The following is a 72089-nucleotide window of genomic DNA, read 5'->3' as shown; positions in this document are numbered from 1 at the left end:
TTGAGGTATGGTTGCATTTATGTTTAATTAGTGGGACTAATTGTGTAGAGATTCCCTCGAAATCCGCAACGCGCGGTGTTTCTTCGAAATAAACGCTGATCGGCATCTTCTTACCTGGGTATCGGTTCGGTGCGCAAGTCATGGCGTTGGAACCGCGGCGACGACGCGATCGTCAAGACATAAGTTTCAGATCGAGCCGACGTCGGTGCGCGGGACCTGGCTTAGGATCGTGCGCAAACACCGAATTCGGTGCGAAGGTTGCCGAAATTTTACCGAAAGGACCGCGGAAGCTAACGGAACAGTACGGATTAGGACACGGGTCTTACAGCTCTCCCCTCCAAATAAAAATTTCGTCCTCGAAATTTAAACAATCATCACAAGAAAACATAAATCATAATAGAAGAGGAAGCAAGACATCGCCATATAAATATCAGAGACAGCATACAACATACAATCAATCATCAAAAAGATGAGGATAGCGCTCTCGAATCTCAGCCTCGCGCTCCCAAGATGCCTCATCCACAGAATGGTGACCCCACTGAACCTTCACCAAGGGGATGACCTTGGTTCGGAGGACCTGCTCCTTCCGATCAAGGATACGAACTGGCTGCTCGATGTAAGAAGCGTCCTCACGAACCTCCAACGGCTGCCAATCGATAACAGGAACTATGTCTGACCCACACTTCCTCAACATAGAGACGTGGAAAACGTTGTGGACGCCAGACAACTGAGATGGTAAGGCAAGCCGATAGGCCACAGCGCCAATGCGCTCAGTGATCTCGAAAGGTCCTATGAATCTCGGGGCAAGCTTGCCCTTTGCTCCAAATCTAACTACGCCCTTCATGGGCGAGACCTTGAGATACACATGGTCCCCTACACCAAATTCCAAGGGACGACGCCGGCGATCAGCAACACTCTTCTGCCGGCTCTGAGCTGTGCGCATCCTCTGCCTGATAATATCAATAACCTCTGATGTCTCCTGCACAAGCTCAGGACCTAGGAGACGCCGTTCTCCAACCTCGGTCCAACAACTCGGAGATCTGCACGGTCTGCCGTATAATGCCTCAAAAGGAGCCATGCCAATGGTCGCCTGATAGCTGTTGTTGTATGCGAACTCAGCCAATCGCAGATGCTCATCCCAGCTACCACCAAAGTCAATCACGCAGTCGAAGCATATCCTCAAGGATCCGGTTGACCCTTTTGGGTCCGGCCATCGGTCTGCGGATGATACGCGATGCTGGCTGCAAATCAGTGCCCATAGCTCTCTGAAAGCTCCTCCAAAACTGAGACGTGAATCTCGGATCTCGGTCAGAAACGATCGAGACTGGTACGCCGTACAGCCTCACAATCTCCTCAAGGAATAACCTCGCAAGCCGGTCCAAGGGCCAAGTCGCACGAATCGCAAGAAAATGTGCCGACTTCGTCGGACGGTCCACGACAACCCAGATGGCGTCATGACCGCGCCGAGTCCTCGGCAAACCCATAATAAAATCGTGGATACATGCTCCCACTTCCACGTCGGGATGCTCAACGACTGAGGGGGTCTCCGATGATCGGCCTTGACACGCCGGCATGTGTCACACTCGGCCACAAAGCGGCAATCGTTCATCCTCGGCCACAAATACCGCCTCCTCATATCACGGTACATCTTCGTCGAGCCAGGGATGGATGGAAAACCGCGATCGATGTGCCTCGATCATAAGATCTCTGCGCAACTCGGGAATATCCGGACACACAATCGGCCTCTAAAGCGAAGTCCACCTTCAGCACCAATTTGCCAATCTGTCGACTCTCGGATGTCGCCTCTGCTCGGTAATCCTGCAACGACTCATCTGCTGCCGAGCCTCGATCACCCTTGCGACAAGAGAGGTTGAATCGACAGGCTCGATAAGCTGAATGATAGAAGATTGCGGACCAAAATCAAAGTCGTACTCGCCATATCCTCGAGCATCTTCCACTCCTTAATCATCATATGTGCCACAAGGCCTCGCTGACGGGTGAGGGCATCCGCCACCACATTCGCCTTGCACAGGTGGTGCTGGAGGTCAAAATCATAATCCTTCGAAGCTCCATCCAGCGTCTCTGTCTCATGTTCGGCTCAGATTGAGAAAATAGGTACTTCAAGCTCTTGTGGTCGGAGAAGAGCTCGAACCTAACCCCATAGAGATAGTGTCTCCACACCTTCGATGCGAAGACGACCTGCCGGCTCCAAATCGTGCGTGGGGTAGTTCGGCTCATGGCCTTGAGCTGGCGAGACGCAAATGCTACAGGTCTACCGTGCTGCATCAGGACCACCCAATCCAATACGCGAAGCATCGGTAAATACCACGAATCCATCACTCCCGAGGGAAGAGTGAGGACAGAGCGAATGTGACGGTCCTTTCACTCCATAAATGCTCGCTCACGGGCCCCTCCAAATAAACTCTGCGCCCTTCCGAGTCACCCTCAACAGGGCCGCAATACGGGAGAAGCCCTCGATGAAACGCCGATAATATCCCGCTAAACCAAGGAAAGTGCAGATCTCGGACGTAGTGTGGGCTGACCCCACTGACGCCTTGCCTCAACCTTCGAGGGGTCCACTGCGACACCCTCCCTCGTCACCACGTGACCGAGGAATCTCACCTCCTCTTGCCAGAACTCACACTTCTCCGGCTTCGCATATAGGTGGGCACGGAGGGTGCAAGGCGATCTCCGAGATCTGCATATGGTCTTCACGGGTCCTCGAATATATCGAATGTCATCGATGAAGACCACAACAAAGTGATCGAGATATGGACGAAAGACCTCGTTCATCAACGCATGAAGACCGCGGGTGCATTGGTCATCCAAAAGCAGGACCCGAAACTCAAAATGACCATAACGCGTCCGAAAGTCGTCTTCGGGATGTCCTCCTCTCGGACACGAATCGATGATAACCAACGCAGTCAATCTTCGAAAAGAACCTGTGCACCTTGCAGGTGATCAAATAAATCGTCTATCCTTGGGAGCGGGTACTTGTTCTTAATCGTGACCCGGTTGAGCTCGCGGTAATCTACGCAGAGTCTCAACGAGCCATCCTTCTTCCTAACGAAAAGTCGCTCCCCAAGGCGAGCTGCTCGGACGAATAAATCCCAACTCACGCAACTCGTCCAACGCGTTGTGGCTCACGCAACTCCATCGGTGCCATACGGACGGGGCCTTCGAGATAGGCGCGGTACCGAGCACAAGGTCTATCTGGAACTCGATATGACGGCGAGGAGGCAATCCGGAATCTCCTGGAATACGTCGGGAAAGTCGCAAACAACCGGCAACCGATCAATACACAAGGCAATAGGCTCCTCGGCGCGCGGAGTCATCGAGCAAGATAACGGCTCTCCTGCGGCTCGGCGATGAATCGAGGCTGGCAAGCCTGGTATGCGAATGTGACTCCTCGCAGATCCAAGATAGCGTGGTACTCGGCAAGCCAATCCATGCCCAAGATAACGTCGAAATCAGACATCGGCAACAACAAGTCAGCCGGCAAAAAGATATCACCGACAAGAACCGGCAAGATGGACAGAAACGGCCCCAATACTGCGGTCCTCCCCAAGGGCGTCGATACGGTCAATCCCTCACTAGTAGACTCTCTCTGCAATCGATCGGCAGAAACTCTCGGACATGAATGAGTGAGAAGCGCCAGAATCAAATAATACTCGAGCGATGCATGAAGAGACGGGAAGTATACCCTCGACGACTCCTCCGGATGATTGCGGTCCTGTTGAGCCGCGTAGAACCTAGCTTGAGTTGGCCGGGAGGTGCCTGTCCCCTCTAAGGTCCCCAGTGCTGCTGCTGCCTCTGCGGCGGCTTATACTTGTCTCTTCTGCTGCTGGGGCCTCGGTGGTGAGGTGGGCTGTGGTCGTCCCGATGGGGTCATTCTGTCTTGGGAGGCTCTTCCTGAGGTCATTCTGTGTCTTTGAGGCCTGTGGTGCTCTCGGCCGATGTAGGTGAGGCTGCTGCGACCCTCTCGACCGCTGCAGATGAGGGCGAGGGCACTCGACAAGCGATGCCCTGACCCACCACATCCAAAACAAGTCCCTACAAAGGCCGGGGTGGCGCTGGAGGTCTTCTTGAATCGCTTGGTGCTCTAGCAGTGGGTGGCTCCTATACCTCTGTGGTCGTCGCTGCTGCTGGGAGCTGCTGGAAGGGGTCTGCCTCTTCGACCCCTCCTCGATCTCTGTCGGCTGCGCGCCCCACTCGATCTCATAAATCGAGCCCTCCGCACTACGGCTGAAAGGTCGGAAGCTCGTGCCCAATCACACGGCCTGGAAGACCGTAACGTAAGCCGCTCTCGAAACGACGGGCCTTCCGCCCCTCATCATCAACCATATATGGCGCAAACCTCGATAGCGCCATGAAACGAGCCGCGTATTGTGCCACGGTCATGTCTCCCTGCACCAAAGTCTCGAACTCTAGTGCCCTCTGGCGTCGAATATGGTCAGGGAAGTACTGCTCCTCGAATCGATCTATAAAATCATCCCACGTCCAGACGTAGTCAGGCCCTGCGACGCGGGTAACCGAGGTCCACCAGTGCTCGGCCTCGCCCTGGAAAAGGAACACCGCCAACCGAACTCGCTGCTCGGTCGTACATGACATGGTATCAAAAATCTTCTCCACATCGGAGCGCCACCTCTCAGCTGCTGACGGATCTGGCTCGCCCTGGAATCGTGGAGGATCAAACTGTCGAAACTCTCGAAGTAGGGCACTCGCGCGCTCCTGCTCTGCCTGGGCCGGTGAAACAACCGAGTGTCTGCTCTGCCCCTGGAGTGCGGCCGTCACAGCCTGCAGCATCTGCTGCAACTGAGAAGCACTCACAGATACGGTCGGGTCCGCACCGGTCTCTGGTGGAGGTGTAGCATCCTCAGGATGGGCGGTATGAATCTCTGGTAGAGGAGCGACATCCTCAGGCTGAGCGGTAGGAATCTCTGGTGGTGGAGCAGGGGTCGTAGGTGGTAGTGCGGGAGCCGCAGGTGGTGGAGCTGAAGTCTCAGGTGGTGCGGGAGTCGATCGGGTCACTCTCCTGCGCGCCATGTCCTACAGGAAAGAGCGAAGGTGCCTATCAACTTAAAGGCTCGCGAAGGCACACACGTTAAGGGTCTGCAATAAAAGATCGCTAGGCTATCCAAACTTAGGACGTAATCATTCATGGCAGACATGTAATGTTGTTCTTGGTTATTCCCGAGTTATGCTCTGATACCAACTTCTGTCACGCCCCGAACTCGGAAACCGGGCTCACAAAATTCCCGATCGCCGAATCCGGCGCCGACAGCCTCCGTAGAACCCCATTTTTGGATCCCGGCACCCATTCACCAGGTTCCGATCCTGGGATACTACAAGGAGGATTTCAAATCATCAGTCTGATTCATAATGAGCATAACACAAGCATAACCCACAACTAATAACCACAAGAACACCACCACAAAATCCACTATGATCAAAAACTTTTTAGTACAATGCGACAAAAGGGAAAAATACAATGTAACAAAAGAAGCAAACTCCAGAAGCTCAGCTGCACGCTCCAACTACAGCGAGACTATGGCTGCGACTGCGTCCTGGCGTCACCTGCACGCATCAATCGTGCATAAGCTTATGGAAAGCTTAGAGGGTGGTGTAAGTGTGTGCGCAATATAAACGTGCTCAAAATGCAAGGTCAGAGTGATGCGGAATCATGGTGATGAGCACATGAATGCAATCAGCCGTACCAAGGCTATGCGGTGCAAGATATGAATGCTATCGGCCATAACACGGCCATGCGATGCAAGATGCAACTCAAGCATGCCAATCCTCAACATGTATCAGTACAGTTCTCATTCTGGATAATCACCGGGGTTCAATACACTCCAAATGGCACTGTCGCTCTCCTAGCCGCACAGTCCAAATGAGCGTAAGAAACCTCACTATCCGCCTGACCAATAGTCTGCCAATACCTATCCGGCACGTCGATAGCGGACCCATTCGCGAGCTGGTCAAACTCAGCCTAGTATTGCCCCCTACCCTCGGGCGAGTAAGGCCACACTCCTTTCCAACCGACCACGACACAGTGGGAGACGCGGCCTCCTGGTATTCGGCCCTCATGCGTTCGTATATCCACTCGGTCTCGACGTTGGAGTCATCCTCTGGTACCATCGGGTTTAGGGATTTTCACCCAGGGACATCTATGGTGCCCGTATGCTAGAATCAAATATTTCCGGTCTCCAATCCTGCCATCCATGATGTATCTGTGGAGGCTATGGCCCTGATGTCGCTAGGGCATATGGTAACTATAATCACACAAATGCAAGTGCATGAGTCACATTATCAGTCATGCAACAGTCTGTATGTACCATGCACTTATATGGGGCAACTCCGCCTATCAGGGAGCCCATAAACAGTCTGCCCAAAGGCATATGCTATGATCGGTCACTCCTCACGTCAGGCATACATATGATGCGAATGATCATGAACCATGGATCTATACTAAACATGCATATAGGGATGGCTCTGCGTATCACATAAATGGGCCTAGACGGCCTCAGAGTATAAATATGAACCTATCAGTGGCCTTAAGGAGTATGACAATGCGGACATTTAACCAACATTGTCCTTACAATGTGGACGTCAAACCAACATTGTTCCCAAGGCTTAGCCGCCATAAAGCACCATTACACAAACTATAGGAAATCACACATTGCAATGGACTAATATACATCTCATTGGGCCTCGACCCATAGTTCTCAGATACATTAAATGGGCCATCTCCTATGGGCCTTATATAAATCAAGTGGGCCGCATTAGTGGGCCTTATGTACATTGCAATGGGTCATACTCCATGAGCCTTTGAAAACATCACAATGGGTCTCGTAACATGGCCCTTATATATATCAGAGTGGGCCTCATCATCGGGCCACCAATACGTCGAATGGGCCTAACCTCATGGGCCTTATATATATATCAAGGTGGGCCTCAATAATGGCCACAAATACACATCCAGGTGGGCCTCAACAACGGCCATATGGTTGAACAACTTGGATGTAACACTTGCATCATGGTGGGGCCCATATAGGCCCACCATCAAATATATATATATATATATATATATATATATATATATATATATATATTATATATAATATTATTATATGTAGACATATACAATATTATATATAATAATAATATAATACAATATTATATATATATACACATATATATGTATATACATATATAGATATGTATGCCCACACACACACACTCACACACGTGCACACACACCCACATGCATACACACGTGCGAACGAACACGTGGACCCAGAAAGGGTTTCAATGGTAGAGTTCAATTCACACTGTTTCTTGTGATGTGGGCCGCCCGAGCGCTGGATTGGCGATTTTCGAGGGGGGTCCATGTCAAATAGTGGCCCACCAAATGGACGGTGTGGATACGAAATATACATCATGGTGGGGCCCACGGATGGAGCCGTGGGTCCCTGCCTCTAGGCCGCCCGTCACTGCAGCAGCAGCAGCGCTGCTGCTGCTTTAAAATATTTTTTTTTTTTTTTTTTTTTTTGTTTTGGGGCCCACCGAGATGTGATTCACAATCCAGCCCATCCATTATGTGGGTCCCATCTAAATGACCGTACAGACCAAGTTTCAACGACATCCAAAACTCAGGTAGGCCCCACCAAGCGATTTTATATGTTTAGGCATGTATTTACATGTTTTTAAATGGTGTGGTCCACATGAGTTTCGTATGAGCCTGATTTTTGGTATGGACGGACGGTCCGCAGGGACCCATCAAATGCACGGTATTGATCTTCAAAATGCATCAAGGCGGGACCCACAGCTGGGGCCGTGAGCCCCAGCCCGTCCGTCCGTCAACCGTGAGGCAGGCAGCGCCTCTGGCGCTCTGACAGCAGCAGCATGCGCTGCTTCTTCTTTTTTTTTTTTTTTGAAAAAAAACGGATTTTTCGTGGTTTTCCACAGATGGGGCCCACATCAGAGAAATCCATCCCGTTCATTAGCTTCCATATCTCAAGACCATTCAAACGAGCCCGATATATAGCATGTTTTTAACGAATAAAAACATCAGAGCGGGTTTTAACGGTACATGTTACTGTTTCCCATGGTATGGCCCGTATGATTGTCAGATTAATCTTAACTTCTGTCTCAACGCCTAAAATGGTCTGGGAAGCGAAATGGACGGCTTGGATTATACATATACATCAAGGTGGGGCCTGCATGAGAGGCCCACCTCTCCCTTCCCTTTTTGTTATTTTTTTTTTTGTTAAAGCTCTGCTTGCAACGCTGGACGATTTCCAAATTCTCATCATTGTGGTGGGTCCCACGTAGACGTGGCCCACCGCTATATATGCATATACTTATAGTATATCTTATATTATATATATAAAATACATATTATACTATATATGTTATATATATATTATATAAAATATACACATATAAATATATACACACACATATATATATATATATATATGTATATAAAGATGCATTGGACCCATCCAAACAGTGGATGGTGTGGATCATCACCTGTAATAAAGTGGGCTACACCGTCTGATGTAGTTGGACGGAGTAGATGTAACACATATTGGTGGGATCCACACCATTACAAAGAAAGAAAGAGAGAGAGATAGAGAGAGATACACGGTGAGATAGAGGAACCCCGCCACTATGGGCCCTCTTGATAAAATCACATACATCCAAATGGGTCCCACCAACAAGTGGGCCTTAAAATTTAAAAAAAATGACAAATCACCCACCTTATCTTCCTTCTCCTTGCTCCTTTGGACTCCTTAGCTCCTTACCTTCACTTTTAATGGAGATTGATGAAAGATGAATGGTTGAGATTGGAGATGAGAGGGTGGGCCACACTTGAAGTTGAGAGGGAGTGTTGGATGAGTGAAATTTCTCATGGAATTTGGAAAATTTGCTAGAGAATGAGAGGGAGAGATAGAAATAATGGGTGGAGTGATGGGTGTAAGAAAGAAGTGATGAGGGGTATGGTTTAGTTTGAAATTGGTGGAGAAGAGGGATGGTTGAGGTTGAAAATGAGAAAAGAGAAATGGTGAGGTGGAAAGATGGTGGACTTTTGGAAAAAGAGGGAATGGGTGAGGTACTTTGAGGTATGGTTGCATTTATGTTTAATTAGTGGGACTAATTGTGTAGAGATTCCCTCGAAATCCGCAACGCGCGGTGTTTCTTCGAAATAAACGCTGATCGGCATCTTCTTACCTGGGTATCGGTTCGGTGCGCAAGTCATGGCGTTGGAACCGCGGCGACGACGCGATCGTCAAGACATAAGTTTCAGATCGAGCCGACGTCGGTGCGCGGGACCTGGCTTAGGATCGTGCGCAAACACCGAATTCGGTGCGAAGGTTGCCGAAATTTTACCGAAAGGACCGCGGAAGCTAACGTATTAGGGCAAATCTTTTCACCAAGGAGTTGTTACCTATGCAATAATCATATATCCACGATGGATAATCATGGCAAGCACGAGTCCAAATTCCATACTCATTCAAACATTTCAACAAACACATGGAATGCGTTATAAATCAACATAGTCTATATATAAGCATATGTATGGAAAACCTCGTATCTAAGCACATGTGATAGCCAGCAAGCCAGTCATAAATCATTAGTGACATTGGAAGCCTTGAAAACCATAACCTAAACATTTATAGTCTGCACCTTTTGCCGATAAACGAGTATTGAACTTAGTTTGTATGCCAAGTCTTTGTGTATGGCACAACGGCCACCTATAGTATGAAATATGTTAGCTATTTCATCACTTACACTATTTGAAACCCTAAAACAGATTAGGGTTAGATTTTCTTACCTAAGAACGGAATCAGAATCACCGAAATAGCGATATAAAAGTGGTAGCTAAGCACGAGGAGAGGCGGGATTGAATCTCAGGAACAAACGCCAACTCTCTTTCTCACTTTCTCTCTCTTTCCTTCTCTATTCTCTCTTCTCTCTCTTAGGGTTTTCCAAATCCGTATGGAATGAGAGAGAGGGTTTAAGGGGCTTTTATAGGCCCAAAACTGAACTCAATGGCCCCAAGGCCATAGTATACTTAGGTTATAGCCAAATAGTAGTCATTTCGGTTCAACGAAGCTGTTCTGGAGGCCCCTTTTCTACATGTGGTCGGACTTAAGCTCCCTGACATTGGATCTAGGTCAGGTTAAGATCTCGGTCCGATCGGATCAGTAAATTGGCCGTAGGGGGACCAGTTTCAGTTCAACGGTCATCGTTACTTCATTAGGGCTACAAGTAACTGACATGTGTTGAAAATTTTTCCTGATCTGAGGGTGTAATTGGGTCAGATTCTAAGATTCTAAATCCTTAGATTCGGCCTACAAGCGAATGACTCAATTCACTTAAGTTTCAGTTCATTTCCTAAAGATATTCGCGTTTCTCATACACTTCACTCTGGGCTCATGTTATGCGCTTCTGGATACCTTTAGGACTTGATTTTCGAGATGGTTACCAAGTCCAACAAGGCGGTCATAACCGTATAGATTTTGGGGAAATCGAACTTTCGATGCGCGGTCCAGGTCCGATACAGAGTTTCGATGCACTCCCAAGAGCAACTGGGTTTTGAGATGGATCCTAGGTTTTTAGGCAATGTAGCGTTAGAGATCCTGCAGATTTTGGGTCACACAGATCATATTTTTAGTGATTAGTGTTAATTTCACAAATAATCTAGATTAACACCTAATTAATTCACATCTAATTTCTAAAGGATTTAGTCCTTAGTGATTTCTGCCTGAGGTGGTACTCGAGTCTTTGTACGAATTTTTTCGAGACGTTATAGCCGGTGGGTCGGATCGATGTTGAGTCGGTGAGTAATCACAAAGGGATTGATCACTGACATATCTTCATGGCTCCATGCAAATACATCAGCGTATCATCGGAGTAGGGATATCAGCTTTTCTTTCAGGGGTGTCTGCAGAGATGAGTCAATCTGTACTATTTTGGACTCGTCTGTCTCGAACAAGGGTACTGGGATAAGATCTTCTACGGGTTATCCTTGCTCGTGTGTCTCGGCTAGAGGGTCCAACGATTCAATCATGGCTACCTCGGCCGGAGCTTTTACGGCCGTTGCATAGCAACGCCTCACGTCCTACTGATCACCTTTGACGACTCTTACTCTCGACTCAGTCGGAAATTTCATGGAGAGATGGTACGTCGACACTATATCTTGGAGAAGGCATAGAGAGGGTCGGCCGAGTATAGCGTTGTAAACTGATGGTTGATTGACTATCAGAAAGTCGATCATTACTGCCTGTTGTGGAAGGTTTCCAGCAATGAGAGGCAACAAAATGACTCCTTCAGGGAGTGTTTGTCCTCTCGAGAATCCGATCAATGGGGTGTGAACCGGCCGTAAAGCTAATCGTCTGACACCCATTTTATCAAACGCTTGAATGAATAGTACATTTGTTGACGACCCTGTATTGACAAGAATGCGAAATACCTTACGGTTCGCTATAGTGAGGGTAATGACCAATGTGTCGTCGTGCGGATGATGAATGCCCCGAGCATCTTCGTCGGTGAACGATATATTGTACTTTTCTGTTTTCTTTTCCTTTGAAGGTTGAGCCAAGACTAGGATTTCATACTTAGGTCAACCGATACTCCTGGCGTGATTTTTCGAGCATTGTTTGAGTCGCCCCCGCCTCGGGGACCACCGACGATAATTCGAATTTCCTCCGTAAGTCGGTTGTCACCCGATCGTTCTTCCATTGTCTCGGTTCTTTCGACATGCTCTCTGAGATGACCTTCTCGGATGAGTCTTTTGATTTCTTCTTTCAAGTCATGATAGCAATCACTCATATTGTGCCCATGATCGCGATGATAGTGACAGTATTTGTTCTTACTCCGTCGGTTCGAATTACTTCAGAATCTATCTGGCCAGTTGATGAATCCTTCACTCTTAATCTCCATTAAAACCTGCTCTTGTGGTTTATTGAGCGGGGTATATGTTGAAAACTTGCGATCAGGTCACTTACCCGACCTACGCTCATCACGTGCCCGGTCATTCTTACGCTTCTTTCCATTGGCTGAGTCAACTTCTTTTTTTACTGACTTTTTGGCCGGGACTTTTGAGTTCTGGGTGACTTCGCGCATGATCCGGGTTTCTTCAGCATCCGCGTACTTATCTGACCGGGCCATGAATTCAGCCAGAGTCAGAGGCGGGTTTTCGTCCAAGAATGCCAGGAATAGTTTATCTCTAACGCTTTGCATGATTGAATTGAGTGTTGTTTCATCTGAATGTTTTCAGACTTGGAGCGACTCAAAGTTGAAGCGTTTGATGTAATCTTTTAGCAGCTCCCCCTCCTTCTGAACTATATTGTTCAGCTGTGCGGGTGGCTTCAACTTTTTCTTTCCAACAATGAATTGGTGAGTAAAGCATCGCCGAGCTCCGTGAACGAGCTAATGGACTTTGGTTTCAACTGTTTGAACCAAAGTCGAGATACGTCGGCTAAAATGAGGGAGAAAGCTCGGAATGTCACAGCATCCGAGGTATCGTGCAGTTCCATATACGTCTGAAAGGATTCAATGTGTTTGGTCAGATCGGTCTTACCGGTGAAGGGTGTAATCTGTGTAAGACGGAACCGTTCCTGTAACCAAGCTTGTATTATCTCTTCTACAAACAAGGATGCTTTTGCCTCGGGCCTTGCCTGATGCATATCACGGCCCTCCTTCATGTCTGCGATCTCTTCTTGTACTTCCCTCCTGAAGTCCTGGAGGTCGGCTTTCCAGGGTTCGTCACTATTTGTCGTCCTCTCGACCGGAGGCCTGCTGCGCCTTCTCTGATTTATTTCGTGTCGAAGATCAGTGGCGGGCAGCGGAGCGGTCACGAAATGAGCGAGTGCTGGCTCAGACAGACCATGGTGCTGACTTTACTGAGGGACAGATCGCGGAGCGACAGGCTGAGGGTCGGTGAATTGCTGTGGGGCGTTCGTCGCCTGACCATCGTTGCGCTGAGGTAGCAGGACTTGCTGACGATGAATCTGTTCCAGCATTTGCTTTATGAAGTTTATATCGGTTCTGAGTTCCTGGACCTCCTTATTTAACCACTCATTGTCTCGGTTCCGCTGAGTATGCCTAGTCGAAACAGAGGTTATCGGACGGGCTGCAGAGCCTTGTCGATTATTGAGTCAGTTCTGGGCTCCCTGGGCCCCATTCTTACCCGACAGTCTTTCGGTTGTAGGCGGTCCAGTGACAGTGACCTCATTCGGCTCATCCTGAGCAGTTTTTCTAGTTCTCGCCATTAAAACGTGTTCGAAGCTTCTAGATAGAGCCTAAAAAATGACTTTTTGTATCGTTTCCCACATACGGCGCTAATCTGTTGATGTAAAAAACTGGTGCGTCCTCCTCCTTCCTATCACCTGCATAAGAAGGAGACAAAGGAGACCCTGCCTAGAGTCGGGGACCCTCCGATGCTAAAGTCAGTGATAGGAATCTTTAGAAGAGCTTTTGAGAGAGTTTTCTACGTACCTTTCAGCGTGGAGGTTTCTTGTATTTATAGGAATGTGAGGGTCCCATCGTGCAGGGATTCTTCTCCTAGTATCTGGGAGATTTGGTTTAAATCAGTTTTTGGATTCCACCCGATCCCGAGATCTTCGGGATCGGGGATCCTTTCGCTGGATTTTCGGAACGTTGTTTTCATTTTCACTGTCTTTCCTCGCTTGGCTCGGTTCTAACCGACTCTAGTGATGAATGAGTCTCAGCTAGCTGCAAGGATAGAGCTTTTGCCTTCTGTCGGCCGAAATGAGATTGATTCATGATCGATATCCTTTCTTAATCCGATAGCCAACTTTGTAACCAACCTAAATATTGGTCGGTTTTATGGTCGATCGGGTGGTTTCTGAGCTTTAGGCCTTAATCGGCTCTTTTAGATGTTGTTGTCTTATATATAAAGTCAACTTCATGCATCTTGTATACTTTGCCTATAATTCGTGACTCTGTCAACCTCTGTAGGAATTCATTTCTCAGGATCCAAGCTAAGTTTCTCCTCTAGGCCTTTAATTTACTTGCCTCGGTCTGATTCGTTGTCTCATATTTCTGAACGATGTTAGTAGAGTTGATACATTCAATAACCCATATCCGTAATTGTCATATTTTTCCCAACAAATTTGATTCCAAGAACGCAGTTTTAAATAAATTTTAGGTCTTGCGCGTCATCCATCCTCCCTACGCGCGTATTAAAGTTTCTTGTCTTTTTCGATCGTGGTTGGTGACGGCCAATCACATGAGTCAGTGGCAGCCGGTCGTCTAAAAGTGAGGAGTATATATTCGTGTGTATAATACATTCGTCGGAGATCTGAACCACTCACCAGGTAAGAAATGCGGTAAGAATTATATTACCTAAAAGGTAATTTTGATCCACTAATCAGAACGGTCCATTTCTGTGAAAAAATGGTTGGTTAATAAGAAAAATCCAATCTTAACCGCTCAAGACCTGGTTCTCTTTTGATGAGTTCAGCATCCTGATTTTTCTTATATAGAATATTGACTGTGTTTCTTATATGATGAATGGATCGGATCATTAACACATGCTCCATGTAGGTTTGGATCTATCACGCGAATTCCGCCGCCCTATGATAGGCCGCACACCTTATCACGATTCCCAAAATCGATATTGGACGCCAGCGAAACCCTGCGGCGCGCAGGGACGCGGCTGCTGAAGCGAGATGAAGTGACGTTGTTAGGTTTTGTGGTCCATTATAGTGTATGTGTTGTATCGGTGTCATTCATTGGTCACGAGAGATCATTTTAGTGCAGGATAAAAATAAAATAAAATAAAATCCAAAGCTCGACTCACCCACGTTAGAAAACATTTGAGACAGTGACTTCCACATTTGATTCCTTCATATGCCCAACAATGTTTAGTTGAGGACAAAATTATTTGTAAGTAAGACGTTAATGGAAAACACAAATATGAGCTTTACAAAAATCTTCTGTAGATGCAACAAATTTTAATGGTAGGTGTTCAATCCCTATTATTTTCTATAGTAGCTCCACATGAGTTATAGATCTGTCTAAATCTTTGGCTCATACTCTAAAATGGTTTTTCCAATGGATGAACAGTGAATACAACACACATCGTGATGGGCCCAAAGATCTTGATGATGTCACTTTAGTAGTGAGATTGATAATCGTGTCCGCAGGCCACGGTGATGTTCATAAATGTTATGTTAAAATTATAAATTCCTGATTTTCCCATCTAAAACTCTGGTAGTTAATAATTTTGGTGTCTGCAGGCCACGGCTATTCAAACGTTCTTAACGCATCCAAAGTTCAACGCTTTAGGTGGCATACAAATGTATGCTATCTAATCACATAAACTTTTTTATGTCATGCATCTCATTAAATTTTAGATCCGCTTCATTTTTGAATATATGTGTTAATATGAGTTGGAAAAATAAATGAATAATATAGATTTCTCACAAATGTTATAATAGGCCTCACCTGACTTTTTAGTGCAGGGAGGCGAATTTCTTAGCCTAACAAAATTTTGGATCAATGCCTTTAATAGTGATCAAGCATCCATAATATAACCAATGGATTATATGACAAATAAACATTATAGTGGGTCTTAAAAAGTTGGTAATGGTGAGCTTTTAATTATTTTCATTTTTATATAAAATGATCCACTTAAGATTTGGATTTTCATTATTTTTCAACTCATGTTTTAAAAAAAAGAGAAACTTGGATAAAATAGCCCTAGCAGGCAATCCGTGTTATATCTACGTGCCAAAGGCTTCTTTAGAAAGTTACTGTGCTCAAAACTTAGATGACCCACCATGATATTTTTACAAAATCTATCTCGTTCATCAGTTTTGTGAAATTATTTTAGGACATCGGACTGAACAAAAGGTGGACCCAATGCTCAATCAGGCCGAAAACATAAGGATTGAATGTCAGTTGAAATATTCATGGACCACAAAAGTTTTGAATCGGATTAATATTTATGTTTTCGGTTCATCTCTTAAAGAATGATGTTGTGAACAGTATGTAAATATCAATTTCAACCTATTTCAACGACAAGAAATCCTTACCCACAGTGCAACCCACTTGAGTCTTGGATATTTCCCAATTTTTGTTTTAAGTCTTAAAAAAAATGAACGTATGGGATAGATTTTGCAATCTACCTCTTTGGGAGAATAGGTTTATTGAGTGACACGTGAGATCAAGCCTGTGTAGCACCTAACAGGGCTCACACACGGAGTGTTAGCGCAGCCGTATACTATATGGTCCCTGTCATATATCTCAGTGACCACTTTGAGCAAAATACATGTAACATATGATTCTGACCATCAACATCCATAGGTTATTTTAGAAAAAAAAATAAAATGTAAAGAAGAATTTCAATGGCTCTTAGATATCATAGATTAAAGATCATTGTTAAAAACCATTATTAGGGGATACTAAGGGTGTGTTTGGGCAGTGAGATTAGAAGGGATTAGGTGGGTCTTGCGCCAATTCCACTCCTTGTTTGGGAAGAATGGAAAAGCTTGGAATTAGATCAGATGGAATTGCCGTGGTCGCATGCCAATTTCACTCAATTTTAACAAGTTATGTAGGTCCTACTATGATGTTTGGGCTATATCCACACCATCCACCCATTTTTCGAGATTAGTTTAGAGTATGGGCTAAAAAAATCAAGTAAATCTAAAGTTCAAGTGGACCCCACCATAGAAAGGAACGGGGATTGAATACTTACAGTTGAAAACTTCTTTGGGGCACATGAGTTTTGGATCTACCTTATTTTTAGGCCCATGCCATATAATGAGGTTATAAAACAAATGAACGGTTTAGATATAACACATGTGTTATATTCTCATTAATTTCAAATGATGGTGGGTGTATACATTCAATGTACCACCGTATTAACAACAAAGCATGACGTTAATCTTATACATGCCAACAGGGAATAATCCCCGCTATGGGTAATAATTATGTTTTTTTTGAATCCCATCCAACGTAATCCCTTCTAATCCCACCGCCCAAACACGCCCTAACGTATCAGATTATGTATACGAAATGTGCGGTTCGAATCATCATCGAAGTCAGTGGGCCCGAATCCTGGGTCGCGACAGACTTCGGGAAAAAAACAAACGAAATCGTACAGAGAGAGTTGCGAATAAAAAGGTTAGACGGTTGCGCTCGGATTCTCGGAGACTCGGGGAGGAGAAGGGCGTTAGAAATTCCCCTTAGCTCGTATTTAGCTATTATTATTATTATTATTTTATATATTTTTCTCTTTTTCCTTACATGGCGGCCTCGTCCTACCCTAGGGTTTTCTCTCCGGCCTTTGAATGCCGTTCGGATCCGGATCATCCTGGCCATCCGAAGCCGGAGAAGACGAGCTCGTGCCGTTTCTCCGCCACACGATCGAAGCGGCTCCATGGATCTTTCTCTTGCGGTCTCTCTTCCCTCATACTAGGTTTCCCGCCAAACTTCGCCCGGCAGCTTAGCACCAAAGCCCGGAGGAACTGCAGCAACATCGGCGTCGCTCAGGTCGTTGCTGCTTCATGGTCGAATCCCGAAGCCACTGCATCTGTTGATGGCGCAGTCACGGTTCCCGTCGTCGACGACGACGTGGCCGTTGGCTCCTGTAACTCTAATGGTGTACAGTTGTCGGGATCGGCCGATTCCACATCGTCGTTTTTGCGCTCCCCTGGGACTCACGCTGTTCATGCCGGTAAAAGTGGATTGACTCCCCATCAGATCTGTTGATTTCCGCCTCCTTCTTTCTTTTTTGGGGTTTTAGATCAGATGATAATTCCATCTTTTTTGGATGAATTTTATTTCCAGCTGTGGGTTTTCATCTCTGCAATTCATTAAAATTAAAGATTTCTTTTCTTTTCATTTTGACATGTTTCAGTTATGGGTTCGTCATTCTTTTATCTAAAAGCGTTTATCTTTGTAAACAATCAGGGTGAATGTAATATTGGTTTGAAGATAGAAATGATTTCATTTTCAATTGTGTTTTGTGTTTTCGTTTTACTTTTTGATTTTGACATTCTCTGTGGTGGTTTTTTTTTTTTTTTTGTTTGGTTCGTATCTAAAAGCGTCCATCTTTGGTAAATTTAAATTTTGGTACCAAGAAATAACTCTGTTCTATCAATTGATATTGAATTGAAAAGAAGAAAAAGCGAAGAATATGGGTTAATTTTAAGGAAACCCTAGCCTCCAATACAAGTTGATAATATTTTCACTGGTTCTTTTTCCAAGAAACCACAAATTCTCTACAACATGTTAAAAAAGGGGATGGATCTCCCTACAATGGGTTGTATGCTGCAACCCATTTCTCATGCATTCCAAAGTTGATTTATTTTCCAGTGCAAAACACTAGTAGAAAAGGTTAGTGGGTGATCAGCTCTCATTCAAAAATACCCATTGTAGTGCTTTTCATTATGACTTGCGTGTTTTTTAAAAAAAATTATATTATTTGAGAATGTCCTGAGCATTTTTGGTTTGTTTTACTTGATCTTTGGGCATGTTTGGATATGTGGAATTCATGGGAGAAGAAAGGAAAAAAACTATAATTATCCTATGATGATTTTCATGATTACTATTAAAACATAGATTCTAAGGGGTCGTTTGGATGCCTGTAATTTTTTTAGCTGCAAACACATTACACCTGAAAAGAATTTCAGGTGTAATCGGTTTACATGCTATTCCGTTTGGCTTTTAAGTGGTAATCCGTTTACAGGTAAACAGATTGTGTGTTTGGCTAGCTTGTAAAGTGTTTACAATGTATAAAGTAGGTATTCATACCAGAGAGCTTGGGCAGTGAACCTTCCAAAATCTGCAAAAGTCACATAAGAAAGACTTAATTTTTTAGGGCCCTAAGAGGGTAATAAAGGATGCAAATACTAAATGGATTGGATGTCTTCCACCTGTCACAGTGGGCCCCAAATGCAATCTAGAAGTTTTTAATGGTGGACTTTCCATCCTTCCCTCGTCTCGTCCATTTGATAATGGACGAGCTGTTTTTTTAGGGCCACATGAGATCATCAAGGGAAGTACATGATGGATAGATTGGATGTATCATACACATTACGGTGGGCCCCACATATCATGAGTGTATATTAACCATTGTGTTCTAACATGTATAATGCCTTGTTAGCTGTAAAGACTTTACCTGTAATCTGAAACATGGCTTTTTACCAGGTTTCAGATTACAACTAAAAGCTGTAATCTGTTGACAGCCTGTAAAGCCTTTACAAGCAAATACATCATTCAAACAGCCCTTGCAATCAGATTACCTGTAATCCCTTTACAACTTAAGGACTTTATAGGCATCCAAATGACCCCTAAGTTTTGAGGGAAGTGGAGATTTCATATTCCTATTGCAATACTCACATAGTTTCTTGTGCCGAGAATTGAAATTATGGATAAGTGTAATGATTGCTTGGTGGAATCTACCCTTTTCTATGCTGTCCAAACCACACAAATTGTCATATCAAAAATATTTTTCCTTTTCCGTTGCTTGCAACGGAATCCATGGTTTCGAAAAATGGCATTTTCTTGGTTGTTCTTGATGCTTGATGGAGGCTGATTGCTCTGATCCTTAAAGGTCAAGTTCACATAATAGTGCAGGCGTCATTGTTTCCTTTCGGGGTTTTCTTATTGCAAGCACTATGTTTCCACTTGGCTTGTGCAGGAGAAAGATTAGGACGTGGTATAGTTACTGATGCAATAACCACCCCAGTCGTCAATACTTCTGCTTACATGTTCAAGAACACTGCTGAGCTAATTGCTTTCAAGGTATATATATATATATATATATATATATATATCTATATATCTATATATATATATATATATATATATATATATATATATATATATATATATATATATATATATATATATAATGTTCGAATACTTTGTTTTTCTTTTTGGGACTGCGGTGTTTTTCTCCCGGTCCATACTTCTAATATTCTGCCTTATGGGAAAATTGGATTTTTCCTCAATAAGTTCTATCACTGCCATGACAAGCTGCCTTTATTCCAAGCTATTTCTTAAGAAGGGCTGAGCATGTGGCATATCTCTAAGGTGTAGACTCTTATTTTCTTTATATTAATTAATGCTTTACATTCATTACATCCCTCTAAACTTTTGACAGGAGGGAAACCATGCAAGTTATGAGTATGGCCGCTATGGAAACCCAACTACGGCGGTCGCAGAGGAAAAGATTAGGTTTGTTCCTGCTGTTCGATGTCTCTGTGTGTGCTTATCCTGTTGGATAATGGATTCTGTGCTTAGATGCTCTCCTTCTGATTTATTTAATGGAGCAGTAAACTAGAAGGGGCTGAATCGACATTGTTGATGGCATCTGGCATGTGCGCTAGTACCGTCTTGATGATGGCATTGGTTCCTGCTGGTGGGCATCTAGTGACAACCACAGATTGCTACAGAAAGACAAGGATTTTCATTGAAACAATACTTCCAAACATGGGGATAACAGTAAGGGTTTTTTTTTATTTTTTATTTTTTCAATTTATTCAATGATTCTTCTAGATTTTGCTGTTATACTTCTGGCTTTGAAACCTGTCATGGTGATTTTACAATTTTCTTGTATGTTGTTGATGTTTCTTAGAGGCCCTGTGCCATTTATACATGCAAAATGTGTTACTGAGTTTGTATGACTGATAATTCCCTGGTAAGCAAGAGTTACACTCACTCCATCCTTGAACCTGAACTACGTCTGCTTGGTTTAGCCTTGAAATTTTCATGTCATGGATCACCTTGTCACTACATCATTTATGACGCGTAGACTGAAGCACATGCTTATTTTCTACACTATTTTGGGGTCGGCATCTGTTCAGTAGTTCAGTTTCGTCGATTATGTATCTATTTGTTGACCAAGATATCCATCTTTCTTGGCTGACCATGGCCCAAAATTCAGTGCAGGCTACTCATGCGGAAACAATTTGGAATTCTTATGGTACCCTGTTTTAGGACTTCTTGCCTGAAGTTTGTACTGTTCTTTGTTCTTGTTTTTTCTGTTTTGAACTGTTCAATTCATCTCATGTGTGGTCCCTAGCCTTATGAATTGTATGCCAAAATGGTTACGTAATGGCTGTCACTTAAGGGTAACCAGTTGTAACCATTATACATTACGGGGCTGAGGCGGCCATAATGGCTGTTACAGAAAAAGGCACGTAACACCCTGTAATGGCCCCATAACAGTCCCCAAAATGGATTTTTCAAAAAAGAAAAAAAGAAAAAAAAAAGAAAGAGGCCATAACGGCCATTACAACCCATATTGTAATGGTAATGGCGGTGGCAATTACGACCACCATTACCGTTATGGAACACCTTGCTTATGATATCATAGGAGGTCACTCCATTGTTCCTTTGATGTTGTTATATGGTAGGTTCGAAGTTGGTTTCTTCTCTTCTTTTAGAGGGGGAAAGTTTTTATACATCAAATGCCTTTCAAATGTTGTGCCTTTCTAATGGGGATATTAGTTCTCATTCCCTTTTCATTTTGACGTACATTTAATTTAATTTATTTTGTTTTTAACTATTTGCATTCAATTTTTTGGTTGGAGCATCATATATGTTTTGGGTAGTGTTTTGAATAATGTCTGTAGCGTTGTAGCATACGCTACACTACGGTGCTATGTAGTGTTAGCAAATAGTGTAAATCCTCTATAGCGTATGCTATAGGGGCTGTAGCATTTGCGTTGCGTATGTAGCATTTTGATGTAGGCCCATGGTCCAGTTAGGCCCATTGTAGGTTCCAGCCCACTTAAGTCCATTGAGGCCTATTGTAGGGCCCAACAAGACATAGGACCATAGCCTACCGTAGAGCTTAACATGTGTTGAATTTTGGGTTGCTTATTTACAGATTTGAGGGTTATAATTTACTATTTTTGGGAGATATGGGGGGCTAATTTAAATGTGTGATAAGGGTGTAATTGATATGATTCAAGATATGGGCTGCATGTAGAGATTTAATTGCTTTCAATGTTTTCTTCTCATTAAGCTTTTGCCATATGGAAAAATATTAGATTAGTTTGTAATAAATTATGATTGATTCACTTAGTTGTAGGGATTTCAATTAAGGATTTCTTTATGATCTATAAAACGGGGGTGGTGGTGTAGGGTAAGTCATTCGAGTAATTATCTAAGTGTGGTTCTTCTTTAAGTCTTGTAAGAGAAAAAAAAGGTTGATATCAATAAAAGCTCTCTAGCTCTTTTGTAGTCTCTACCCCAGTGTTCTTTTGAGTATATATATACATTTTTTATTTTTATTTTTGTAATTTGGGTGTTGTGATATCATTGACTCGATAACTGGGTTGCACCATTTTGCTATCAGAGCCAGGTTGTCTTTAGGATTTTTCGACTGTATATCATCCTGTAATGGCTTTGAAGGGGGTGACACAGGAAGAGTTTGTGCAACCCAATTGATCCGCACATTCATAGAGCGATTAGATAAACTCATGCATGTGGTAGGCAACATCACCAATCAAGTGGGGGTGTTCTAGCGTGGAGGGAATCCAAAGACCGAAGTTGGAGCACATGGACATGTATGGGGAGCCCTCCACCAAGGTCCTAACCAACTATGGCCGGCCTCCGTTTATGAAGACACCAATGATCGAATCCTTCGATTGTTGTAACGTGATAGAAAGCTTATAATTAAGGTATAAATTCTGTAATTCCATGGCCAGTTGCATGTTAACGATTTCATTGGTTGACTGAGCAACGTGGAAAGTGTTCGAGTACAAGGAAGTTGTGGATAATCGGAAGGTGAAGTTAGTAGTTGTGAAGTTATTTATTCATGTGTTAGTGTCGTGGGATGATCTCCAAGCCGAATGAATCCCTTAAGATAAGGAGAAAATAAATTATTGGGAAAAGATGAAAAAAGTCAAACAGGATGTTCTTACCTGCAACTTACGCCCGTGACTTCAATCAAAGATGTCACAATCTATGTCAAGGGAACGAGTCGGTAAATGAATAAACCGAGGAGTTTCATACCTTAACATCACGGGCAAGCTTTCATGAGTATGAAGACCAAAAGATTTTAAGATATCTTAATGGTCTTAACATAGATATAAAAAATGAATTGACTTTTAAAGACTTTTTAAAAAAATGTTCGTTACATATATACTTACCTTGAAAGCTGAGGAGATAATTAATTGGGGACTTGGGAGACGATTTGGCACCCCACAAGGGCCGTCATTGGTGATGGGGTTGCATGCTAATTTCCTATGTAAGGCAACCAACCACAAGGCTTCCCATAAGCTGAAGGACAATGGGCCAACGTCCAATAATAAAGTCCATCCTCAATTTGCGGGGGGTTAATGCACCCAAGATGGGATAAAGCAACACTTCTGTCACATGCTTTAAGTGTGGGTAACCGGGACATTATTCATTTCATTCTCTTGAACATCAGCCCACAATTAAAGTAAATTTGGTTGAGGAAGGAGAATATGTTAAGACACCCCTAACCATGTGCAAAACAAAATTGAAGTGGACACTGAATATGAAGACCATGCATATGAAGATGAGGTGTCTGTTGGGGAAGATGCAATAGATATGTATGGTGATAGGGGAGAGTCGTTGTTATCCAATATATTTTTCTATTGACGCCTCAAATGGTTGATGAGGGGTGATGGTTGCGACACAATATCTTCTGTACTAATACTTTTGGTGGGAAGATATGCCCCATTTTGGTAGATGGAGGGAGCAATGAGAACATTGTCTCACAAGAAATGGTGAACAAATTAAAACTCAAAGAACATAAACATCCCCAACCATATTAGATTCATTGGTTCAAGAAAGGGGGAGATGTTTATGTTAACTCCAGGTGTTTATTTTCCTTATCTATTGGATCTAAGTACAAGGATGATGTTTGGTGCGACATGGTCCTCATGGTTGCATGCCATATTTTGTTAGGGAGACCGTGGTTGTGGGATTGGGATATGGTACACATGACTCAGGCTAACACCTATTCCTTTGTAAAGGATGGTGTTAATATCACATGCACCCTATGAAACATCTTCCAACACCCAAATCTGATAAAGAAGGTAAAAAACCACTCGGTGTGCAAAAATTTGAAGATGAAAGCAAGGAGATTGGCATCATCTATATCTTAGTTGCTAAAGAAGACATGAAGCAGTTAGATATTCCGCCTCATATACAAGAGCTTATTCATGAATATGAAGACTTGGTACCCGAAGAACTCTCAGTCATACTTTCTCCTATGAGGAACATCCAACACCACACTGATTTAGTGTTGAGTTCGAGTTTATCGAATCTTGCACGCTATCGAATGAGTCTAGTTGAACATGCCGAGCTCTACTAATGGGTTACTGAGTTACTACAGAAGGGTTTAATTTGGAATCGATGAAGCATGTCACTGTGTGCTGTTCTTTCATTATTAACCCCTACGATGGATCTTGAAGGATGTGCGTGGACAGCCATGCAATCAACTGGATTACTATGAAGTACCGATTTCCTATTTCTCGCTTGGACGATATGTTAGACATATTGCATGGAGCAAAGGTCTTTTAAAAGATTGACTTGTGGATTGGATATCATCAGATAAGTATTCGGCTTGAGGATGAGTGGAAGATTGCATTTAAGACTTTAGATGGATTGTACGAGTGGTGTGTCATGTCGTTCGGCCTTTCAAATGCACCAAACACTTTCATGAGGTTGATGACAGAGGTACTCTGCCCTTTTATGGGAAAGTTCTTGTGTATTTTGATGATATTCTTGTTTTTAATCCTGATGTATCTGTTCATCTTGATCATTGACGATAAATATTTGATGTACTACGAAGGGAGTCACTATTTGTTGACTTAAAAAGGTGCTGTTGTCATTAGTGGTGTTTTTGAGGTATGTTGTTTCTATGGAAGGGATTAAGGTTGATAAAGAGAAAATCAAGACAATTGCGGAGTGGCCCACCCCACGAACCTTTTCGGAGGTTAGTTCTTTTCATGGCTTGACAACATTTTTATTTGCAAGGAGGCAAGTTCGAATGGACTAAAGCTGCAGATCAAAGCTTTAGTGCCATGAAAAAGAAGATGATAGAAGATCCAGTTCTTGCATTTATGGACTTGAATAAAGTCTTTGAAGTTGAAAGCGGCGCTTCAAATGTTGGCATTAGTGCGGTGTTGAGTTAGGAAGGAAAGTCGATCGCTTTCTTTAGTGAGAAGCTTAGCGATACACAAAAGAACTACTCCATGTATGATCTTGAGTTCTATGCGATGGTCCAACATATCTTTGTACCATCGCCTCTTAGCTTCTGTCATTTATCGAATGTCCCAGAAACGAGTAGGGAACTCCTAAAGGGAGGGGAGAGAATTTTCGTAGCCGGAGATAGGGATTTCCCTTGCCGCTTGAAGTGGGGTGATGTCGAGTGCATCGTTGAAGGAATCCCCCCAATTGAGTCTTCAACGAGAAGAAAATACTCTCCAACCTCGAAAAAGCTCTCCCGAATCTTGACGAGGTCTTGACTACCTTCAACTGACCTCCTGTCTTCTTGTAGAGCTTGTTGATATGGAAGGAGAAGGGCACCTAGAGGGGTAGGCTCTCGATGGTTAAAGAAAGGAGGCTGATTTCCAGAAAAGGGAGAAATAGGTATTAAGTGATCACACGTGCTCTAAGAACTCATGAGTGGCTCTCAAATTGAGGTACTGTCGTTGCATGACATATGATGATTTGAACTAGAGGTTCGAGTCGAAAGCAAGCTCCGGACGATGCTTCCAAACCTCCTAAATCGCTAACAAGTTCCTTCGAAAACCAACCCCGAGGTCGAGCCTCAAAAAAGGGAAGAATTCCCGCCAATGCCTCTTCAGCAACACTTGGAGGAGCTTGAGCCATGTCACTCGATAATTGGAGAGGCTCTCCATCTTGCAACACATGGCCTCCATCTTACAACACATGGCCACCTAGTTCCCCCCCCCCCCCCGAATTCCTTCCATCCTCGAGATCTGCGGAGCATTGGGAAAGGTACTCTTTCATCAATTCCATCTCCGCAACTGTCTACCTCAGCTCTCTCATCGCTTAGACACCTCCACTCATCGGCCCACATGTACGTTCTCACCCCATAAGGCTCCTTGACCACCCCTATTACTACCTTTTCTTCTCTGATCCGGAGATCTATTGACTGTGGATGCTTCCAGATGATGCGCCTTTGGACGGAACCCTGACAGCACTGATTTCATCCCCATTAGCTGTAGAAGGATCAATATCCATGACTTCACCCAAATAGGATCTGATTGCCTTGAAAACCTCTGTAATCCACAACTCTAGGGGTATCCCCCAAAAGAGAAACCAAGTCTCCACTTCACCAAAAAGGATTTCTCAACCCATTTCCATACCTTTACAACCAACCCATCATTAAATAATGTCCCCGTTGCGACTATCTAATTGAGGTCTGCATCGGTTTTCACGGAGACCCAGAGTTTCACCTATCCTAGTGTTTGACGATGTAATCCTCCTTAAGTTGACAGCAAACTTCGAACCGTGCATGGATCTCCTTGAAGGTGGCTCTTGGAGTAGTTATGACAAGGAGCGAGAGCTCCAGTTGAGTTCTTGTTTCTTTTAGAATCTTAAGAGACACCCTCATAGACGAAGCCCCTTCATGATCAACCTTCCATGCCTGTTTCAAAGAAACACTCTTGAGGCAGGCTCTTCCCCCATCCTGGTCAATTACCCGGGCGCATATAGCTCCATCTCTTATGGGTTCCTTTAAATCCTTAGTTGATGTCGCCTCTTTCCCCATCACCACGTCCACAAAATTCTGAGGCCTCTAGACCTTTGTTTGTTTCCCTCTTTCCACTGGCTTCCTATCCCTTTCTTTGACAACTTCGATCTCCGTGTTAAATCAATGGGATTGTTCCCTAGGCAATTTAAACGAAGGTGGATGTTTCTCCTTCTTCAGGCCCATGTTGCAAATGTAAGACCCTTCGACTGCCCGATTTGGTTCGTAGTGGGCTATGTGCCACCAATGTCCTCCCTTCGAATAGCCGACCATGGATTTGGGCAACTGCGTTGTTGAGTTTTGCTTTCGATCTCGTCCTAAGAAACACAAATCCCCACCCTTTTCTAGATTGCTTATCCCACGGTATGAAGACTTCCATGACCTTACCGTACTGACTAAAAGCTTGAAAAAGGTGGGTCTCCATCCAGCTAGATGGATAGTTTTGAACGAAAATCGTTGGGAAATCATTAAGATTGCGGGTCGAAGCCTTCATATGCTTCTTCTTTTGGACAATAGTTGAATCCTCTTCTGAAAGCTCTAGAGGACAGAGAGAGGGACACGACTCAACGCGTACCTCCTTCGCCTTCCCCTTTTCATCTTGGCTGATGCTTCTCTTCTCCTGACGATGATTGGATGAGGGAGCGTGAATCTCCTATGGGATGAATATCTTCTGACGGAACTGCAGATTTCGCCTACCCTTCCCTTTCCTCATTGCTCATCACCTAGGTTCACCACCAAGTTTTGCTGATTCCCACTGGTGCTCGGAGTAGAGACAATCCAAGTGGTCCAAACTGTGGGATTTAGAGAACCCGTAACTTAATCATCACCATGCTATTGCAATTTGGAATCCATGGCCCAAGTTTCCATTGAACGGTATGCAGAGTGACATTGAGCGGTTTGTAGCATGATGTCGTTGATGCCAAGTTTCTAAAGGTTATGTGTAAAATACCGGCATCTAAACGCCACTTTCCGTTATAGTTGTGGCTTGGGTAGATACTTCTATGGACTTCATTTTGGGTTCTTAAGATTCTTAAGGGGAGTAGATTTGATTTTTGTTGTGGTTAACCATTTTTCGAAGATGACCCACTTCAATCCATGCAAAAGGATGATGGATGCTATGCATATCGCCAATATATTTTACAAAGAAATTGTGTGACTTCACGGGGCACTGAAGACAATAACTTCGGACCGTGATGTGGGCCACTTTTGGCGCACTTTATAAAAGCGATTGGGGACTAAGCTTCAATTGTCTAGTGCATATCATCCTCAAATAGACCGCCAAATCGAGATAGTCAATAGGAGCCTTGGTAACCTCTTGAGGAGCATTGTAGGTGACAACACATCACAGTGGGACAACTTTATCTCAAGCTGAGTTTGCCTACAACAACTCAGTGAATCGTATTTATGGAAAATCTCCATTTGAGGAGTATCATAGGTGACAACTTATCCTAGTAGGACGACTTTATCTTAAGCTGAGTTTGCCTACAACAACTCTGAATCATACTATCAGAAAATCTCCATTTGAGATCGTAAATGGGAGAAGTCCACATCATGTACTTGACTTAGTACCATTACCAGTGCAAGATCAAGTGAGCAAAGATGCTAATGCTTTCACCAAGCATGTCCAAGACTTGCAAGTTCAGATAATGATGAAGATTGAAGACAACAATACCAGGTACTAAGAAGATGTGGATGAAGATTGGTGTGAGAAGATATGTAACGAAGGTGACTTAGTTATGATCTATCTCTGCAAAGAAAGGTATTTGAGGGGAACTTACAATAAGTTCAAGTCTAAGAAGATTGGTCCATGCCGAGTCAACAAGAAGTTGGGTAACAATGCCTATGAAATCGAGTTGCGAGATGATTTCGATATCTCGTCGACTTTCAATTTGGAGGACTTATTTGAGTACCATGGTGATGCATTTGACTTGAAAAATGAAGCAATTATTGATATGGATAAACAACTCTCATAGAAAAAGAAGGAAGAAGTTAAACAAGTGTTGCAAATGAAGACTGTTAACACTTGACGGGGCCAATACAAGCAATAGTTGTAGGGGTGCACAAGGTTTGGTTCGGTCTGGTTCTGGGGTGAAACCGGAACCGAACTGTTCCTAACGGTTCTAGGAAAACTAGAACCGGAACCGAATCGTTTGCTGCACCCTAGAACCGAATTGGAACCGGACCGTAAAAAACCGGTTCGGTTCTACGGTGTTGGGCTTTTTATAATCCAGCCCAATTGCATGGTTTGTTTTTATAATCTAGCCTAATTGCATAGTTTGTTTTTATAATCCAACCCAAGCTCCTCTACTGAAAATTTTCACAAAGAGTAATCTTGTCATGGTTTGTTTTTATGACCCTTTCATGTTCCCAAGATGATATTGCTACCAATGTTTATTCGTGTTGTGATCCATTTGATGAATGGTCAAGTTTTCGATGTTAAAAAAATAAAATTTAATATTTATTGACCAAGGGGTTTGGTTCCAGGGTTCGATTCTACGGTCCGGTTCATGGTCCGGTTCAGTTCTATAGAACCCCAAACTGAGAACCGAACCGAGCTAACTGGTTCTTTGATTTTCGGAACCAGAATCAGAACCGGTGCACTTCAGAACCAGATCAAATCGTGCGGTCCGGTTAGTTCTGGTCCGGTTTACCGGTTCTGTGTGCACTCCTGAATAGCTGGTGAAATGGAAGAACAAGCCCTATTTTGAATGCACATGGATCACGAGCGACGAATTGAAAAGATTCGATCCAGACCTCTACTACTTGTATGAAGTGTCCAACTCGTCAAAGTAGAGTTCTTTCCAACCGAGAGAATTGGGGTGGGGGGGGGGGGGGGGGGGGCGGCGTTGTGTGGAGGTCTAGGCCCATTGTAGGGCCCAACAAGACATAAGACCATAGAGCCCAACATTGCTAATTTTTGGGCTGATTGTTTATAAATTTTGGGATTATAATTTATTATTTTTGGGAGATATGGGGTGTTGATTTAAAGGTGTGACGGGGGTGTAATTGATATGATTGATTATATGGGCTGGATTTAGAAATTTATTTGCCTTCCATGTTTGCTTTTCATTAATCTTTTGCCATATAAAGAAAGATTAGTTTGTTATAAATTGTGATTGACTCTTTTAGCTGTAGTGATTTCAATTAAGGATTCCTTTAGGGTGTAGGAGTTGGTCATTTAATAATTTTCTAGGTGTGGTTCTTCTTTAAGTCTTGTAAGAGAAAAATGTTGATATCAATAAAAATTCTCTCCCTCTCTGCTCCATTATTCTTGTGTTCTTGTGAGAATGTGTGTGTGTGTGTGTGTGTGTGTGTATTAATTTCTTTTCTATTTGGGTATCGAGATCTCATTGACTTGATAACTGGGTTGCAGTACATACGCTACCATTTTTTTAAAATAAATGATAATTGTATTTTGTATTTGTACGTAATACTTTCAGCTTGTGGAATTTTAATTCCTTTTCATACTTGTGACTTGTGGTTTCAATTAGACATTATTAATTAAAGTGGTTTGCTTAGGAAGTTGTTGATGTGATAATGATTTGATTTGGTTTATATAAGTGGATTGACTTTGATAACTGATAATTAATAACTTGTTTGAACATGCTTATACTTGAAAAAATGGATAATCTTTTAGGCATTTTTATATATGTTTTTTTTTTTAGTATTTATCATATTTCCTGTTTTAAGTTAAAAATAGCAATATCGTGAAGCTTATGCTACGCAACATGCTACTTCTATTTAAAACCTTGGTTTTGGGTTAGTTGATGGTGTGTTCTGATGCACAATCAATTGTTTGCTTGACTGCTTTCTGATAAATATAAAGTTGCTACCCATAAACGGCCTTCAGGTGCTGGTGAATGATGCTTTTTTTATTTGATTGTATAGCTAAAATTGTTCCAGTACCAAGTAAATTTCTTTTTGACAGTTTGGAACTTGTCAAAGGGTTCTCTATGTTTCAGCTCATCCATCATAAACAAGAAAAAGTAGTTGTAGTACTAATTGTATTTGGAATGTTTGGATTTTCTTAGCATGTGGAATATCACATTCTCTCACACCATGTTAAAGCTTTCTAGTCTTCTGTGCCACATATTCTATCAATGTTTTCCGCCTTTTCCTGATTTTATCATCTTTTGCAGGCTACTGTCATTGATCCTGCTGATGTGGACTCCCTAAAATCAGCACTTGATCAGCATAATGTCAGTAAATATTAGCCCGTTAATGGTTCTCTTTTTGGTATTATTTTGATACAAGATGATTGTGTTACCTAATATGTTGTTTTCGCTGCAGGTTTCTCTTTTCTTTACAGAATCCCCAACTAATCCATACCTCCGCTGTGTTGACATTCAATTGGTCTCAAAGCTTTGCCATGACAAGGGTGCACTTGTCTGCATAGACGGCACTTTTGCCACACCTTTCAACCAGAGGGCCATTCCTCTTGGTGCAGACATGGTTCTGCAGTCTGCGACAAAGTACCTCGCAGGTCACAATGATGTGAGTTAATAAAGCACAAATTCATGCAGATGTATAAGGGTTAAAATGGTTTCTGCTGAGAAATTTAAAAGTTGCATATTCTTTTTCCAGGTTATTGCCGGTTGCATCAGTGGTAATGTGAAAGAGATTAAAAAAATTCGGAATCTGCATCATGTATTGGGTGGTGTTATCAACCCTGTAAGCTTCAATATCAGTGGGTGTGCTTACCGGATGCTTGTGTTTAATATCTATGCTTGCTATCTCTATTCTAAATAGCTTTTAATTTTCGCCATGTTGATGTTTTGAGTTGATTACAGTGGTGCAGGGTTGTTTGAACCCTACATTTTATGCTCGAATATTATCATTTAAATAGAATACATGAGGAGTTGATTACAGTGGTGCAGGGTTGTTTGAACCCTACATTTTATGCTCGAATATTATCATTTAAATAGAATACGTGAAGCACAATCTCTTAGTTGTCCTGAATCTGTTTGATGAAATTCAGACATGAATTATATGTTCACTAACAAGTAACACAGAACATTGTATGGTGTCATGATTTTTGAAATTTGATTTTCTGTAAAATGGAAGTGCTGGCTGTGTAGTAAGATTGGCAGAGGCTACTGTCGTAGCTATTTTTTAAACTCATTACGTCAAAGAAATGTTATAAATTAGACAATTTTGATGTTGGATGGTAGGATTAGTTGAGTAAACACCATAGGGTAAATACCATAGGGTATCTTTTCTTCCTCGTCTAGATATGAGAAGTGATAAACCATTTTATTTAGTACATTCTGATATCGGGGGTCCAGTTTATCTTACTGGTTTATCTGTTTTCAATTACTTTGTTACTTCTATGGATGATTATTCTTGTATGACATGTCTATATTTGATGAAATATCAAGCAGAAGTGTTTTCTTATTTTAAAGAATTTCATATGGAAACAGAAACTCAATTCTAAGGTTTGCGTTTTACATTCAGATAGTGCTAGAGAAAATTTTTCTCATGAATTTAATTTATACCTTTCATCTTATGACATTATTCACCAAACTTCATATGCACATATACCACAACATAATGGGATAACGCAATGTAAGAAATGCCTTTTTTACTTTAGGTTCTTAGAGCCTTATTGTTAAATATAAAGGTGTTGAAAATATTTTGAAGTCATCCTGTCTTAGCTGCATGGTACATTGCTACTTACTACATCAGATGCCTTCCTTTGTTTTAGATGGAAAGTCACCTCTGTCTGTCTTCTGTCCTCATGTTCTGTCCAACTCTATTCCTCCCAAGGTCTTTGGTTGTGTATGCTTTATGCATCAATGTTCATGACAAGTTTGAACCAAGGGCCATCAAGTGTGTCTTTCTTTGGTACTCTCATACCCAATGGAGATACAAATGTTATAACTCTATTCCCTGGAGACCTTATGTGTCAGCTAATGTCACATTCTTTGAACAAATTCCATATTTCTCTGAGGAAGGAAAGACTTTACAATTTAAAGAGAGATTCATAACTACTCTTTTCATTGTATCGGATATTACTACTGGAGTTAGGGTGATGTTTATGCAATGTGCAGATCGGCCTTTGCATGTTTACTCTAAACGTCCCAAATATGGAGATGGAGATACAATTGTTATAACTCTATTCCCTGGAGATGTTATGTGTCAGCCAATGTCACATTCTTTTAACGAATTCCATATTTCTCTGAGGAAGGAAAGACTTTACAGCTTCATAACTACTCTTTTCATTGTACTGGATATTAGAGTTAGGGTGATGTTTATGCAATGTGCAGATCAACCTTTGCAGGTTTACTCTAAATGTCCCAAATATGAACATGGAGTACATATGATCATGACTTCTACCCAAGGTATTAAAAAACGGTTACGTACGGCTGATATGTAACGGTAACGGTCGATACTGTTAGGGGATATGCCCCTTGAATCAGTGCCACTCCTTTTTTGGATCCATAACGGGCTGTTACGAGGCCGTAACGGCCGTTACAAGCATAATGGTAACGAAAAAAAGAAAAATGAAAAAAAAAAACATATCGCATCTTCTTCTTCTTCATCTACTGCCGTGGTGCTGCTGTTGCAGCTGCTTTTTCTTCTTCATCTTCTTTTTTCTTTCCCATGGTGTGGCCCCCTCCTCTCTCTCTCTCTCTCTCTCTCTCTCAAAACGAATGGAAGGCGTGGCTGTGAAACAGCCACTTAAAAAAATTTAATACTGCGTGGCGTACGCCGCTTAGTGCACATGCACTGTTTTGGTGCACGGGGCCCACCTTTATTTATGTTTTGTGATCCATGCTGTCCATCAATTTTTTCAGTTCATTTTAGGCCATGGTACATATCCAAATTTCAGGTGCGCCGCATGGTAGGGATTGAATGCCCACAATTAAAAACTTCCTACAGCCCATTGTAATGCTTATTTGCCATCGAACCTATTGACAAGGTCACATGGACTTGGATGAAGGAAAAACACAAACGACAGCTTGATCCAAAAAATCTTTTGGCCCAAGAAGTTTTTAATGGTAGGAATTTAATCCTTACTGTGCGGTCCACCTGAGATTTGGATCTGCCTCATTTTTGGGACCATGCCCTAAAATGAGTTGGCAAAAAGGATGGACAACATGGATATACAACAAATGTGTCCAGGTGGGCTCCACATTCAAGGCATCACTCACTATGGTGCACTTGAGATTTAGATTTGTCTCATTTTTGGGACACTGCCTTAAAATGATTTGGCAAAACAGATTAACGGCATTGATATAAAAATACATCGAGATGGGCCCACATTCAGGGCCTCACCAATAGTGGTCCACTTGAAATATGGATGTACCTCATTTTTGGACCATGTCATAAAATGAGTTGGCAAAACGGATGAATGACATGGATATATAATACATACATCGAGATTAACGGCATGGATATAAAAATACATCGTGATGGGCCCACATTAAGGGCTTCACCACTATTGGTCCACTTGGGATATGGATCTACCTCATTTTTGATCATGTCATAAAATGAGTTGGCAAAACGGATGAACGACATGGATATATAATACGTACATCGAGGTGGGCCCATGTACATGGCCCAATTTTTTTATATACGTGATGCATATATTAACTCAAAATTAATTAATTAAATTATGGATTGTTGTTGCTTAATTACAATCCAAAAATTAAATTATTTGAATGATTTTCATTGTTAATTCGTAGGCACTTGTTATTTTGAAATAGGACCATTTGATATTTTTTCCTTCTTCATTGTCCAATAAATGTCCACCAATCCATTAGTGGGATAATTACCAATAGATTGCATGAATTTGAGGCTGATTTGGGACATCAAATGGTCTGCCAAATTAACCCCAAATCGACATCACCATTCACCTGAATTTAATTTCAATTTTTTCTTAAGATCTATTGGGAAAACTGATATCATAAGTCCCTAACCTTTGTTTGTTGAAATGAATTGTACGAGAGTCGCGAGGTATGTAATACACCAATACTATAATAATAATAAAACCTACAAATATGAGATGTTTTGGTATTACATTCATTCTAATAAATTTATATTGATATTATATAGTTAAATAATTAAATATAAAAGTTTTGTAGTAAATTCCAAGTTGTCAGGTTCATAAATTCATCAAACAGCCCGATACAATAGTCTCACTAAAGATTGGACTGTTACACTACGAAACACCTTGCTTTTACCAATCCCTTTCTTCTGAGTTCTTGCCTCCACCATTAGATAAAGTTAATTTACCCAATGCTCTTTGTAAGGGTATTCGTTCATGTATGCAATATCCTATTTCCAACTTTGTTTCGTTCAATAAGTTATCTCCATCATTTTAATAATATTCGCTTTGTCTCTATTGCCCGTGTCCATTCCTCGTCCTTTTCAAGAGGCTCTGATCTGTGAAGGGTGGATCATGATGAATTAATTGATGATCGAGGGAGATATCATCGACTTATAGGAAAATTAATTAATTCATGTCAGCGTTGTTAGTCGGTTTATGCAGATTGTCCGAGTTCCTTATATCGAGGCTGTGCATTGTATCCTCAAGTATTTAAAGGGAGCTCTTGATTGTGGTATTCTCTTCAAGCGGAACGATCATCTTTGAGTGAAAGAATATTTTGATTTTGATTTTGCTGGTTCTCCATCTGACAGGTGATCGACATCTAGTTACTATAATTTTGTAGGTGGTAATCTTGTTGCTTGGAATAGTAAGAAGCATAATCTTATGGCCCTAAGTACTAAGGAGTAGTGTTTGAAATATCGGTATCACGTTACGTATCGCATTCTTGGGATATGGATACATATTGGTTATCGCATGGGATATATCGGTTGTATCGCGTAATGTATCGTTGTTGCTGGAAAGATGGGGAAACATTGGGAAATTTGTCAAATTTTTTAATGAAACTTTAGTGATTGTTAAAAAAGACATCAATACTCACTTATAAATCAAAACATTAATAAAAAAAAAAAAAAAAACAAGCGCACATAGTAGGTTTTCTTTGTATGGGGTTTTAATCTATGTGTTGTCTAGCTGAATTGATGCAAATATATTCAAAGTCTATTCATATAATATAAATGTCTGAAGATGTGTGGAAACACAAGCAATACTTTCAAAAGCAAAAGAAGAATAACTAGATTAGGTTACATACATGTTTGATTTTATGTTTGGACACAAATATTGCAATCAATTTGCAAGAAATTGGATTTTGTTAATTTTTTTTTTTTTTTTCAATTTTCTACAACTCGGCCCATCTCCTCTAAATCTTGAAATTGAAGCCCCCAATCGTGAAAAATCATGGATTTGTAACAATTTGACATCGATTTAACATAATTTACAGAAAAAAAAGGATCAAAAATCGAAAATGCTCATCGGATTGAACATGTGGGATATATCGCACTACTTGTGCGTTTCGTATTACATAGGTGGGATACAAGATATATCGTGGGATATATCGGACGATATCGTCGATATTTAAAACATTGCTAAGGAGGAATATAGAGCAATGATCCATGCAACATGTGAGCTTATTTGGCTAAAAAATTAATGGGTGATCTTGGATTTATAGTTGGGGTTCCTATGAAGTTGTATTGTGATAATCAAGCAGCCTCTCATATTGCCAACAACCATCTCTATTATGAGAGGATCAAGCACATTGAACTTGATAATTAAGCAACCTCTCTTTAACAAGATGGGCATTCATCGTATATATACTCCATCTTCAAGGGGAGTTCTCGAATGTGAATGTGGGCTGTTATATGGCCCATTCTTAGGTCTATCTAGGTTTTGGACACGATAGGTTTTTTTTTTTTTTTTTTTTTTTAAAATTTTTTTTTTTTAATTTTTAAATCATTAATGGCCTTCTTGTAAATATTGAAAACTAGACTTGGGAGAGGTGGGGATGTGTGAACCCTAATCCTCATTTTCTCTCTCATTCTTTCTACCTTCTCATTTTCTTCTCTTTCCTCCTTTCTCAATCCGTCAACAACTTGTATGCGCAAAATGTATCATTGGCTATAAAGTAACTCATAGCCTTCTATAATTCATACATTGTGCTGCACCTGTTAACTACCCAGATCTCCATATGTTTGCCATGCTGTGCCCCTTCAATCTCTCCTTTCAAGAATCACTTTTATTTGCTGATTTTTCTTCAAAATTTATCTGACCTTTGTTCATTTTCATGATCCAATTAGACTTTCAAAGTGCATTTATGCATGACTCTTGATGATAGTTACTACTGAGTTATTGTAGATTTAATGTCCATGTAAGTTGCAAAGTTTTCTTCCATTATTAGCAATCATATTAACTGGAAGTGTTATTTTGAGTCTTCAGAATGCTGCGTACTTGATCATTCGAGGCATGAAGACACTCCATCTTCGTCTACAGCAACAAAACTCAACAGCATTGAGGATGGCCCAGATTTTAGAGGCACATCCTAAGGTACTTGCAATGCTTAAAGTTACTTGCACTCATGCACACCTGTGTATATAGAAAGTGATATGGAAGGAAACTTTTCTATTAGTAATAGCCCCTGGTTCCTTGTCCCCATCATGGGCAGACCATGTGCCAAAATTCTTCCTAGTGGGACAATCTAAACCTCTGTTGTTGCTTGCAAATGCGTGGTTGAGAAAAATGATACACCTATAGTCGTTATTCAAGGAGAAAAGGCCAAATAATGGATGAATAGGATATTCCAATCTAGAAAACTTTTGTGGTGTTGTCCATACACATTCCACAATGAGCCAGTAAGATGAGTGGTTTAGATTGCTGAATAATGCTGTCGCATGTACATATTCATGCAAAATGGAAGTTATGATATTCACTGCCACTAGAGAGCTCCTGCCTTATTTGCGTATCGTCCAAAACATTTATCTTGATTGTCCGTACAGTCCAGCCCACTTTTCATGGACCACTGTGAAAAATCTGATTGACTGGCTTATCCTATACATCTAATTAGTTGCCTTCTTACTATAACCGTTCATTTTAAGGACATAAATCAGGTGTTTAGGATGTCAGAGAAATGTGATTCTTGACTGGAGCAATCCATGATTGACTTCAACGGTTGGGTTGAGTACTTTTGACTATGCTACAATTTCTCTAACAGCTTATCTGGACGTTAATTTTCGGGACATTGATTGAGTGGTTATGATTTTGGCTTGGTGCCCCATAGCGTAGGTTGGATTGATCAACATCCTATTTGATGATTGCACCATAATACGATGGAAAGTAATTCCATCAGATCATTACCTAACACACATTTGCATCTCTCTCTCTCTCTCTCTCTCTCTCTCTCTCTCTCTCTTTATATATATATATATATATATATATATATATATATAATTAAATGATTGTCAATCTGAGAATGTGTAGTATCCCTACCAAGGGAAAGGATATGCATGGTATGCGCAGGGTTCCAGTTTGTACAAGTTGTGCTCATGATTCTGTTATCCAGATATTTGTCCCCACCGTGGATGGATAGGGATGCATGTATCAAAAAACAGGGTGCTAAAATCATTTGCTACATATCCCCTTCTTTTGATAATGCACTTGCCCTTTTGTTGGAGTCATTTCAATGCTTTCTTTTTTTACACAAACCCAACACCCCCCCACCCCCGGGCACACTCACACCCACCCACACACCCAACACACACTCTTGCACCACTAGGGATGCTTGAACCTGTGACCTCGTGTTGAAACTCCAGAGAGTACCACTGAGGCACAACAACAGGTGCATTTTTTGAATGGGGTGTAGGCATCAGTAACAGGGGTGGTAAGTACCATTTGCCCAACATCTCCATGAGTTCGTAATGGTTATTTTATGCAAAGCATCTGAATGACCAAAAATGGCCATCAACCTTTTGTATTCTTAGTTTCCTCAGCACCTGTTTTCTCGTTTTCCTTTTCTTGTCGGCTTGTCATCTTGTTGAAGGCTGATGTGTGGTAGTATTGGCAGATCGTACGTGTCCATTATCCAGGTTTGCCAAGTCATCCGGAGCATAACATTGCCAAGAAACAAATGATTGGTTTTGGTGGTGTGGTCAGTTTTGAGGTGGGGCATTGGTACATCTTGTTGATTATATGGATGACTTTGATTTTGCTCCCCCCAACTATGAACATTAAAATTCATTGGCTGCTTGTGTAGGTAGCCGGGGACTTGATGACCACTGGGAAGTTTGTTGATGCTTTAAAAATTCCTTACATTGCCCCTTCTTTTGGAGGCTGCGAGAGCTTTGTAGACCAGCCTACAATCATGTCTTACTGGTATTCCCTCAGATTCCCAGCATCTTATTAATAGATCCTTGTTTGAGTTGTCCTGAGCATTGCAGGTGTTCTTTTTTGTTCCAATTAGATGGTAGCCTAATTTCTTATACGGAAAAGATTGTAATGAAACTTTGACAGCACCACCTTGTAGTATCTCATCATACCAAGACTAGTTAAATTTGCGAGATATTCAACACGACTGCATAAGCATATTAATATTATCATGAGTGGGTTGAAGACAGAACATTCAATATAAAGACCCATTCACTTGACATCCAGATGATTCAATCTGTTCATCTATTGGGCCCTCCAGCGGATTGACCATCAACTCCCAAATCACTCTGATCAGTCATCAGACAATCATGTCTGATCTTTTTGTGTGTGTGTGTGTGTGTGTGTATTGTAGTGGGACAATTCCCTCTATTTCTAATCCATCTATTTTCAGGTTAGCAATTTGATGGTTATGATTGTTTGGCTGGAGGGTTCTAAGTGGGGACCACTGGATGAACGATCTGGATCATATTGGTTTCATGTGGCTGTTATCTGAACTGGGGTGTCATTAAGATGCCTGTGAATTGTGGTAGTACCATCCCCCTGAAATGAGACATTTGAAGTATTAAGGACCTGTTTGGATAGAATGCAGACTGGGAATGCAATCAGTTTGCACCTATTTGGGAAGCAATGGATGATGCAACGAGGTGTTTGAATTTGCTTTTCTCTGCTGAACAAGTGACTGCAAACTTTTTCTCGAAATTTCAAATGGAGGGAAAAGAATGTGCCTTCGATGTGACATTTTAAATGACAATTTTGGAGGGAAAAATGTTTCATTCTGAATGATTTCAATACAAACAGTTGCAAATGTAAAGGAAAAGCATTTTCTAGGAATTTTCTTTAGTAAAACAAATAGATGCAAAGGATTTGCTTCCCTGGTGCTGATGTCAGTTTACATCCTGCATATGTGATATGTCACATTTTTGCCTTCCCTTACATGCCCCTAGTTTTCCTTCAATTCAAACAGGCCCTTAAAGAATTGCTTTCCTCTCTGTTGTGATCCTTCTAGGTTTTCAATAGATCTCATCTTGTCATTTGAAACAAATTCTGAATGTGCATCTAGTCTAGGTCTAGTGTATACCTTAAACAGGGTACGTGCATACATCAAGGCTTTAGGAGAAACTAAGTAGAAAGGGGAAAAAAAAGAAGATAAAATGGAATATCCAGTGACAATAGGAAATAAAAAGTAGAATTGTTTGAATTAACCATTGATGTCACACTCTTTTGAACAGGGACCTTAGCCCTTCGGAAAGAGCCAAGTTTGGGATCAAAGACAACTTGGTGCGGTTCAGCTTTGGCATTGAAGATTTTGAAGACTTGAAGTCAGATATCCTTCAGGCCCTGGATTCCATCTAGTGCATGACATCTACTTTTTGATAGTTTTCCTTTTCCTCTTGGGTGTTTAATGGACTACCTGCATTTGAGGGTTTCTGGGATAGGGGATGGCATGCCCTATGATTTCTTTCTCCAGTTATTGAAGATGATTTGCAGTCATTTTGCCTTTTCTATGCGTTGGGATATTCTGGTTTGTAATTTTTATGCACGAAATCGAAAACTTTCCATTAGCAACTTTTTAGGACCTCTGATGGTTCTTGAAACTTTTGAAGTTTTTTTTTTTTTTTTTTTTTTTATAATAATTTTAAACTCCGTGTCTGTAATTGTATCGTTTATTTGATGTGGTTACATGGTTAGGTTTGAGCCAGAAAGTCAATTCTGAGAATACGGTTGGGATCTTAGTTGTAGGCGGCTTTCCCACTTTGAATCACACACTTTTTTAAAAAAAATAAAAAATAAAAATAAAAAATTATTATTTATAAATTTGTTAGCTTGTTAGTACACCCACTGTCAGTTCACACTTCAGTGTTAGCCACCCCCACTAGGGAATCGAATGCCAAGACCTCTTTCACTCAGTCTGCCACTTGAGCAAGGGATCTGGGTGTACTTTGAATCACACACTTGAGACATGCAGTCCTGCTCCTCTTCCTAGCCCTTTATAACATTTTGAAACAGACACTTCTCTGTACCCGCACCCACGGCTGTTGCTGCCTTGCTTCATGCTGGGTGCAACTATAGTTGGAATACAAATTTTGTAGGATCGCACTTAGTAAGGCAAGCAACTAAATTTCTGTATTCAGATATTTAAAAATGGTGTATGAAGGAAAATGGTTAGTTATGTTAATACGTACTTGACACAATTTTTTATTTTTAATTATTATTATTATTATTTCATTTTATACTAAGCTTCAGGCGTCTCTAATTGCTATATTTGTTCGTCTGTGGTCAAGGATGCAAGATGCTAGTTTACATTGTTGGGTGGGGGATCTCAAAATATCAACCATGCCCTCTGCGTCAAATTCTCAGTGGCATGTGATTCAGCTTTTTCCCTGCTTAATTAGGATTTTCCATCTTTTTAAGACAAATTCTAGAAATAATGCTGGTATGTGGAGAAAAATAACTCCAACAGAATGGATACGAGGCGTGCTGTTAATATCCGAATGGACCCTTCGTGGTGTCTCGTGTTTCCCATTCATTTATGCTATATCAATGATATCATTTGGAATATAAGTCGAGCAGTGTTGGGAGTTCTGTGAGCTGTTTTTTGATCGCGTGCAACTTTAAGCTGCCTATGACATGTATATTCTGGCTTTTGAGGCCGATCTCCTCCACCCGAGGGCCGCAGGGGGATTCCTGTTTCCGAAAGCTGTGGTGCCCACCATGATGTATATGTTATACGCTGTCCATCTGTTTTGCCAGCTCATTTAAGGAGGATGATCCCAACCTGAGGCAAATCCCAAGCTAAGTGGACCACGCCACAAAACGGTAGGGGTTGAATGCCCACCATTGATAACTTCTTGGGTCCACAGAAGTGGACCACATTACAGAAAACAGTAGGGATTGAATGCCCACCATCTCGAACTTGGACGCAGTTTAGCCAGTGACAGGTCAGAAAACAGTAGGGACAGTGATGTTCACAGTTGAAACCTTCCTAGGGCCATCATAATATTTATTTCAGATCTAACCTTTGAAATAGTTAACACAAACATAACTTAACATAGACATCGACAAAGGGAAAAAACAAATGTCAGCTTGATCGAAAACTTCTGTCGCCCCTAGGAAGATTTTAATGGCAGGCGTTCAATCCCCACTGTTTTCTACGGTGGGTCCACTTGAGCTTTGAAACTACCTCATTCTTTGGATCATATCCTAAAATGATCTCTCCAAAATGATAGACGGTGTGGATACAACATACATTATGGTGGGGCTCACCGAACTGGGTGACGTCACATCAGTAGCCGATCTGGCTACTCAACCTGTCAGTAGACTTGGGGGGTGTAGTTTTGGATCAAGCTCATAACATAGTTTTTTTTTTTTTCACTTGGGATCTGCTTCATGTTTGGGCTCGTCATAGTAAGCGGATGGAGTGGATATAACATATACATCATGGTGGCCCCACACCTTAAGGCCACAGGCAATCTCGGTCTTCTGGCCTGTCGCCGCAGCTAACAATGCAATAATTTCATAATTTAATGTTTATATTCTTTATCCAAAAATTGAGGAATTTTTACCAAAATAGCCCCATGTTTGACTGATGCAAGTGTTTGATTTTCCTTCTATTTTTTTTTGTCCTTAGAGAGTTTTTGAATTTTTGTAGAGAATTGTCTCTTCTACCAGCTGGAATTCGAGGATGGCTCGATAGAGATAAGAGGGCTTTGTGCACGTGTAGAGTGGATCCTATTAAATCATGATTGGGCCCACTCTATCGGAGATCCGATGCACTCGTTTTATTTGACTAGTCTTGGAACCCTAGAAAGTTCCGAGTTGAATGCGATTTAAGCCATCTTTGGCCCATAAATGGTGTCAACGCTAGGTGTTCATTCCCAATTGTTTCCTCTATTGTGGTCCAATTGTGATGATGTTTTCCTTCAAAATTGCGCCCATATCCTAAAAGTAAAATTGCCATTGATTAGATGGCATAATTTTCTCTCATGACCACCCAATGGGCCCACATGAGCTATCCGAAAGCTTATATGTGAGGCCAAGATGAAGGAAAGGGACATTTTCAATTTTTCAAAATTTTTTTTTTTTTTCAAAGAGGGGGACCTCCACTTGTTCGGAAGTTTCCGACGGTTGGAAGATAACTATATGCCACTACACTTTGGCGAACCTTCAACATAGTAGTATTTTTGTTTTGGGTCCCACATCAACTCTCCGGTCAGAGAATGTCTTTCTTTTTACATTTTCGATGAAGTTTTTCACTCTCCGACTCACTTTTCCACACTTTGACAACCACTTTCCCATCTATGGGGCCACCACTACTCACCGATCTATTGACATAAGGTTTGGGGACAATTCGTTGCAAATGCACAACGACCATAACTATTGTCATGTGACAACGACAATCCCCCGATAACAACGACGCGCCTTAATATGACAATGATGATCAAGTTATATTTAGTGTGTTTCATATTGTTATTCGAAATCTAAAATCCCCACATTCTCTTTTTAGATATAACAATATTTGAAAATCATGACTCTCCGGGCTATACTATGTTATTATGATGGAGAGTATGTATATGAAAAAGGGAGATTCCCATATAAGGGTAGCGAAAGTAAATGTGTCATTGTGAGCACTAAAATTACATATGAGGGGCTCATAGGTAAAATGCACAAGGTTTCAATGACAACGCCTGATCAATATGATGTTAGAATTATTGTTTTTGATGTCTTAAATCGAGTTAGAATCAGGGTGTGTCGATGCCATCAACAGACTGTTCAATGCCATCTTCGATGACATCAAGTAGTGTTCGATCCCATCGAGTTTTTCTGATTTTTCTTCAGTTGGTCGCTGGACTTACTACCCGTTTGTTTTATGCCATTGATGAGTGTTTAATGGCATCGAAGATTAGTTTGATGCCATCGAAAGTTGGCTCGATGCAATCGAAGAAAATCGGATTTCCATATCTAGTCTCTGGACTGTTTAGGTGTTGGTTCGATCCCATCGACATGGCTTTGATGCCATCAAAGGATAAGTTTTGATGACTTCGAAGCGTGTTTGATGACATCAATCGGATCGCACAGATTTACGCAGAGCTGCAATTTTATAGGATTTGTTTCCGATTTCGTTTGGGATTCTTCTATAGCTTATATATATGGGTGTAAATGGGATTGGGAGGGAGTACTAGGGTTTTTAACTCATCCAAAAGGTTTCAAGGGTGTAGCAAGGATTTGATTCGAGGTTGTTCGAATTGGGTAAGCTCTCTTTATTTGTAATTTCTGCTTTCATAGTGATATCTGTTACTTTGTGTCATGGCTTTTTCCTACAAGGGTTTTTCCACATTAAAATCGTTGTGTTCTTTTCGTGCTTGCTTGGTACAATTTTATTACTTCTTTAGATTCATCTTTGTGCACTTCCATGGCCACCTAACAAGTGGTATCAGAGCTAACGTTGGGGCGCGGGCTTGAATCTGTAAGGAGAAGTATCAATGGTTGGAAATCCTAAGTATGACATTGACAAGTACTCAGGTAAAAATAACTTTGAGTTATGGAAGATTAAGATGATTAGTCTATTAACTCAGCAAGGGCTAGATGAGGCTCTTGAGGAGCGACGTGCATTTATGGATGATGAAGAATGAAGGATTCTAGATAAGAAATCTAAATCCTCAATCCGATTATGTTTTTTTTTTTTTTGTTAGCTTGTTAGTACACCCACTGTCAGTTCACACTTAACTGTCAGTTCACACCGATTATGTCTAACAGATGAGGTTCTCTACAATGTCATGAGGAGAAAACTGCAGCGAAGTTGTGGGCGAAATTAGAGGATGTTTATGCTAAGAAGTCCCTTGAAAATTGCTTACACTTGAAGTTGCAGTTGTTCAACTTCACGATGATAGAGGGTGAAGATATGGAGGCCTACATTAGTAATTTTAACAAGTTGATTTGCAAGTTTCTAGATATGAAGAAACTGGTCAAAGATGAAGATCAGGCATGTATTTTGTTGAATTCACTTCAAGCATCGTATGAGTCTTTCAAGGACTCTTTGTGCATCGGTAATACGTCCCTGAATGTGGACACTGTTATCTCAACCCTTCAGGGAAAGACCATGAGAAAGAAAAATGGTAGCATAAAGGCCTCCACTAAGGTACTGCTTATGAGGGGCAGAAATATTGAGCGAGATAGAAGATCTTCTCGGTCAAGATCCAAATTCAAGGGCAAGGGCAAAGACAAGTTAAAGTGCTGGAACTGTGAGATGGCTGGGCACATGAAGAAGGATTGTGCAAATCCTAGGTTGAAGAAAGAAAACTTAGAGGTTTCTTCAGGGAGGCCAACACTGCCACGTTTGATGAAGAGACAAGCAGAGGTGATGTGTTGTCAGTGTCTATGATTGAATACTTGTATGATGATCGTAGAGACGAGTGGATCCTTAACACAGGGGGTTCATATCACATGACTCCTGATCGGAGTTCGTTCGCCAGTTACAGGGAGTGTAATGGTGGACAGGTGTTTATGGGCAATGTTAATGCCTATAACGTTGTGGTTGTTGGTACGGTTCGCATGAAAATGTTTAATGGGATGGAGCGTACCTTAACTAAAGTCAGGCACGTTCCTGAAATGAAGAAGAGTTTGATTTCTCTTGGTACACTTGAGGCAATAGGATGTAAATTCATAGGTTATAATGGTGTTCTTAAAGTTTCAAAAGGGGCACTCATGGTTATGAGAGCGCAGGGCACGGTAACCTTTATAGGTTGATCGAGAGCACTTCAATAGGTGGAGCTGCAACGACTGTAGCAGGTTCCATGTCTGCACGTGTGTGACATAATCATCTGGGCCACATGAGTGAGAGGGGCATGAAGGTTCTTTCCAATCGTTGTTTAATTCTAGTTATTAAGAATTCTGATTTAAATATATATGAGCATTGTATATATAGTAAGCCGAAAAGGCCAAGCTATATGTCCTAGAGAGAGGGTGAATAGGACTATGCTAAATTTAAATTAATAACAGCGGAATTTAAATAATAAGATAACCTTATAAACAAATGAATGAAAGATAACACTTTAAACAAACCATAATACTGAAATGTAAAGCAACCTCAAATGTATGAGTATTGAGAGATTAATATAAATGTTGTTCTACGGACAACCTTACACCAAAAACCAAGGTTTATGGTAGGACAACCTGATTTCTAGAAAGGTCTTTGTATCAAAAACTCAAACTAGATACTGAGGAATAAATAGCAAGGAAATGAAATCTAATCTATTACAACATTCCCCATAGTACTTGAAATGTAAAAGATTACAACATTCACATCAACACATACATCCCACAATATTGAATGATAAAAGATATAAAAAATAAATCACACATCCAAACACAAAGAATTATAGTGGTTCACCTATGTGTACACCAATTGTTAAACAATAGCCACACAGCTTGCTACTCCACTCCTAATATCCTCACACAGTGGATATTAGTGTTCACTATGAAATAAGTTTTTCTCAGGTTCACCTAAAACCCTCATAATTGTGTCTTTCTAATGGGCTTACACAATTAAAAAAACCCCACTCTAAGTTTTCTAAATCACCTCAGATAAACCAAACAATGAGATTTTTCTAGATCAATCTTAAAAGTAACCAAAAACAGAAGTTTTACACAAATGTAAAATACCTGGATTTCTCCTTTTGTTGCAACCCGGAAGAACCAAGTCGTAGTAGAAGTTCGAATATAGAAGTTCAATGTCCAATACTCAATTTGAAATGGTTCTAAGTTCTAATTGATTTTAAATTAAATCAAGTTGGGCTAGCTCTATTTGATTTTGATTCCAAGAACCGGAATATCACAATTCCTCTTTCAAATCAGATTGGAATGCAGAAACAAAATCAAATATAAAAAGTTAATAAAAAGAGAATATCAAATGAGCACAATTTAGCTTAAAATGAATACTAACTTATCTCTCAGAGTGATGCCTTGATTTTACTTGAATTGGATATCAAACTCTGAAAATCGTGCTCTATATATAGTTGCAGAAATCACGTCTATGACTAGTCCTATGGACATTACGACTGGTCGTAGAACGAACTGATTTTTAAAATTTTGTGCGTGATCGGATAAAACCGTTCCACGACTGGTCGTGAGGAGCCAAGAATAGTTGCTCGAGTTTGAGTCGTAGTTGTTGGACTGGTCGTGAACGAGTCGTGCACTGTTCACATGACCGGTCGAGCAGTCTTCAAGACTGGTCATAGCTCAACGAAATTTTTTTTGAAAATTTGCAACAACTTATAACTGGTCGTGGAATTTCTTGGACTGGTCGAGCCAGTGCTAGGACTAGTCGAAGAACAGACCAAAATACTTATAAAATAAGCAATTGACTTATGTATCAGAAATGACCTACCCTAAGGTCAATCTAAGGTCTTTCATACCTTAACCATGAAGTATGAACATTGAACCTTCTTTTCTTCAGATGATGGATGATCGTAGAAGCTCATGATGCTTGTACTTGAGATCTTTTGAAGCTTGACTCTGTAATACTTGAATTGTGCTTCACTTTGAGTCTTGATGTCACTTTAAAATCATTGAACTTTGAAGCTTAAAGGTGAATCAATGTACTTGATCTTGCATTTCATGAAGTAGATCTTTGTTCTTGACTTGAAGCATTATCCTTGTATGTGTGATGCATTGCCTTGAACAGATATATCAATGGTGCTACGTAAGACACAGATTGGGGTTTGGCACTACAAAATTTGACAATCAAAGGAGCAAGAACCCATAACACTTACATAAGCAATCTAGATTATCTTTTAAAATTGATAAATATATATGTAAGGGAGTGCTTGATTATGTTCACTCTGACATATGGGGTCTGTTGTGCATGGTTTCCAATAGAGGGTCATCGTCATGGTTTGTTACATTCATTGATGACTACTCCTAAAAAGTTTGGGTTTATTTCATGAAACATAAATCCGAAGTTTTCATCAAATTCAAACAATGGATGGATATGGTGGAAAAACAGATAGGGCAAAAAATAAAAGTTTTAAGGACTGATAATGGTGATGAATTTACTTCCAATGAATTTAATGAATATTGTAAAGATGAAGGGATCATTGGCACAACATGGTGCGCCACGCAGCCGAGTAAAACAATGTGACTGAGCGGATGAATCAAACTCTCTTGGAGAGGGCCTGATGCATGATTAGTAATGCCAGGTTGGGCAAGTACCTATGAACTTAGGCTATTAACATGGCTTGCTACTTAGTGAATTAGTCCCTTTATACGGTAACTGACTGCAAGATTCCAGAGGAAGTATGGAGTACTCATAAGGTTGACTACCCAGATTTGTGCATATTTGGTTGTGAGGCTTACTCTCATATACCGTTAGTTGAGAGAGATAAGCTAGACCATAGATCCAAGAAGTACATTTTTATTGGCTATGGTGTTTGTGTGAAAGGTTACAGGTTATATGACAATGTCACATGAAAAGTCATTACTAGCCGTGACGTCAGATTCGAAAAAAGCTCTCTATTCTGCAAGACCAAGAGGAGCAAAAAGAACCAGAGAGGTTGGTCGTAGACATCTAAATTGATACAAGTGATACTAAGGCAGAGACAAATTCTCATACAAAGGAACATGAGTAGGTGAAGCAACCATCTGTAGTTGAAACATCGAGTGTATTTGAATTTAGCTTTCCAATAGCTAAAATTGCCCTTTTTCTTGTCAAAAGTTTTTTGAAAATAAATTTCCCTTTTATTTTAAATTTTTTTATAAATTTTCTTTGCCAATAAAGCCATATCATCCTCAGTATCCAAATTTTCATTCATTACCTTTATTTTGGACTTAAAGGATTTGAGGGCCATAGACTTTTCTTCGGAGCTTTGAAATTCAGGTCATATGTTTGAAGAGATCCAACCAATTCCTCAACCTTCATTTTGTTGGTATCCCTCAATTCTTGTATAACAATGACCTTGAAATTGAACTGTTTAGGTAGTGATCTTAGTATTTTGGATAAACCTTGCTTTTATGGATACTTTCTTTAGGACTCTAAATAGAATTAACTATGTCATTTAGTTTTGTATAAAAGTTCATAAATGTCTCATTTTCTTCCATACAAATTTCCGTAAATTTAGTTGTGAGGATTTGAATCTTAGATTTCTTCACAATATTAGTTCCCCCATGGGTCATTTCAAGTATGTCCCATGCTTGTTTTATCATTTCACATGAAATGATTTTTTTGAATTCATTCGGGGAGTGAGCACAAGTTATGGGATTCAAGGCTTTTGTGTTAACACTACTTTCACTTTTCTGATTATTTGTCCATAAGTTGTAGGCTACTTCTTTTATATATGTGGTTTTATCCTCGTCTATTACTTCCATCATAGGACGGGACCATTGAGTCATAGTGGCTTGTCATATACTTTCATCTATGGATTTAAGGAAGATACTCAATCGAAGCCATAAAAGGGAGGTAACTTAGATATGGATAATCTCTTGAAATTTGACATCTCATAGCTCTGGATCTAGCTCTAGGAAGTGAATCTAATTAAGAGAAACCCGCTCTAATACCACTTATAGGTGGAGTGATCGATGTCCTACAAGGGGGTGAAAGTGCCCTGGTTTGTCAAATTACGTGAGTGTTGAGTCAGTCTTATAAGTGAGCCCCAAGCTGAAGTTTACAAGATCAAGATCTTAACCAAGAAGAAGTTCGAGCTCTCCACACAGGTAACAAAGCCTCACTTCCCTAACCAAACCCTTGAGGTATATGACCCCATTTAACTTAGTCTTACCCACAACAATTCTTAAATCATCCATGGTAAGCTTAGTTTTGATCACTTAGAGTACTAGAGGGAAAATCATGAACTAAACAGGAAAAATCACGATTGCATTAATATGCAATCGATGACATTTTTGATATTATTGAACATGGTTCGATTGCATCGAAAAATAGGCCTATACTGTCCAACAACAATATGATCATCTGCTGGGTATTGTTAATTATATTGAATAGAGTTTGATGACATTAAAATTCAAATTTCGATAGCATCGAACCCACTTCGATTGAATCAACTAAGGGCATTTCCTCTATAAAGAAAATACTCTAAGCGCTCCTTGGTGGAATCTAATCATTTTCGATTACATCGAGAGTAAGTTATCGATGGCATTGAAGACTGTTCGATTACATCGAAATTCAGACCAGTTCGTCCAGCAAGCTATCAAGGAATATCCATCATTTTTTATCACGGCGAAGACCCTTCGATGTCATTGAATTCAAAATTCGATAGCGTCGAAGTATAATCGATTGTATGAAAAATTGGGGCAAAATCTTCCAGCAACTAAAGGTAATTTTTCTAAAGAAAATCCAATGGGATCGAACCCCCTTTCGATGACATTGAAGTGCACATCAATGGAATCGAAGGATGCTCGATAAGAATTTGTTTTACACACAAATGAATATCTTAGTGTAGGTAGTCAATACAATCGAATAAGGCTCGATAACATCAAAGTTCAAATTTCAATGGAATCGAAGACTATTCGATAGCGTCGATAATGTCAAATTTCTGTCTGTTTTTTAACCGTTGGGATTCTTCTTTATATATACATGTGGGTTGCTTCTTAGTAACATGAGTAAGAATTGAAGGAATCTTGAGAGAGTTATTGTAATTAATTATACCCTCATCCTTAAGCCTTTTTTCCTATAAGAGTTCATCATTCAATCCATAGCACAGGTGTTTATTGTCATCTTCTTTACTTGGATTGAATTATGAACTCTGGCATTCATTGAGTTTTTAGTAACACTTTGTAAAGGTAAATCATTGTGCTGGAACTCTTGAATGCTTAGCTTATAAAAATCTTCTCTAGGTATTTAATTCATATAATTTAATAGAGAAGATATGACCAAACCCTAAACCTCACAACCTCAGAGCATTGCTTGGAGCATCATAAGCAGTTGCGGTTCAAGGGAGCTGAAGACTCTTCATTAACGAAGAAGATCATCTTCAGATTGTGTGTGAAAGGGGCTCACTCACTTATTTGTAAGTATACGGAGTCCATTGTGTCTGAAACCCTTTCCTTGTGTAGGATTGAGATTCAGAGTTTGAGTGACAAACTCGCCAAGACCTTTAGTAGGCCTCCGATAGGAGAATACATTGTCCATGTGTAGGATGTGTTGCCTTGTGTAGGCATAGGTTGCCTTGTATAGGCTCCTACTTGTGTCCTTGTGTAGGACTTGTCGCCATGTGTAAGCATAGGTTGCCTTGTGTAGGCTCCTAGTTGTATCCTTTTGTAGGACTTGTCGCCTTGTGTAAGCATCTAAGGTTGGCTCCTTAGTTAACCTTGTGTAGGTTGTGAAGGTTCATAGTTAACTTGATTTAAAACCATTGGATAGTGAAATCTGGTACACTCTAGGAGAGTGCGTTAGCCGGGAGTGGAGTATTAAGTAGCCAAACCACAATATATGATTGTGTTTAGAATGGTTATTTATGCATTGATCTGATTATGCTTATGTTCCTTGAATGTTTATTTATGATGTATGATTAAATGAATGTCTGTGCATTGATAGGAATCACATTCCACACACTCTCACATTCACTATCTTCATAGGCTAGTTGCTTTACATATAAATCTTGTGTAGCTTATGTGTTTGGACCCTCTATTGGCTAGGAAGCCATAGAGTTTCTTTGCCTTATATTGGTTAAAGTTAGACATTGTATGCTATTATAATTAAATATTTTTAAAAAGTCCTATTCAACCAATATTGCTCCCAAGGAGTGGCCCACATAGGGCCAAACGTATAATGGGCCCACGGTCTCACACAAGGACTTAATGTACATCACACTGGGCCTTATCGAATGGGCTGCAACACATCATATCGGGCCATGTCCTACGGTCCTAGAATACGTCACAATGGGTTGCACCACCTGGGCCGCACCAATGGGCCTTATATACATCACAATGGGCCTCGGCACATGGGCCATAAATACATCACATCGGCCTCATCATATGGACCGGGAATATATCACAATAGGCCGTATTACATCAAGTGGGCCGCATCCACAGGCCGCACCAATGGGCCTTACCAAACGGGCCACAAATACATATCAATGGGCCTTGCCAAATGGGTCATAAATACACAATAGGTGGTCCCTGCACATGGGCCTCAAATACATTACATGGACCACAACCCATGGGCTGTAAATACTCAACAGGTGGGGCCCCATCAGGTGGGCCTCAAATATATATCAATGGGCCTCAACGAATGGCCACAAATACATCAAGATGGGCCTAATCACATGGGCCTCATTATATATATCAAGGTGGGCCTCATACATCCCCAAAAGAATCATATGGAAGGATCATTTGGACCATACCCCAAGTGACAATGGAGATAATAATTTTCACTGTTTAAACAATTCATAGGGCCCACTATAAAGTTTATTTTCCAACCAATCTAATCATGAGGTCATAAAGACCTGGATTAAGAGGGAGGACAATTCCCCATTGATCCAGAACTTCCATGACCCAAATGGATTTCAATGATAGAAGTTCAATCCTACACTATTTCTGTGGTGTGGTCCACCTGATCAATGGATGATCACATCACGGTGTGGGCTGCCATAATGTATTTGAGATCCAACCAATGCATAAGTTAATATAGTGATAGATGAAATGGAAACAAATATTAGCTTAATAGGAAACTACTGTGGCCCTTAGAAATTTTGAACGATGGATGTCGCTATCCACATTGATGGTGGGTCCACCTGATCCTAGATCTATCTTATTTTTAGTCTCAAAAATGAGCTTTCAAAATAGTTGGATGGTTTGGATGCAACAAATGCATCATGGTGGGCCTGCATAAGGTAGCCCATGCCCCTAAGAATGGATGAACAGTAGGTATATAACACATTATGGTGGGCCTCTCAAGTCGGCCCTATGGTGGACGCTCAATCACCACTATATATAGTATGGTCCACTTGGATTTGGGCCTGTCTCTCGATGGCGCCCACGGCCCTGCATTAACTGGAAATGGATGGCTGGGCAACATGAATACATAACACATACACCATCTTGGACCTCACAATATAGTTCATGGTGGGACACCCCAAGTGAATAATCTAATCTGTTCACCGCCTTGGCCACCTCGAATGAGGTCAAATAGACTCTGACAGGGACTAGTTTGGGTGACAAGGGACTCCAAAGAGTATTTCAACAGATGGACATTAATACCCTTAGTACGGCCCACTCGAAACTCATATTTGCCTCAAAATTTGGCACATGGCCTAAAATTATAAGGAGGAGATGGTGGATGGTGTGGATTAAACAAATTTAGCATGGTGGGGTCCATGTGTGGTGGTAATCAAGTAAGGCAGCCACCCTCACCGTCACTGGAAAGTAACGTCCAGGGCTTAACTTTCTTCTTCTTCTTCTTCTTCTTCTTCTTCTCTTTCTTCCTTTATTTTTATTTTATTCTAGTATGTGGGGCCCACTAGTGGATAATCCATTCCATCTATTATATCGACCAGCTCTCTATGGACCAAAGGAGTCTAATGATGGATAGGTCCACCACTTATACACACAACAATAGGTATTAGAAAGTTCCAATAGTGGGACTTTGTTTCCCTTGGTGCGGTCCACTAAGAACTAAGATTTGTCTCATTTATCGACTTATAGCCTAAAACTACATGGGGAAGGTGGTGGACGGCATGGATTAAACAAATACATCAAGGTGGATCCATGGCTGGGATGCCCCCACCCCACATCCGCATGGTTGACATGAGGGGTGCTGCCACTACCACCATCGGTTGTGGTGTGGTCCACCTAATGGTGGGATTGAGTAGATTTTCGTACTCCACGGCTAAAATGTGCTAGAAAATGGACGTATGGTGTGGATCTAAGAAATACATCAATTTGGGTCCCATGAGTGAAAACTCACTCGAAACCTCCCATGCAAAAAGCAAGAAATGATGTGGTAACCCAACCCCCCTTGGCATTTGTGGTATGGCCCACCTGGGATTCGGATTAGCTTCATTTTTTGGCTCAATGCCTAAAATGAGAAGGGGAATGGGATGAATGGCGTAGATTAGATCCATACATCAAGGTGGGGCTTGCATGAGCGACCCTCTCCAAAGCTTGTTGAATCAAGCTAATATTTTTATTTTCAGTTCACGTCCAGCGTCCCTAGACACTGGTCTGTTTGGGCGCACACGTATTTAAGGTGGGCCTTGCTCAGTGGGGCCACCAAATGGCTGGATGGGGTGGATGAGACATACATTAAGGTGGGACCCATCTCACAGAACTTGCTTACATACCACCGTCCGTTTTACCATCCAGTAAAACGGACAGACAACTGAGATGTAAAATACATACCTCAAGGTGGGTCCCATCCCACATGTGCCAAATGAAAGGATGGTTTGAATACTTCAGGATGGGACCATTGAACTGGCTACGTCAGCACAGCAGCTGGGTGTTGCTGGACAGTGTAGATGCAGAACACATGCATCAACGTGTGCCACGTCCAGGGATGGACGACTGAGATGAAAAACATACATTAGGTGGGTCCACTCGTGTGGGACCCACCAGCCAGCATCAAGATGATATTTGTGGGTTCCCTTCTAACAAGGCCTACCCAAAACTGGCAGTAATGAGCTGTTGGACTGTTAGCAGTGTGGGCTTTGCTTGATGAACGGCTTGGACAAAATACATATATCATAGTGGGGCCCACACAGGTGGTCCATACAGTTAGGAATCAAGCCAATTTTGTGTTTTCCCTTACGTCTGGGCCTGTCCAAAATGGCCAGCAGTGTGGGCCCTAGTTGGACAGGGGGGAACGTCCCACTGGATGGACAGTTTGGATGTATCATACATCAAGGTGGATACCATCATGTGCGATCCTACAACTCAACTATTAAGATGGGCCACACATCATAACAACAAAAGAATGGAGAGATCTACCCTATAGATGCACCCACCTTAAGATCTTGAACTCCTCCTTCCTCCAATGAGTCTTAGAGCTCCAAGGAGGTTGATTTAACGGTCGAGATGAGGTTTGGTGGGCTGGATTAGTAGGAAGAATGGGTGGGAGATGGCTAGATTTTGGGTGGCTTGGACGTCCCAAGCTTGTAACAATGGAGGAAAAGTGAAGAAGAAAGAGGGAGGGAGAGAGAGATAGGAGAGAGAGAGAGAGGTGATGGTTTCTAGGCAATTAATAAGTTTGACTTATGGGGAAAAGGGAAGGGGTGGTTGCTTGTAAGGAGTTATGGCTAGGGGTAGGGTAGGGTGACATCATAGTAATTATGGTTTTCTAGGGAAATACAACAACAAGGATAGGTGGGTCCCGTGATCAAACGATCAATGGCCGGGATGATGCACAGGCCGGTTTTCATAATCTGAGCGTCGCATTTACGCACGAGACATGGCGTCAGAACCACGGCGATGACACGGTCTAAATGACACAGGTCTCGGGTTGAGTCCGCTCGGGTTTACAGGATGTGACTCAAGAGTGTGCGCAAATATTATCTACACGTCGCTAGTCATCGAAATTCGACAGGGAGGACCGCGGGATCCTACAGAATGGAATGGTCACTAGGATATGGGCCTGACAGGGGATGTCCCAAAGTGGGGGCCACTTAGACCTCCAGATGGGCCAGCCGTCCCACCCTTGGGATGCCTAAGGGTGTGAGTTGGCCGTCCACCTTGAGGCCCATTTGATGTATGTGTTTTATAGGTCATCCTCCCTAGGGGTGGCCCATTGATATGTGGACCACTCCCTGGAGGGACACCCACCTCATGGAGCCCACTTTGATGTATGTGTTCTAGGCCGTCCAGGTCCTGGGACGCCCTGGCCCACCTAGACGTCTAGCTTGTTAGTGGTGCTACTGGACTTGTAGTCCTGCAACAAGCTCACCTTATTTTGAGTGATGTATCCATGCTCTCCATTTGTTGGGGCCCACTATGATTATTAAGAACCACCACTAGATCTATTTTCTTCTATAAATCCCACCTGCTAGACCTTAGCAAGCCCAGGAAGCTGGGTGAGTTGAAAGTCCAGTAATATACTAGAAGCTGCATGATTCATGTTGGGATGTTTTGAGGGATGTGTGGCCCACCAAATGGAGTGTTGAGTACACACATATCCAGTCTATTTTGGAGGCATATTTCTGGGCTTAATTGATGCATTATGAGGCCCATTCCATGTGGTACAATGTGGACCATGTATGAACCAGATTTTTATGGTCTAATTGGCCTAGATGGGTTGGAAACCCTCCATTTGAGCCAGTATTGTGCAAGGGCTGAACTTATTGTGTTATGGGCCGAGCTATCTATAAGCCCAACTTGAGCAAATAAATCTTGAATGCCCATAGTTAAACCCCTAGTATGGGCTGACTTGCAAGGCCCACTTTGTAACTTGTTGGTTAGGCCTTGCCAAGTCATGGGCTGATGTTGAGAGGCCCACATAAATAATTTGGGCCTTGGCCTTGTATCCTTAGGCTTATGGGCTTCCCACTTGATCCATTTAATGCATGGATCCAGTGGCATATGAGGGTTGGGCCATAAATGCTCCATTTGACCCACAATGATGGTACTTGGACTATGTTTTGTGTCCATGATAATCATGAGGACTTTAGGCCATTCTCCTAAGGCCCATTATGTGTTGTTGTGAATGTATGGCTGCTCATTGTACTTTTATAGTAGTTTTTTGGCCTTGGGCCTTGGTTTGTTAGCTATCTCGATTGGACCACCTTCTTGGAGACAATGGTGGTTAAATGTCCCCAATGTGGACCCCTCTAAGCCCATTGGTGGTTGAATACCCACCTTAGGTCTATTTATTAGGTCCATTCTCATCCTTGGTGGTTGGAGGTCCACCTTAGACCTTGTTTGGGCCCGTTCCTAACCCTTAGGCCCGTAGTATGGCTTACTTAGACCTTGTGGGCTATCCCAAACCATTAGATCCCCACTAGTAGTATGTATCTTTCATTTTGAGGATTTTTCTAAGTACCTAGACTTAACCGTGGTAAGAGGAGAGTACATCATCATGTCATACTTAGTTATCTTCACGACTCATCCATGTACATCATATGTATGCTTGGAGCATGGATTGACTGATCATGACTCATGCCGTTGGGCAGATTGTTTCTATGGGACTCTCGAAGATATGGAATGCCCTACATGAGTGTTGGATGCACAGGACTGATGCATGGTTGACTGGCGTGATTTATGCATCTTGCATTTGTATGACATAGATATTCGCCCTAGCTTCATCAGGGTTGTAGCCTCCATAGGAATAACATGGATGGCCAGATTTGGACACCGAAAATGTTATCTTGAGCACTGTGGGCACTTAGGATGTCCTTAGTTAAAAGTTCCAAAACCTTCATGGTACTAGGAGATGCTCCAACGTCTAAACTGAGTGGAAATGTGAGTGCTGGTGACTAAACCTTGAGGTCGTGTCTCCCACTGTAACGTGGTCGGTTGGAAGGGAGTGTGGCCTTATCCGCCCAAGTGAGAGGGCATTTAAGTTAGCTTGAGTTTGACCAGCTCATAAATGGGTCCACTATCATTGACCTTTGTTGGTGATTGGTTGTCCACAGGCGGGTAGTGAGGTCTCTTACGCTCGTTGGTCTATGCGGCTAGGGAGGCGACAGTCAGCATGTAGTGTATTTGAGCCTGGTGGCTTCCTTGAGAGGAATTATATTGATATGTGGACTTGATATGAGGACTGGCGTGATTGCATTGTACCTTGCATATAACATTTGGCTATATAGGCCTCTTATTGCATCACCTTGGTATGACGCCCAGTAGTCATATGTTGCATCGCATAGCCTTGTGACGGCTGATAGCATTCATGCTTGGTATAGTATAGCCTTGGTAAGGCTAATAGTATTGATGATATTCATGGTCTTGCCAGCTTTTTCACATTCTCTGACATTGGACCCTTGACACCTGTCCTGTACACACTTACACCACCCTCTAGGCTTTTTATAAGCTTATGCATGATTGATGCATGCATGTGACACTAGGCTTAGCAGGTGCTGGAGCAGGAGGTTGTCGTGGAGCCATCTCTCTTTTGGAGTTGTTATTATCCATCATTGTACCTTTTTTATTCCAGCTTGTATTGTAAAGTTTTAATTCTTAGTGGATTTTATAATATTGTTCTTGCAGTTATTTCCTATGGTTATGATCTTGGGTATGTTGATTATGAACAAACTTATATTATGGAAATCCTCCTTGTAGGATCCCAGGATTGGAACCTGGTGTATGGGTGCTAGGAGCCGAGAATGGGCTACTACGGAGGCTGTCGGAGCCGGATTCGGCGATCAAAAATTTTTTTAGTCCGGTTTCTGAGTTTGGGGCATGATAGACCAAGTCACGTGTGTGGAGAGGCACTCAACCATAAACAATCTGGAATAGGGACTTCCCTGTCGAGTGGGTCACTATGTTGTTGAATGCAAACTCCGCTTGAGATAAGGCTAAATTCCACTGCTTCAGTTTTTCACCTAAAATGCATTGAAGAAGGTTTCCCAACGTTCTATTCACAACTTCAATCTTCCCATCAGTCGGTGGGTGGTAGGCACTGTTCAACTAAAGTTGTGTAACGAACCTATTCCACAAAGTTCAGTAGAAGTGGCTAGTGAACTTCGTATCATGGTTTGAAGTAATGGTCTTAGGATCCAAGAACCCAATGAGATAAAAAGAGTTTTGAATCCAGTGAGATAAAAAAAGAGTTTTGAATAATAAAGATAAAAGACTAAGGATCTAAGAATCCACCTATAGCAATCTCAATATTCAATGTACTTGATTCAAAGATAACTCGATTGAAATTGAGGTCCTATCCTATCCAATCGGATGATGGAGCGGCTAAAACAAAATCTGAACTTTCATTGGATTAGTTCCCATATATCCATCTAATTGCAATGATGACAAGGAATTCAATCATCTACCATGCCCAGGAGATGATGGTGAACAACGACTTATACACATCATATAATTTAAAATAAGTAAGAATATATTCAAAGTTCTCACATCATTTATTGTAATTAGAGTCACAATAAACCATAGAAAACTAAAAATATTCCTTAAATCAAACTAGAAATCAATGAAGTTTAACATAAATATGAATTAAAGTAAGATAAACATCAAAATAAACTATAGGTTTCATCCCTTAGCCTTAGCTAAGAGATTAGCCTGAGAAGACTAACATCCTAGAAGAAAGACAAACAGATCAACTAGAACCCATGAAGAAATCGAAGTAGAAGAATGTTTTCAGTGCTCCAGCTAGGCCTTCTCTCCCTTTCGAAACCCTAGAAGATGATTTGAAGTAGCTTAGGGAATCCTTTAAATAGTTTTGCAATTCAAACTTTTATACTACCTCGGAGAAGTTCACAAACCGCCTCAAATCTACGCACTCTGCGTAACTCCTTCAGTGTCATCGAACAACCTTCGATGCCATCGAACATGGAATCTTAGTTTGAATCGAATTTGGAAGTCGTGCCCTTTCTCACTCCGTAAGAGATCGTTCTCATCGACCGACCTTCGATGCCATCGAATAGATCTTCAATGTCATCGAAGGTGTCTTCGATTAATCGAACACGTGTCCAGAATGTTCCAATGAGTTGCTCTAAAATCTTAAGAATTCTCGCTGCCATCGAACGGGTTTTGATGTCATCGAGGGGGTCTTCGATCACTCGAACAGGTCTTCGATGTCATCGAGAAAAGTGCCCAATTTATCCAGCAACCGAACTTGATTTTTATGTAATTCTCGATGTACTCGAACCGTCTTCGATGTCATCGAAAACTTACTTCGATGTCATCGACAGTGAAGTTCAGTTTTTTTGAGTTTTTCCACTTTGTACTTTCAACTTCCTTCCTTCTCCACTTACTTTTCTCAAATCTTGGGCCCTTAAAGTCTTTAATCTTAGTCTCTTAAGATCCATCCCTTGCCTTGGTGATTCTTGAGCATTAAATTCTTGCTTTTAACATCATTTTCATTCCAAGCTCTCAGATTCACCTCGTAAGAAAAAATGCATAAAATATACCAATTAAGCATTATCATCTTTATAAAACCAAGATATAAACATGGGAAAATATGCAATATTTGGCACTCAACATACCCCCAACCAGCATTTTGCTAGTCCTGAGAAAAACATGTGAAAGATTTTGGTAAATAATTGAATAATTTCAATGAGCTCAAGCAGTTCTAAAAACAATCCAAATTATAGAAATCTAAAATACATTAATGTTGAGAACTACTTTCTCTTAAACTCTAGCATTTGGTAAATTTCTTAATCAAGTTCAAAGCATTAATTCTACAATTAGAACAATCCTAAACATTGAGTTCCATGAGTGCATAGTGAGTTTAGACTTATCACAACCAAAGGTTCAATTCTCTATTTTCATTATAACATTGATAATCAAAAGAACATTCAAGATAACCAAAACTTACCTTACAATTCAACACTCTATTCTTTTGGCTTTTGATTTTTCCATCGATGGCTTCCACACTATTTCACTTTTTTTTTCAACGGTCCTTAATGAACTTTAATAGGTCGCCCTTTTTTATGATAACTATTTTTTGGCTGGGTATTACTTCTTTCTTTCTTTTTTTCTTTCTTTTTCTTCAATTGTTTTCATTGAACATGATGGACAAATTTCCTAGGTTGGTTCCTATCATGCATAATAATCATCAAGTTAACAATTCAATATCAAACTAAAACTTTAATGTGTAAGTTAGATGTGACATGTGAAATCATGACTCAATCAATGTTTAAAACTTCTAATTAAGATATAATAACTCAACTTAATTTTTAAATCTATCAAATAACTAAAATCAAAGAGTTATAAATCATCAACATTAAGTATCTTATAATTTAAATCTATGGATTAATTTCAAAATTACTTAAATTCACAGAAATTTCAAGAAATTGGAAGAATTTTAGCTTAAAATTTAACAATTTTGCTCAAATTCGAAGAATTTCCGATAAGAAACCTACCCCCCAACCTAAAACCTACATTGTCCTCAATGTATAAACATATGTAATAGAAGAAAAATTCAGAGCAATGAAAATATAGGGAAGTAGATGAGGAGTACCTGTGAAGTGAATATGATCTTCTAATAAAATGTTGTTCTAGTGTCTAAACTAAACTGTGAAAAGAAAATTAATCCTAAGAATGTAAATAAATTTTAATCATAAACTAGGAAAGCAAGGAAAAACTACTCAATCATGTAGCAAAGTTCCTCCTCCGGCTAATATCTTAATAAATTTCTCAATAGGTTTCTTAACAAGATCATTCAAAAGCCCTTTTTGCAGTAGGCTTGGATGCCCTGGAGTATGAATGTCCAGAGAAATTTATGAACCTCAGTATAAAGTTTTCTTTTAATCTCCTGAGGTATCCAAAGTGGGTAATATTTACATGTGGAATAAAAGTTTTTAATGTTAGTACACCATGGTGAATTAGAGACTACAATTAAGTGAAATTAAGAAAATTTCTCATTAAGTAGTGTAGTCTCAGCACATTCCGAAGTTTTAGACTTCGGTTCAATTTTTAGCTCCTCCTCCTTTAATGGTAAACATTTAGGATCTGTGGAAAGATGTTCTTCAGAATAATGATTCCCTTGGTCAGTAACAACTACCGAGGTATTGTCTTGAAAGGCATCCACTATTTATTTTATCATATTATCATTAGGATCCTCAAAGTGTGTCAAGCAAACTCCTAAAGAGTCGGGAGATTCAGTTGACAGGGGCTCGTTTTTCACATTGAGGTTTGTGATGATATGCTCAAGGACACCTTCATCTTCTTTAAGAATAGAGGGAAGCATACTCTCTTACTCTTCATCTCAGTGAGAGTAAATCATCACCGGATACATCTCGCCTTGCCTTGCACAGACAGATTGAGGATTAGTAGGTGAAGATTTAATGTGAAGACTTGGTTCCTTGATACTAATTAGTAGAGGCTTTGTATCGTCAAGGGGTAACTACTCAAATGGTGGCCTCCACTAGGTAGTTTCAAATACCGGAGTCATATCAAGTAAGTTGTTTATCTCCCTAATCATATTATAATCTAAATTAGGGGAGTGGGTCGAGCACGCCTCAAAAGAGCCGTGAGGTTCACTTGAAAGGGGCTCATCCTCCACATTGGAATCAAGCATGTCATGTAGGTGGAGTAGGTCAACATTACTATGTTTGAAAAATATCTGTGTCTCTTGATCATTAACTTGGACTGTCATTGAGATCGACTCTTTAGAAAACTGAACCGTATACTCATGAACATAATCCAATTCCTCACTCTCAAATTTAGTATACTCCACAAGCGAGTTGGAATCAATCTCCTCGCGTTGTATTTGTAGATCGGGTTGAGGCTGGGATAAACTAGCCTCTTGCTCATCAATAAAGTGTGATTGAATTCTTCGAATGAACAATTCCAATGATGTTCTAATTTCTGTGAATGATTGCATTATGTGTTGGTTAATTTTCTCTTGAGCATCCATGAATTTCTAAAGTGAATCCTCTTGGATTGTTTCTGGTTAGATCTCAAAGGTAGGGTATCCAAGATAATAGTCACTAAAATCCATGGTTGGTACACATCTCTAATTTAAAATTTGATGTTTCCACTGATTATAGCTATACGGGTCATATGAGGGAGAGTTTGATGGTTGTTGGTATGCATTATCGCTCATAATATAATCACGCATTGATTTCTTCTTACCGGATGAATAATAATTGTTCTCACTCTAATATCACATAATGATTTCTTAATCGGTGGAGTGTAATTATTCTCTCACATATGATCGCGTAGGGACTTCTTAACTTGTGAAATATTATATCCCCTTGGTTTTAGTAAAATTTTGAGACATAGGTTGTTTCCTAACATAATCATTTAATAGCCCTTCACGATATCTCTCATCTTCTAAAAGTATATTAGCATATTCACATGTCTACTCTTGCATGAACTTAATGAAACCCTAATTCTAAATCTATTTCAAAAATAAATTCTTATAAAAAAAATCCTACAACAATACGGAAAGTAAGTAGAGGGAAGAAGTTACCAAAAGAGAAGAACTAGAATTGAATATCCTACAAAATCAAAACAATGAAACTATGTTAGTAATGTTAGAAGAAGAAAGAGAAGGAAAAAATTAAGATAAATCCTAAAACAAAATTTTAAAATTGAAAAGTTTTAAAAAAAAACCATAGATTAGAAAAATTCAGAAAAAAAAGAAAGAAGAATCTAACATAAAATAAAAATCAAACCTAGAAAAAAAACTAAACTTAATCATGTTCAATGCCACTCTCCTGAAACAACGCTAAAAACTTGTTCATAACCCCAAGTGCAGGGTCGTGATGTAGTAATAACTCAATGAAAACGAGGTTGAATCCATAGGAAATGGGGAACACAGTCTAGAACTAATCTAAATATAACTTGGTTATCAGAGTTTTTAATCTAGTGAGATAAAAAGAGTTTTGAATAATAAAGATAAAAGACTAAGGATCCAAGAATCCACCTATAACAATCTCAATATTCAATGTACTTGATTCAACGATAACTCGATTGAAATCGAAGTCCTATCCTATCCAATCGGATGATGGAGCGGTTAAAACAAAATCTGAACTTTCATTGAATTAGTTACCAAATATCCGTCTAATTGCAATGATAACAAGGAATTCAATCATCCCCTATGCCCAAGAGACGATGGTGAACAACTACTTATACACATCCCATAATTTAAAATAAGTAAGAAGATATTTAAAGTTCTCACAACATCTATTATAATTGGAGTCACAATAAACCATAGAAACCTGAAAATATTCCTTAAATCAAACTAGAAATTAATGAAATTCAACATAAACTTGAATTAAAATAAGATAAACATCAAAATAAATTATAGGTTTCATCCCTTAGCCTTAGCTAAGAAATTAGCCTAGGAAGATTAACATCCTAGAAGAAAGACAAAAAGATCAACTAGAACCCGCGATGAAATCAAAGTAGAAGAATGTTGTCAGCGCTCCACCTAGGCCTTCTTTCCCTTTCCAAACCCTAGAAGATGATTTGAAATAGCTTAGGGAATCCTTTAAATAGTTTTACAATTCAAACTTTCGTACTGCCTCAGATAAGTTCGCAAACTACCTCAAATTTATGCACTCTGCATAATGCCTTCGATGTCATCGAACAACCTTCAATGCTATCGAACATGGAATCTTAGTTTGAATCGAATTCGAAAGTCATGCCCTTTCGCGCTGCGGAAGAGATCGTTGTCATCTACCGACCTTTGATGCCATCAAACAGATCTTCAATGTCATCGAAGGTTTCTTCGATTAATCGAAAACGTGTCCATAATGTTCCAATGAGTTACTCCAAAATCTTAAGAATTCTCAATGCCATCGAATAGGTTTCGATGTCATCAAGGGTGTCTTCGATCACTCGAACAAGTCTTTGATGTCATCAAGAAAAGCGTCGAATTAGTCCAGTAACTGAACTTGACTTTCATGTAATTCTCAATGCATCAATGTCATTGAAAACTTAGTTCGATGTCATCGAAGGGTGTTCGATGTCATCGATAGTGAAGTTCAGTTTTTTTGAGTTTCTACACTTTGTAGTTTCAACTTCCTTCTCCACATGGTTTTCTTGAATCTTAGGCCCTTGAAGTCTTCAATCTTGGTCTCCTAAGATCTATCCCTTGCCTTGGTGATTCTTGAGCATTAAATCTATGCTTTTAACATCCTTTTCATTCTAAGCTCTTAGATTCACCTCTCAAGACAAACATACATATAATATAACAATTAAGCACTATCATGTTTATAAAACTAAGATATAAACATGGAGAAATATGCAATATTTGGTACTCAACAACCACCATGAACAATGAATCTATACTGCGTTGTGTTCGTGGGAGGCCAAGCATGAAGTCCATAGATAAATCCTCTCAAGGGTTGTTAGGCATAGGTAACGGGGTATAGAGGTCCGTATTCTGAGACCGCTCCTTGGATGTCTAACAAACATGGCAGTGCTGCACTGCTTTACCCACATCACATACCAATTATGACCAATAATATCGCTCCTCTGCAAGAGCCTGCAACTTGTCTCACCTAAGGTGTCCATCAAGGCCACATCCATGTAACTCTTGAATAATTTGCTCCTTCAGAGAACTTTGGGGAATGCACAGTTGATTTCCTTGAAAGAGGAAACCTTCTTGCATATGTAGGTTATTAGGATGACCCTCTTGGCACCTTATCCATGCATCTTTGAAGTTCTAATCCTCAACATACAACTTTTTGAGATAGCCGAAGCTGACTACCTCATTGTTTATTGTAACAGGTAGTGACACATTGTAGCTAAGTGCATCAACAACTTTGTTCTGTTGCCCTGACTTGTGCTTCAAAATAAATGTGAATTCTCATAAAAACGTAACCCATCTAGCATGCACACGATTCATGTTGGCCTGACTATTAATGAATTTGAGAGCTTGATAGTCTGTGTAAAGAATAAACTCCTGCTAAATTAAGTAATGTTGCCAATGTCACCATGCCTTGACCATTGCGTACAATTCGAGCTCGTAGGTCGACCACTTTTACATGCATAACTAAGCTTTTCACCGTAGAAGGCTACTGCCCTGCCTTCTTGAGATAAAACTCCCCCAATTCCGACATATAAAGCATCAAATTCGGCCCAAACAGTTTGTCGAAGCTGGGAAGTACAGGAACCGGGGTTGTGGATAATTTGTGCTTGATTTCAGCAAATCTCCTGCCAGCTTCGTCAGTCCACTAAAATATCTCAGTTTTCATATGATATGTAATTGGTGACTAATAGTACTAAAATTCTTCACGAATCAACGATATATTGTCGCCAATCCATAAAAACTCCGTACTTCATGTATGTTTGTTGGAATTAGTTATTTTCTGATGGCTTTCACTATTTTGTTGTCCACCTGGATGCTCGTGGATGTCACAACAAAGCTTGAAAACAATAGGCTATTAGTAAAAAAGACACATTTTTTTAAAAAAATTGAGATGCAACTTGTGTTGGTGAGTACTTGAAGGACTTGTTTGAGGTGTTCCATATGGCTTGCTTCATCATAACTGTATATTAAAATGCCATTGAAATATACTACTATGAAATGCCCAATGAGTGACTTTAAAACTTGGTTCATCAACCTCATGAATGTACTAGGTGCGTTCGAAAGACTAAAGGGCATGACCAACCATTCATATAACCCTTCCTTAGTCTTAAAAGTTATCTTCCACTCATCACTCAGCCGTATTCGAATCTGATGCTAGGCGCTCCTTAAATCCAATTTAGAAAAAATAATTTCACACCCTCAAGTATGTTCAACATATCGTCCAACCATGGTATGAAAAATCTATATTTTATGGTAATCTTATTAATCACCCGATTGTCGACACATAAGCGTCAACTCCCATATTTCTTTGGAGTTAATGAGGACGATACGATGTTTGGATTCATGCTTTCTCGGATTAGAACCTTACAATCAATTCCTCTACTTATCCTTGTAGAATATTACACTCCTTCGGACTCATTTGATAGTGAGGAAGATTAGGTAAATTGGGCCCGAGTACAATATGTTGTTGAATATCTTGCATGGGAGGCAATTTGTCGGGAAGGTCATCAGGCCAAATTTCTTTGAATTCATTCAGCGATGACTTTAAACTTAGAGGAATGTTTGTCTCCGATTCCTCACCTTTTACCACCATGACATACACCTTGCCGGTTTTCTTGGATTCCTCCATGGAATCCTTAATGGTTAGGAGGGAACTCCCCTCTACTTTAAAAGCTTCAGGGTAGTACTCTGGTGCCAGAGGGTCAAAGACCATTTTTTGACCATCCTTGACGAAGACATAAACATTATCTCATCCTTGGTGAGTCGCATCACAGTCCGATTGCCATGGTCGACCGAGTAATATATGACATGCTTTCATATCGACCACGACAAATTACTTGATCCTTAAAAATTTTACCAATTGAAAACGAGACAGTAAATCGTTTGGTTACCTTGGTCTCATTCATCTTTTTTATCTAATCAATCGACTAAGGGGAATGATGCTTTGTCGTTAAGTGAAAAGGCCTAGCTATATGTCCTAGAGGGGGGGGGGGGGGGGGTGAATAGGACAATGCCAAATAAAACTTAAAACAACGGAATTAAAAAGAATATGATAGCCAAAGCAAATCAATATTCAATATTCAACATTCAACCAGTTTAATTTAACAAGCTCAAACATACTCCCCCACTCCCCCTGAGTAACATAATCAATGCTACTCCTCTCATAATCACATCGTTAAGAACAAACCATTCTCCCCCTTTTTGTCATAATATGACAAAGGAGAACTAAATAAGAGAATATATGAGAGTAAACATGAGGAGGTAAGATAGAATAGCAAAACAGTGATAGAGATACTCAGCATAGCTTCACATAGAATAAATATCCAGCATAAAACATAGATAGAATCCAACTCAAAATCAGTCAACCAAGTGCTAAGTTATAAAGTTATTACAGACCAGAAGTCTCATATAAACTACTCAGAACCAGAACCAGATGACGGAGCAGGAATAGAGGGATCAAGATGGTGCACGCCTTTGTTCAATCGCCTAAGATATTTGTGCATGTACTTAAATTGTAAATCATGAGCAATAGACATGTTTTTCATCTTTACATTTATATTCTCAACTTTATCCTCTAATGCACTAAGACGAGCATCAACATCAGATGGTTCAAAATCTGGATCATTTGTTGAGTTAGAATCCAGTTCCTCAAAAATGTCATCCATATTAATGTCATCACCAGCTTCTTCATGACCACCACCACCACCACCACCTTGTTCAGGAAGTAGATCCAGCTTCATCTTATTGATATTAGTATTGTTGAAGATCAGATGATGGATTGGTGCCTCATCAACAGGCATATCGACTAACATATGTGTAGCCAATACAGTCATTAAATAGGCAAAAGGAATGTCACTATGACCAGGATGGAGTCGAAACTAAAGAATGAAATGACAGATTAAGGATGGTAAATAAATCTGAGTACCATTGGAAATAGCATGGATAATACGAACCATAAATGAAGTCAAGTCAGATTTATTACCCGAACGAGGATACAGAGTAGACACAAAGATTTTGTGGAGAATTCTGTATTTGGGTAACAAATACCTTGCGGGAAGCGCATTCCCTTTTTGAGTCCATTGAACATCCATGTTGCACAAGTCTCTAGTGAGCATGCATTTTTCAGACATTGAGGGTTTATCAGTTAAGTTATAGATAGGAATACCCTCATCATTCATAGGAATGTCTATAAGGGCTGAAATTAAATGACGATCAATGTCAAAAGGCCCTTCTCTAGTAGATATTTTAAAAGTTAAATTATCCTGTGAAAAAGCACTAATACATGTAAACATGGATTGAGCAATGGACCGGTATGCAGGCCCACCCCAATGTAATAAGTTAACCCAACTTACAGCTTCAAGCATAGGAAGGATGTCAAAAGGTGCAATATGATTAACATCAACAGGATGTTCAACAATAACATTACGTAATCTAATGTCCCTAACATATGATGGATCATCATTGGGAACAAGAAGATGACGTTTAGAGATAGCGGTCGATCTGGAGGAAGAAGAAGGACCACGGGAAGTAGTTTTTCTACCTCTAGAAGCCATTTGCAACAAAGATTTTAAGGAATTAAGAAGTTGCAAGGGATTGAGAAGTGGGTTTACTTAAAACAGATTTTTCAAAATCCAAACCCCAAATCTCAATGAAATCCAAAATAGAAAGCTTCAAGCTAGAAAAGGAAACAATCTAGACACAAATCTGCAAGAAAAATGGGATTTGGAACACTAACCTTGAAGAACATGAAAGATGGGTTTGACAAGTCGAAGCTCGGCTCCAAGGAGAAGAAAAATGAAATGAGGAAGAAAGTAAAAATCCCCAATTATAAGTGAATCCCAAGTTCTACGATTGGTCATGGGTATGTACGACCGGTCGTAGGACGACTGGTCGTGTATACTCACGACTGGTCAAAGAAAGCCCAAAAAATTCATATTTCTTGCAAATTATACAAAAATTGGAATATAATCTAGCATAAATTATCATTTTAAAATGCACATGCTAAGATCAAATTTCATCTTTTTGAACCTGCTTTTATTTAGAGGTTTTATGAAAATGTCAGCTCGTTGATCTTCGGTAGGAATATATTCTAGAGATATAACTTTTTCTTCTACTAATTCCCTTATATAATGAAATCTAATGTCAATGTGCTTAGTACGAGAATGCTGAATAGGATTTTTTAAAATATTTATCGCACTGGAATTATCACAATGTAATAACATAGAATCCTGTTTAATTCCATAATCACTTAGCATTCGTTGCATCCAAACGAGCTGTGTACATGCATTAACAGCTGTGATATACTCAGCTTCAGCTGTTGAAAGTGATATAGAATTTTGTTTCTTACCAAACCAGGAAACTAGACAATTTCCAATGTAAAAACAACCACCACTGGTTGATTTTCTATCATTTAGATTGCCAGCCCAGTCAACATCCGAGTACCCAGCTAATTGGACACTGGTCTCATGAGGATACCAGAGACTGAGATTTACAGTACTTACGACATATCTAATAATTCGCTTGACAGCAATCAAGTGAGATTCTTTTGGATCAGATTGATATCTTACACAAATACCAATACTTAGAGAAATATCAGGTCTACTAGCAGTTAAATATAACAAACTACCAATCATACTCCGATAAAGTTTTGAGTCAACATTTTTACCATTAGAGTCTTTTGAGAGTTTCAGGGTAGTACTCATAGGAGTGTCGAAATTCTTGCCATTCTCAAATCCAAATCTCTTGATTAGATTCAAAGCATACTTAGATTGAGAAATGAATATTCTTTCAAGTTGTTGCTTTACTTGCAATCCAAGGAAATAAGTCAATTCCCCAACCATGCTCATTTCGAACTGTGATTTCATCAAATCTGCAAACTCAGTAGTCAAGTCAGTACAAGTTGATCCATAAATGATATCATTAACATAAATCTGCACCATTAAGATATGATCATTATGTTTCTTAACAAACAGAGTTTTATCAACAGATCCCATTTGAAAATTATGACTTAAAAGAAATTTCGTTAGTTTCTCATACCATGCCCTAGGTGCTTGTTTTAATCCATAAAGTGCCTTTTTAAGCCGATATACATAATCAGTATTTTTGAAATCTTCAAAACCCATTGGCTGTTCCACATAGACTTCTTCATGTAAATCGCCATTTAGAAAAGCACTTTTCACATCCATCTAATAGATCTTTATCTTTTTAAAACATGCAATGGATATAAATAGTCTGATAGATTCAAGACGTGCTACTGGTGCAAAGGTTTCATTAAAATCAATCCCTTCAATTTGAGTATAACCTTGTACCACTAGTCTAGCTTTGTTTCTAATTATATTTCCACACTCGTCAGACTTATTTTTGAAAATCCATTTTGTTCCAATGATGTGTTTATCTTTAGGTCTTGGTACGAGATACCAAACATCATTTCTTACGAATTGGTTGAGTTCTTCTTGCATCGCAACAATCCAGTTCTCATCAACAAGAGCTTCTTTTACGTTAGATGGTTCTATTTGGGATGTAAAACATACATAATTACATATATCCTCAAGTTGTCTACGGGTGCGAACACCGGTGAGAGGGTTTTCAAGAATTTGTGTGGTTGGATGATCTTTAACAGTCCTCAACTCAGAATCAGTCTGATTCGATGAAGTATCGAGTTTATCAATGATTAATACTTCATCATTATCTGAATTAGAAATTGGCGTGTTTAAGTGATCATCAATGACAACATTAATGGATTCTTGAATCACACCAGTCCTTTTGTTCAGAACCCTATAAGCTCGACCGTTTAAGGAATATCCTAGAAAAATACCTTCATCACTCTTCGTATCGAATTTTTTCAAATTTTCACGATCACGTAAAATATAGCACTTACTGCCAAAAACTCAAAAGTATTTAACAGTAGGCTTTTTATTGAACCACAATTTGTAAGCCGTTTTATTATTATCTTTGCTAGTGTAGACTCAGTTAATAATATAGCAAGCTGTGTTGACTGCTTCAGCCCAAAGATTTTTAGAGAGCTTCATGCTATTCAACATGACATTAGCCATTTCTTGAAGCACCCTATTCTTTCTTTCTACAATTCCATTTTGTTGTGGAGTTTTGGGAGCAGAGAATTCATGTAATATTCCTTGGTCGGTACAGAACTTCTAAAAATTGCTATTCTCAAATTCAGATCCATGATCACTACGAATTTTACTGATTTGAGAAGATTTTTCAGTTTGAATCCTTTTGAGAACTTTTCTTACTTCTTTAAGGGTTTCAGATTTATCCCTTAAGAAGACTACCGAAGTGAATCTGGTAAAGTCATCAACTATTACCAGGATATACTTTTTCCCACCACGACTTTCTGTTCTGGTAGGTCCTATCAGATCCATGTGGAGAAGTTCGAGTGGTCTTGATGTGGTATTTGAATTCACCTTCTTGTGTGAGTTTGTTTGTTTGTTTGCCTATCTGGTACTCACCATATATTTTATTTAATTTCTGAAGTTTGGGTAAACCTCTTACAAGTTCTCGTTTGCTCAATCTATATAAATTTCGATAATGTACATGTCCAAGACGTTTGTGCCATAAATCAGTCTCGTCTGTATGGACCATGTAACATGTTTGATTAGATGAGCTGGATTCGCTAATAATATAGCAATTTTCAGACGTTTTACGTCCAGTTAATATTACAGAACCCTTATTGTTTAGTATCTCACAGCTTTGATTAGAAAACCGAACATTATGGTTATTATCACATATTTGATATATACTAAGCAAGTTATGTTTTAAGCCTTCAACATATAAAACATTTTTAAACACAGGAAGATTAAAAAGTTGAACCGTACCTTAGCCTATAATCTTGCAGTTGCTACCATCACCAAATGTGACTGAACCATCAGTCATATCTTTCAGATCCGTGAATAAAACTTTGTCACCTATCATATGCCTGGAGCATCCAC

General features: G+C 40.4%; 1 protein-coding gene across 1 annotated transcript; it reads left to right on the top strand.

Annotated features, from left to right (window-relative positions):
• The first annotated feature begins 17147 nt into the window (after positions 1-17147).
• Positions 17148-40634, top strand: LOC131233455 (cystathionine gamma-synthase 1, chloroplastic). The gene is made up of 11 exons (XM_058230163.1): positions 17148-17722; positions 19691-19794; positions 20156-20229; positions 20328-20496; positions 30892-30951; positions 31043-31246; positions 31337-31423; positions 37074-37181; positions 38695-38790; positions 38884-39002; positions 40286-40634. Exons 1-11 carry the CDS (start codon positions 17293-17295, stop codon positions 40407-40409), a joined length of 1575 nt encoding a protein of 524 aa, XP_058086146.1. The 5' UTR covers positions 17148-17292; the 3' UTR covers positions 40410-40634.
• The last annotated feature ends 31455 nt before the right edge of the window (positions 40635-72089 follow it).

Source organism: Magnolia sinica, chromosome 18 (assembly GCF_029962835.1).
Source record: "Magnolia sinica isolate HGM2019 chromosome 18, MsV1, whole genome shotgun sequence".
Lineage (NCBI taxonomy): Eukaryota > Viridiplantae > Streptophyta > Magnoliopsida > Magnoliales > Magnoliaceae > Magnolia > Magnolia sinica.
This window is presented reverse-complemented; position numbering and strand designations above follow the sequence as displayed.

Coding starts and splice junctions, on each gene's coding strand:
- LOC131233455 (XM_058230163.1), top strand. CDS start 17,293: ATGGCGGCCTCGTCCTACCCTAGGGTTTTCTCTCCGGCCTTTGAATGC. Junction 20,497..30,891: donor TTCCAAACATGGGGATAACA/GTAAGGGTTTTT, acceptor CATCTTTTGCAG/GCTACTGTCATTGATCCTGC. Junction 31,247..31,336: donor ACCTCGCAGGTCACAATGAT/GTGAGTTAATAA, acceptor TTCTTTTTCCAG/GTTATTGCCGGTTGCATCAG.